The 60,043-nt window shown below is 31.4% G+C and overlaps 1 protein-coding gene across 1 annotated transcript; it reads right to left on the reverse strand.

Annotated features, from left to right (window-relative positions):
• Positions 1 to 22,528: 22,528 nt before the first annotated feature.
• On the reverse strand, positions 22,529 to 52,256 carry LOC110033560 (GEM-like protein 1). Its single transcript, XM_020737584.1, has 4 exons — positions 51,900 to 52,256; positions 51,707 to 51,808; positions 26,104 to 26,375; positions 22,529 to 22,986 (listed from the first exon to the last, which is right to left on the reverse strand). The coding sequence occupies exons 1-4, from the start codon at positions 52,129 to 52,131 to the stop codon at positions 22,798 to 22,800; spliced, it is 795 nt and encodes a 264-aa protein (XP_020593243.1). The 5' UTR covers positions 52,132 to 52,256; the 3' UTR covers positions 22,529 to 22,797.
• Positions 52,257 to 60,043: the final 7,787 nt, after the last annotated feature.

Raw genomic sequence — 60,043 nt, forward strand, 5'->3', positions numbered from 1 at the left:
TCCCCGTCGGCGCCGTTTTGGTGCCGTCGGCGGGCAGACTGCGCAGCTCCACCGTTTTGCTCCGTTTAGCTCTGTTTTGCCCCATTTCAGTTGTGTTGTGTTCCTAACAGATAGCCCTACAAAATAAGCATGAAAGCAATCTTACTTTAAAGTGTAATCTCATTCAAAAATATGCAAGAAGTGTAAAAGAGATTAAGCATCCAAAGACTTATGGAAAGGTGACAGGACAAAATATCATTTCTTGCTCGTTTTTGCTCTAAATTGCACCGTTTTTGCATATTTTTGCTCCAAGGACCATAATTCATCATACCTGCAACAAAACATCAAAAATACCCTTCTTTAAAGTGCAATATCATCAAAATCAGTATAAAATAGGTATGAGAATCTCAACATATTTTTTTTGGTCAATACTTATGTGGTGATGTGTAGAAAAGAATGCTTAATTTCCTTTATATATTGCACATTTTTATGGATAAAATTGAATTGCATTTTAAAGAAAGAATTTTTTTGTGTTTTTCTTGCAGGTAAAATAGGTATTAGAAGTGGAGCAAACTAGAGAAGAAATAGAGCAAAGTAGAGGTGACTTAGAGCTAAGAAAGACACAAGTGACTAGTGCCTTAGCGCCAGACTTCTTGGGCACTTAGGTGCCAGTCCCAACAGCAGGAACCTGCGAGGCTGGCGCTTAAGTGCTAACCATTGGGTGCTTAGGCACCACTTCACCAACACCTAAGCAATAGACGTTTTGGTGCCTAGGCGGCTAAATCAAGAGACTGGCACCTAGGCACCATCCACGTGGTGCTTAGCTGCTAAAAACTGTTTGAACAGTTTTCAGTAGTTCAAATTTACGATTTGGGGAGTTATTCAACTAGAAAAAGAGCAGTTATGTGAAGAGAAAGGAGTCTTTTGGCAAAGTGAATGCAAGGTTTGTTGTAGGAAAGAATGGGAGAAGTTTCAATAATAATTTGGTGAGGGATTTGAGTTGTATTGCGTGAAGTGAGTTCGAGAAAGAAGCTACGGATCGGGAAATCCTTGGAGGAGCATTCTCAAAGCTTTTTAAGAAGAGAAAAAGTTATGTATTGTGTATTTTTCTTATTATATTTCTGTAAACACAAATGTTAGTGGATTTTTTTATTATAAATGATACTTTTGTGGTGTGCTCCTCATATTTTTTTAGTACATCTCATTTACTTTTTCTTTTAATGGTTAAGTAGTTTGTGTAGGAGTGCAAATTATTTCTAAAATTGGTTTTTAAACTTAAATGTGATGAATAACCTTCTGAATTATTTACTTTTCAATCTAGACAAGCAATTTGTTAAAATATGTTATGATCCATAATGACTCGGGAGAGTTATAGTAGAACAATTATGTTATTCATATTGATCTATAGGGTATGGTGCAAGTACTTTGTAATGAGATGCAAATTTTAGGGATATAATCTTTGATGAGTTCAAGTTGGGGTTTAAGGAATTAAAACCAATTTAACCAAACTTTTTTATGCACTTGGGAGAGGGCAAAGAAGAGAATTGATCCTATTTGTCACTAGCCACATTCACAATTGACGCTTTACAATTTCTACAATACCACTTAAATCATTACAAGGGAAGGAAGCTTTATAACTTGTAGTCACCAATCAAATTAGGATAAGTAAGATTTCTATAAGAGCTAACCTTTAAACTAGATTGTAATTCGGTGGTGGTTTGTTGAACCTTTACTTAATTTTAATTCCAGGCTAAGAACTAAACTTAGAAGGCTAGAACTTCTCTTAAGTATAATTCCCTCACTCCCTGTGAGATCAATATTCTAGACTCAAAATTTGATATTACTGATACGACATGTACACTTGAGTGAGACCCCTGCACTTGGAAATATGGTGTATCAAGTTTTTTACACCATTGTCGGGGAGTGACAGTGTAGTAACATAGAAGAATTTTAATTGAACCATTTATACTTAGACTTGGAAATTTGTATTATTAGTATTTATGTGTAATTGCTTGTTTTTTGGAAAAAGAAACATTCTAAAAACTTTTTTTTTTTGTGTTTGTTCAGTGTGTTTGTTTGAAACTTACTAGTCCAATCTTTAGTTAGTGAATGCGTAGTTCAAACCTACATGACTTGAACCCTATGATCCAAAACTAGAGATAACTATTAGGAGGATTAAAAAATAGAAAATACTTCGCAAACTTGTAGAAGAAATGACAAACAATCAATAAGTTAATTTAGATACCCAAAAATCAATCAATGATCATCATAATGCGCATAGACCATTAAGGGATTACACTAATCCTATGACATATGAAATTCACTTAAATATTCAAACCCTTACATTAGAAGCTAAGACATTTGAACTTAAGATGCTATCATCCAAATGGTACAGAATAATTAATTTGGAGGAACCCATTTGCGGATTCAAATTTACACTTAGCAAGTTTCTTAGAACTCTGCGCTACATTTAGCTATAATGATGTGTCAAATGACACTGTTATGACTAGGAATTTTCCCTTTTCCTTGAGGGATAAAATAAAAATGTAATTGAACTTATTAGCACCTGGATCAATTAGGATATGGGGTGACTTAGCCAAACAATTTCTAGCTAAGTATTTTTTGCCTTTTGCTTAAATTTGGTGATATTACACTTTAAAAAAGGGTATTTTCATGTTTTGTTGTAAGTATATTAAATTTGGGCATTTGAAGAAAAAATAAGCAAAAAAAAAAAAAAGAAATTTGAAGTCAAAATGTTGTTTTTCAGCATACTAGCGCCAGAACTGGCGCCAAAGGTGCTAGAATCCAGAGAAGAGTACAAAACCCTAGTAAACTGGAGACAGAGACAAATTAAGACGAATTATGATGGTTATTAACTATTTTTAAGAGGTTCTAGAAGGCTCCAAGAAATTCAAAGGCCCCATAAAGTGCTTCAATGCATCTAGACACTTTGGAAAGGCTCTTGAATTAAGAGATATGTCTTTTGGATGAAGGGATTTGTCTCTTTATGTGAACAGCTATGCCTCTTAGGAAAAAAGAGGGAATTTTGAATTTCTTTGAAGAAGAGGATGGTGCCCCTATTAAGAAGTCTAGTGAGGTCCTTGGCGTGTGGTGTGTATGAGAAGTCTTGGAGGAGAGTTAGGTTCTGGAGAGGATTTTCTTCTATAGTTGTAAGAGGAGAGGGAAGGTGAGAGATTTCTTCTTCATTGCATTTCTAAGAGAGAATTGAGTGTGATTGTAAAGAGAGAAAGTGCTTAAATGGAACTTCAGGGGATTTGCTTGAGGGGGAGTGTAAGATAAGTTGTATTTCCTTTCTTTATTTTGTAAACTTGTTTATATATATATATATATAAATCATATTTTGTCGTATCCTTCTCATGAATTCTGAGTAGTCTTATTTATCCTTCTCCCTACAATGAGATATCGTTTTATGAAGAATTAATATTGTTGTGCATGGTTTTAAATATCAATAAATTGTGATAATTTGAACTCTGATCTTCATTTAATTTTCAATCTAGCCAATTAAAATGTTAAAATTTGTTAAAAAAACATAAGATCCAAAAGGGCTATGCTTTCTAAAACAAAGTAAGAGTCACATGCAATTTCATGGGTGAGAATGTAGTTCATGGGGTTGAGTGCAAATAAATAGGAAAATATATTTTGAGGGGCGCAAAATTGAAGATTTTAGGGTGACAAACTAAAACCCCTATTTTGGTCCTGTTGCTTGAAAACAAAAGTAAGATTGTTAGCCCTCAGGGGAAGGAGAAGTGGGAGCTCTAGAGTGGGAGCCAGTATCCTCTCAACATAACAATGGATTTAGGGACCAAACTCTAGATTAACCAATATTTTTTATGCACTCGATAGATGGTAAAGAATATGATTATCATTGTTTATCATACACATACTAATGGTGTTTAGCTGATGTTTCTAACAGAGAGATTAAAAAAATTTTAGAGAAATCACTAAATTCAAATATGCAAGATTGATCTGTTAGATTGATGCAGTATAGGCCTATAAGACTGCATGTAAAACTCTTATAGAAATGCCATCATATATACTCATATTTAGAAAGGCCTATTGATACACCTAAAATATATAGTATTTTTAGACACATTTTTATACCTATTTTTGAGATATTGCGCTTTAATGGAAGTTATTTGTGTTAATGGAAGTAGATATTGCGCTTTAATGGAAGTTATTTGTGTGTTTTTCTTTTAGGTATAAGTAAAAAGGTGAAAAATGCTAAAATGAGTGAAAAATGATCAAATTTGGAGCAAAAATACAAAAAAGGTGCAAAAGTATTTTGGTGCCTAAGGGTCAGAACCGGAGCTTACGCGCCGGTGAAACAGAGAAGGCTACACCTAAGTGCGAGAGGCCCCGCGCTTAAGCGCCAGTGACAGTTACTTGACGGGTTAATTTATTTTGACAAATTTCAAAGGGACATTTAAGGTACCTATTGGCTAAAATGGGTGGTTATAACCACCAAGAATGGTTATAACCACCAAGAAACCACCAAGAATGAAAATATAATTAAAGGACTTGTGAAAAGAGGCATCCTTTGGTAAATACATCAAATCAGGACACATTTTGAAGAGATACCAAGACACCTCTTCAAAGATTATAAAAGAAGGAAGTTGAGACTTTTAGAAGAGTCCTGAAAAGTTCTTGAAGAAGTTCGTAAAAAAGCTTTGGGGAGAGATTCAGGCATCACAAATTTACTTTATCCTTTTTGTTTTTAGTTTTATTGTGAGAGTTAAGAGTGTTTTAAGAGAGAAGAGATTCAAATGAACTTTAAGAGTTTGGTGGAGGATTTGAGATAAGTTTTTATCTTTGTTTTAAACTACTTTTGGTTTTAATCAAGACTTCTTGTTGGTTTGACAATAATTTCAACTTTTAAACTAATGTGTGGTTAGAAAGAACTGTTAATAAAGTCAAAAAAACCAAAAAAATTAAAAATTTTGAACAATTTAAAAAAATCACAGAAATGACAGATCAAAATAATCAAAATGCTGAAATTCATCAAGAATTTAGACCATTAAGAGATTATGTCAACCCTACGGTAGATGAACTTCATTTTATTATTTAAAAACCTACTATAGTGGCTAATTCATTTGAGTTTAAACTTGCTATTATCTAAATGGTATCAAATAATCAGTTTTGAGGATCACCAACTGAAGATCCAAATTTACATATTGCCAATTTTCTAGAATTGTGCACTACATTTAAATACAATGGCGTATCAAATGATATCATAAGACTTAGGTTATTTCCTTTCTCACTGAGGGATAAAGCTAACATGTGGTTGCATTCGTTATCACCTGGATCTATCAGAACTTGGGGTGATTTAGCACAAAAATTCCTTGCTAAATATTTTTCACCATAAAAAACTGCGGAACTTAGAAATGATATTACATCTTTTAATCAGTTTGAGGAGGAATCTATTTATGAAGCATGGGAACAATTTAAATATCTCCTTAGAAAGTGTCCACAATGTTATACTAGATTGGTTAATAATTCAAACTTTTTATAATGGATTAGTTGGGTCTCTTAGATCTCTTATCGATGTCGCTGCTGGTGGTTCATTGATGTTGAAACCATTTCACGACACTTGTGCTTTAATTGAAGAAATGACTACCAATAATTTTCAATGGTCTTCTGAGAGGAAAAAGTAGCCAATATTCGTGAATCTGATGCATTTATTATGTTAGCAAATCAAGTTGCTGCAATTTCAAGGAAGTTAGACCAATTTGAAATGAATTTTTCTCAACCAATTTCTATGATTGAAGAGAATTCATTAAGCCAAATGGTAGATTCTCAAGCATCATTAGAAACTTTGAACGTCATAAATAATAAGCCAAATAACCCATATTCAAATTATTATAACCCAGGTTGGAAGAAAAATCCTAATTTTAACCGGAATAATACTTCAAGTGGTAGTAACTAGCAATGGGGGAACAACCAAGTAAACCCATTGGAAAACTGGAAGAACTAAGGGAATAATAATAAGATCTACCTATCTTCCAGGTTTCAACAGTAATCCACAATTTAAGGAGAAGAAGTTATCTATAGAAGAAGTGGTGTTACAAATGAGAAATCAGTTACAACGTCAATGAACTAAAATTAGAAATATAGAGAATCAACTTAGACAAATAGTAAATTCATTAATTAATAGATCCCAAGGAACACTTCCTAGTAATACTGAAACAAATCCGAAAGACCAAAAGAAAGAGCAAGTAAAAGTCGTTCAACTTAGAAGCGGAAGAGAGTTGGAAGGTAGGGTTCAAAAAGAAAATAAAGTGGAGAGAGAAGAAATTGAAGAATTAAAAGATGACACTCCAAAAAATTTTGAAAGACCTATTTCTCTACTTAAAGTTAACTTAGAAAAACTACCACCTCAATTTCCTCAGAGATTTCGTCAACAAAAGTTGGATAAACAATTTTCAAAATTCATGGAAATTTTTAAGAAGCTAACAATTAATATTCTATTTGCTGAAGCCTTAGAATAATTGTCAAGCTATGTAAAGTTTATGAAGTATATTCTCAACAGGAGAAGGAAGTTTGAAGATAATGAGACTGTCGCACTTAGTGAGGAGTGCAATGCTATAATTCAGCAAAAGCTTCCTGAAAAGCTTAAAGATCCTGGTAGCTTTACTATTCCATGTGTCAGATTTTATGGGAAAGCTTTATGTGATTTAGGTGCAAGCATTAACCTTATGACATTATCAATATTTACAAGATTAGTATTAGGAGAAATAACCCCTACTACTGTAACTCTACAGTTAGCATATTATTCAATAACGTACCCTAAAGGAGTTATAAAAGATGTCCTAGTGAAAGTGGATCGATTTATCTTTCTTATTGACTTCATTGTGCTAGATATGGAGGAAGATAAAAAGATACCTATCATTTTGAGGAAACCTTTCCTAGGCTCAGGAAGAGCAATGATAGATGTGTAGAAGGGGGAATTAACAATGTGCGTCAATGATGAAACGATTACTTTCAATGTTTCAAGATCAATAAAATATCCGGCTAAAGGTAGAGATGATGAATATTATAGAATGGATATTATAAGATATCTGAGTGAATGTCATTTCAAAACTAATTATGAAGAGAAATCTAAAGTAAAAGATTTAGAATATGAGCAAGAAGAGGAATTAGATCAATGTGAAGATCTTTATATGGAAGATTCAAATTATGTTCTATGTTCGAGAAAGTTTTGAAATTTTGGACACCATATAAATTCTGAACTTGAGTTGAAGTTACTTCCTGAACATTTAAAATATGCCTTTTTAGGTGATTCCTCTACTTTACCAGTTATAATTTCCTCAAAGCTAATGATGGAAGAAGAAGAAAGATTGATGAAAATTTTTAAAAATTTTAAGAAAGCTTTTGGATGGACAATAGCTGATATTAAAGGAATCAGTCATTCAATTTGTGTGCATAGAATTCATATCGAAGAGAACTGCAAACTCATGGCTGATCCTCAAAGGAGATTGAATCCTTTTATGAAACAAGTTGTTAACAAAGAAATTCTAAAGTAGTTAGATGCTGGAATTATCTACCACCCTATTTCAGATAGTGCATGTTTAGTCCAATTTATTGCGTTCCTAAGAAAGGAGGAGTAACTGTGACTGTAAATGAACATAATGAATTAATACCTACTAGACAAGTCACAGGGTGATGAATATGCATTGATTATAGAAAACTAAATCTCACTACAAGGAAAGATCATTTTCCACTACCCTTTCTAGATCAAATATTGGATAAACTAGCTAGGATAAATACTTTTATTTTCTGGATTGATATATTGGTTATCACCAAATACAAATAGCTCCTCAGGATCAACAAAAAACAGTGTTTATCAGTCCTTACGGTACATTTTCTTTTAGAAGAATGTCATTTGGTTTATGTAATGCCCCTATTACATTTCAAAGATGTATGATGACAATTTTTTGTGATTTAATTGAAAAAGGGATTGAAGTCTTTATGGATGATTTTTCAGTATTTGGAACTTCATTTAAATCATGTTTAGAACATTTATCAAAAGTTCTTAAGCGCTGTGAAGAAGCAAATTTAGTCCTTAATTGAGAAAAATGTCAATTTATAGTAGTAGGAGGAATTGTATTAGGACTTAAAATATCAGAAAATTATATGGAAGTAGATCCTGCTAAAATTCAAGTGATCGCTAATTTACCTTATCTAACAAATGTAAGGGAAATTAGGAGTTTGTTAAGACATGTTGGAATCTACATGTGATATATTAAAGACTTTTCAAAAATTGTTAAGCATTTATGTCATTTACTGGAGAAAGATGATAGTTTCAATTTTGATGAAGAGTGCCTAAAGGCTTTTGAGTTATTAAAATAAAAATTAGTCACTGCACCAATTATAGTTTCACCAGATTGGGGAAAATCTTTTGAACTGATGTGCGATACTAGTGATTATGCTATTGGAGCTGTTTTAGGACAAAGATATGATAAAATTTTTAAAGTAATTTACTATGCTAGTAAAACTCTTAATGAAACTCAAATTAATTATACAACAACTGAAAAAGAGTTATTAGTAATAATATATGCCTTTGATAAATTTGGATTATATTTAATTGGGACTCATTGAGTAGTGCATACAGATCGTTCTGCTATTAAGTACTTAACGAAGAAGAAGAATGTTAAACATAGATTTATAAGATGGATTCTTCTTTTGCAAGAGTTTAACTTTGACATAGTAGATAGGAAGGGAACTAAAAATCAAATTGCTGATCATTTGTCCAGGCTTGAGTTAGAAAAACTACTCTCTTTTGAAAAAGAAATTAATGAACATTTTTCATCTGAAAAATTGTTCAATATTAATGAATGGTGTGTTCAGCGGTATGTTGACATTGTGAATTTTCTTGTTAGTGATATTATACCCTATGGAATGACATACCAACATAAGAGAAAAATTATTTCTGAAGCTAAGACTTATTTTTGGGATGACCCATTTTTATATAAACAATGAAAGGATCTTATTATTCGAAGATGTGTACCTGTAGAAGAGAATCATGAAATTATCCAAAAATGTCATAATTTTGATTTTGGGGGACACTTTGGTTTTGATAAAATAACATACAAAATTTTATAATCTAGATTTATATGCCTACTATCTTTAGAGATGTTAATACTTATATTATAACTTGTGATATATGTCAATGAATAGACAATATTTCTAGAAGAAATGAGATGCCCCTCAATTATATGCTAGAAGTTGAAATATTTTATGTTTGGGGATTAGATTTCATGGGACCATTTATACTATCTTTCAAAAATTTATATATACTGTTAGCAGTGGACTAAGTATCCAAATAGATTGAAGTTGTTGCTTTACCTCAATGTTATGCTCAAAATGTTGCAAATTTTTTGAAAACGAACATATTTTGTAGATTTGGGATGTCGAGAGTTATCATAACTGATGGGGGAAGTATCATATGTCGAGAGTTATCATAACTGATGGGGGAAGTCATTTCAAAAATTCCATAATGAAGAAATTATTAAGGAAATATCATATAAACCATAGAATTGCTACTGCTTATCATCCTCAAACAAGTGGTTTGGCTGAATTATCCAATCGGGAAATTAAAAAAATTATGAAAAAATCTGTGAATCCAACAAAAATGGATTGGTCAGTCAAACTTGACTATGCTTTGTGGGCTTATAGGACTGCATACAGAACTCCTATAGGAATGCCCCCATATAGGCTAATAATTCGGAAAGCTTGTCACTTACCAGTTGAACTTCAGCATAAAGCTTATTGGGTGATTAAAGACTTCAATTATAATTTGAAAGATGCTAGTGAGAAAAGATTATTGCAAGTAAATGAGCTTTGAAGTGATAAGGAATGAATCTTACGAGAGTGTTAAGATTTATAAAGAAAAGATGAAGATGTGGCATGATCGAAGGATTCTTATAAAAAAATTTCAGGCAGGGCAACAAGTTTTGTTATATAATGCAAGGTTAAGATTATTTCCAGGCAAACTTAAGTCCAGGTGGATGGGCCCATTTGTTGTGATAAAAGTTTATCCTTATGGAGCTGTGGATATTAAAGATTCTAAAACTAAGTATTTAAAGTGAATAGACATAGACTGAAACCTTCTTTAGTAGGGGATCAACATAAATTTAATGATCAAATAATGTTGGGTCAACCAGAATAAGCACTAGTTACCTCAGGCTGAAGACGTTAAACCAAGAGCTTTGTGAGAGGCAACCCATAGTTATCAGTGTATTTTGCTTTGATTGTTGTTTGTGTGAGATTAAAAAAATTTGAGGTAGTATTTTTAAGAATATTATGTGTTAATATTGATTTTAAGACTTTATTTAGTGATCCAGACATGCTAAAATGAGAATTTGGATGTTAAGTTGGCTAGTGCAAAATTGAGCACTAGCGCTTAAGCGCCGCACTAGCACTTAAGCGCCAATACTCTGCGCTTAAGCGCGGGAGTTAAAAACCATGTACAAAATTCAGATTCTAGAAGTTTTAGCCGCCAATTGGTTGACTAAAACGTGCCAAGGCAGTTTTAGGACGTGTCTAGGAGTTACTAGAGGGATTTAAGCCTATAAATAGAAGGGTTTTGTGAAGTAATTTCACCCTTGATCTTTTTAAGCCCTAAAGTCTAAGAGAGAGAGAGATTTTGAGAAGATGTTTTCATGGGAGATTGATTTGAAGAAGAAGGAAGAGATTCATTAGTCAAAGTGCACAAGAGATGTATAATGGTTGCTTAGCCGTTAATATTGAAGGAATATCGGAAAAGATCAACAAAATTGAGACTATCATGGCTTTACTAGAGACAAAGGTAATTGTGATTCATGCACATCTAGAGCATATTGGATGGCAATTGAAAATGCAATTTAACCATACTTGTTATATAGAGGAAGCAGATAAGGAGATGTATCTTAAACAAAAATGTATAGAAGAAGATAGTATCAAAGCTCATCACCACTGTCCGTTTTATCAACTTTATATTCTGATTGCCCAAGGAGAGACTAATGAAAGACCAGAAATTGTCCCAACAAATGAAGAATGGAATTAAGTTCAATGTTAAAGTTTGTTTGTTAGAAGTTGTTGTTTAATGTGTTAAGTGTTAAATACTATTTTCGGAGTTTATGTTAGTTTTTTTAGTGTTTGTATTTAGAAGATTTGCTCATCCGAGACTATTTGGAGTGAGAATTAAGTGTTCTAGTTCGTGAATGAATGTTTATGTTTGTTTGTGTGAAAATTTAATGTTATTTTTGCCTCAAATCAAATGAGTTATGTTGGAGAATTATGAGAAAAAGTAGAGTTAAGGGAGAGGAAAATAGTCATTTAAGTGTTATGAGACCATTTAGGGGTGGTATACTTAGGCTTATAGTGCATTTTATTTAAGTTCAAAAATATCAAAAATCATGCACTGGCGCCTAAGCGCCATATTCTCGCGCTTAAGTGCGATGTAACCTGAGAGGCAAGTGCCTAAGCGCCACTTATCCGTGCTTAAGCGCCGTTTCATGAATACTGGTTCGCGAACGGTTAAAAGTGGAAAATAACTCCAAAAATCGCCATTTTTTACTCTGATCGTTACCTTCAAACTCTCGAGTTTTCAATTTTGAAGTCTAGGGCAAGCCGTTTTGTGGAGATTTCTTGGAGGAATCGAGAAAAATTTGCTAGATTTGGATTTCTTGAGGTAAGAGCTTCACTTCTATGTAAAGAGCTTCAAGAGCTTTACTTCTATGTAAAAATTTTAGATTTTTACCATGTATTTTGAGTACATTTGGAAGAACCTGAAAATCACTATTCATGGTGAAAAATGAGGAAAAATCTATAGAAATTGCATAGAAAGTGTAGTTTGTGCTTATAGGAGTTAAATTTAGTAGATTATACTTGGTTTTTGAAGTTATTGTGGAATTTTATGAAATTTATAGAATGGCACCAAGAATGAAGAGGAGCAAAGGAAAAAGCCCATTTGATTGGAGTAATTTTGTGAGTTCAAAAAGCTTAAGATAGGTATAGTGATGCTCTGCAATCATGAAAACTTATTTAGGAGCGATGTTTCAAGAATCCAGGTGGATTCATAGAAGATCTGATCATTTGCCGACAATGAGAACGATTTTGTTGTGGTCGTTATTTCTGTAGTTAGGGAGTTCTATGCTAACCTTCCTGAGGCTGAAGATGATTGAGTCATGGTTAGAGAAAAATTGGTTTCTTTTCCGGTGATCAATATGTTTTACCATCTATCATCTGATACTTTGTGTTTTTATGCGAACTATAATCCTACTGAGACGGATCTAGATGAGATTATTTCTTATTTGACTGTTGGAAGAGGGCTCTAGAAAAGGACAAATGAAAGATGAGTCAATTTTTCCACCTTGAAGTTAAGTGTACCTTTGAAGGCATAACACTATTTTATTTCAGCCCATCTATTACCGACAAACCATCTCAGGGAAGTTACCAAAGAGAAAGCAACGTTGAACTATTGTATTCAAGAAGGCAAGCTCATCAACATTGGAGCTTTGATATATCAGACTATCATTCGTTCTGCCACTGTTGTTACTACTGCAGGTTTGGGATTTGCTTCCTTGATCTTTTCTTTATGTGAGCAGGCTGGAGTAAGATATGATAGCTGGGAGGAAGCACTAATACCTCTAAAGCCCATTACAGGTGTAAATGTGAAGTCGTATTCGGAGCATTCTATTTTTTGCTGGAGAGGAGGATTTTTAAGGAGTTATGGAATGGCAACGTCTGCTGCTTCTACCTATGTTGCTTCTACATCTAGACCATCTACATCACGAGCTTCTACTTCTAGAGGTGATTCTACGGAAGCTTAAAGTCAATTATTGCAGAGGATGATGGAAAATATCAACTATAATGCAGATAAGGTAAGAAATTTAGAAAGCTTTGCAGATCATATAGATGGGTATAATAGAAGAAAAAGTAATTATGAAGAGAAATTTCATTCATCTCTAGAAAACCTCATTAGGGGTAACCAAAGAGTGCAATGTCCTCCATATTCTAGATACCCTGATTATGAGCTACAAATGTTTGGAAAAGTGATGATTCTAAAGATGACGAGGAGGACTGAGTGATTTATTTTTATGTTTGTAATACGTGTTGGACTACGTAGTTTGAACTTGCTGCATTTGCATTTGTGTACCTGTTTAGAACTTGTGATGTGCGAGACTTTTATTTTTGTTTAATTGTATTGTGATGTTGTGTTTTGTTAGTTTTTTGTTTTAAATTCTAGGGTAGTGATTGTTGTTGTGTGTTGATTATTGTGTTTTAGTTAGTTAGGATTGAACTTATTTCTATGTCTTGTGAAAAGTTAAAAATCTTGCTAACTTTACTTTTAAATTTTAAACTCAGAAAACTGCTACTACATGTTTTTCTTTTATCTTGTTAGTGTGTTTGTTTTTATGTTGAGACTGGAAATCAAAGTTAGCGTGTTAGTTTGTTTTTATGTTTATACCCACTACTTAGAAGTCTATTGAATCTCTACATGTTGAATTGAAATGAAAATGATAGAAACTTGATCAAAAATTAATTTTACTCCTGTTCTTAGATTTATACTTGTATAATTAGGGTATACAAATTCCTGTAAACATGTTATTTCAATTTTCATTCCTACTTATATATAGATGCTGCTAAACTGTGTAATCTTGTTAAAAATTAAGTTTGGGGGGGATTTAAAATGTTTTCAAAACTTGAATTTTATTTGTTCTCAAATGTGCTACAAGTGAATTTGATTTGAAATTTGATTTGAATTGATTTGAAAAGAAAAATAATCATGTATATGAAATTATATTAGGGAAGTAAAATTTGATTATAGAAATGAGTAAGAAAAATTAGTTAAAATTTTGAGTAAAGAAGAAATTTGATTATAGAAATGAGTAAGAAAATTTAGTTAAAATTTTGAGTAATGAAGAAAAACTGTAAGTTAAAAATTTTTAGTGTAGAAAATACTATCTTTAGTAAGAAAAATTGTATTTTTGAAAAATTTAGAAATTTAGACTTTTATTTTTAATACTTAAATTTCTTTTATTAAAAATAATTTTAAAAATTATTATTATACTTATAAGTAAAAGATTATATCAAGACTTTACTCTAGGAAAGGAGAAGTAAAACTCAAAACTATTAAAGGCCTATCCAGATATAGTAATCCTTGCCTGAAAAAGAAAAGAAGAAAAAGAAAAAGAAAAAGAAAAGAAAAGAAAATAAAAGAAAAAGAGAAGAAAAGAAAAAGAAAAAAGAAAAAGAAAAGAAAAAAGTAAGGGATGAGAAGCTTGAGGATTAGTTCTAATCAAAAATTGGTTCCACATTTGATCTTTTTAAAGTATAAGATTTGAGAAACTCTTAAGCTTAGGGATATAATATGGAAAGTAAAATTATTTTTAATAATTTTTTTTTAAGTGTAGATAATAAAAAGACTAAATTCTAAATTTGGAAAATCTACAATATTTATGAATTAGATAGAAACTCATATTTTTCATATTTTTTAACATTAAAAATTTCTAAACTTTAAGTTGGTCTCATTTACTAAATAATTCTTCTAAATTGGACTACTATATTTCTAAATCTAAATTTTAGTAACTCCTAAAGAAACTCATATACATATCGTACTTATTTAGTTTTTAAGATTGAAGTGTCACTTGAGGACAAATAACATTTTAAGTTTGGGGGATTTTGATACACCTAAAATATACAGTATTTTTAAACACATTTTTATACCTATTTTTGAGATATTGCGCTTTAATGGAAGGTATTTGTGTATTTTTATTTTAGATACAAATAAAAAGGTGAAAAATGCTAAAAGAATTGAAAAAGGATCAAATTTGGAGCAAAAATGTGAAAATGATATAAAAGTGTTTTAGCGCCTAAGCGCCGGTGAAATAGAGAAGGCCGCACCTAAGCGCCAGAGGTTGTTATGTGATGATTTACTTCATTTTGCCGACTTCAAAATTTAAAGGGACATTTGAGGCACTTTTTGGCTAAAGAGGGTGTTTATGTCCACTAGAAATGAAAATATGGTTAGAAGACTTATGAAAGGAGGCATCCTTTGGAGAATACATCGAATTGTGACACATTTTGAAGAGTTATCAAGAAACCTCTTGGAGATTTATAAAAGAAGGAAGTTGAGACTTTTTGAAGTGTTCTTGAAAGTTTTGAAAAAAGTGCTTGAAAGTTCTGAAAACACCTGGAAATGGGGAGTTTTGAGAGATAGTTTTGGAAAGATTTTCAGGCACCACAAATTTACTTTATCCTTTTTGTATTTAGTTTTATTGTGAGAGTCAAGAGTGTTGTAAAAGAAAAGAGATTCAATGGAACTTCAAGAGTTTGGTGGAGGATTTGAGATAAGTTTTTATCTTTTGTTTTTAAACTACTTTTGGTTTTAATCGAGACTTCTTATTGGTTTGACAATGATTTCTATTTTTGAACTAAAGTGTGGTTTTATTTTCTCCATGAATTCTGAGTAGTTTTTTTTATCTTTCTCTTTAAAATGATAAGTAGTTAAAGTGTTGGATGGAATTTTTGGAGAGTATTGATCTTTAATGTTGGAAGATGTTGTGATGATTTAAATCCATGTACTTCATTTACTTCTTGATTTGGCCTATCCAGATGTTAAAATTTGTTGTGAGAACATGTAATTGTGAGAACATGTAAGAACCAGGTTGGTATTGTCTCAGTCAATAATTGGAAAGAATCACATGAGGTTGTATGAATGAGAATGTAATTCATATGATTTAGTGCAAATAAATAGGGAAATAATCTTTGAAGGGTGTAGAGTTAGAGGACTTTAAATTGATAGGTTAAAGGCCGCAACTTGGTTTATTGTTTTAGGTTATGATATGAGATGTTAGTCCCCAGGTGGAGGGAATCGAGGGAACTCTAGAGTGAGAGCTAGTATCTTCTCTGCCTAGCCGATTTTCTAGACTATTCAAACTATAACATCAATGTTCTTTATAGCATCTTTAGTAACATCTATAGCATCTCTAGTAAGAGTAAAGAATATTATTGCTCATATTTGACACAACACAATTTGCATACTTCCACAACATAATTCCTATACTTATTATTGACTCAAGATGAAGAGAAATATATTTTTATATCAAGTACTTTTCTTTACATAAACTCAAGTTATCTTTAGAAGTTTTATTGTTTTATCAAAATATCAAAAATACCAAAAAGAATTGAATTTTACCTACTATAAAAATATCTATAGTTTAAGTAATTGTATTTTTAAAATAGAAGGTTTGTTGATAAATAGTGTGTCGGCGCTATTTTGGTTTGGGGAGTTGCCTATAAGAAGCTATCGGTTACCGGAATCGAAATCCCGTCGGCCGCTTCGGAAGAACATTTTAAGATTTAAGTTTAGAAAAATATGAAATCAAACTGACCTCAATATATATTAAAAAGTTAATTTTTTATTTTCTCCAAGATCAAGTTTTTGGTTCTGTTGCAAAGTAAAGAAACATAAGTGAAAAATATCATCAAAGACATTGTTATACTGTTGCATATAAAAAGTCAGGATCAAGGAGGTGTCTGTTTGTTTCTATTTGGTGTTTTTAGATGTTATTTTGTTTAAATGAGAACTTAGGGGGAGTTTAAAAATACTTAAATTATTGATCAAAATGAGTTTGGGTTGAGTAGAAGATTCTATTTGGACCGTAGGCAAATTGATGCTAAAACAAGCATTGGTGCCTAGGTGCCGCTTTTTTGGCTGATCCACTTTAAGTTAGGAAAAGGCTCAGCCTGGCTCATTTTTGCAGAATTCCGCCTCCTTCTTCATCTTCCCCGATTGGTCGAGACCTAGGGCTTCTCCCCCTTGGCGTTTGGCTTGGATTTGGAGCTTGGAACCACTTGATTTCATCTTCTCCATCTAACAATCATCCTCTAACCATTTCATTTTTCATTTTAGCCGAAATTTTCATCTACCTTGGTGTGTGGAATTCAGATTTTTGGGAAAAGATGAGGAAAATGTGAAAAATTCATGGAGGAGAGTTTCTTTTACTTTAAAAGTGTATATTGAGTTATACACATCTTGATTTAGCCTCATTTTCTCCTCCATTTGTTTTTTGCTAGAAATGGCTCCTAAGACCGAAGGTGTAAAAGGAAAGGAGATTTTTTATAAGAAGAAATTTGCAAGTGTTAAAGCTCAAGAACAATATAATGAGTTTCTGGTTTCAAAGAAGTTAATTGCAAAAAGAAGGTTTCTCACCCCTGTTGCATCAGTTGAAATTTTGATAACCTCTTGATAATGAGAAACTTTCTTCTATACTATTGTCATTGCAGTCATCTCTATTATGAGAGAATTCTACGCCAATCTCCCTGAAGCTACTAATGATTCTGCGGTAGTAAGAGAAAAGTGAGTTTATTTTACTCCTGCCTGCATCAATGCACTATACTCCTTAAGGGATGTGCTTGAGTGATATTATTCTAGTTTCAAGCCCACTGACCATAGCTGGACGAAATTATGATGTTTTTAATTAACGAGAAACGAGCCTAGAAAATCAGAGTCGAACATAAGGTAAACTTCTCCTTATCTAAGCTGAATGGTCCATCAAAAGCATGGCACTACTTCATTTCTACTAGAATTTTTCCTTCTACTAATTTGAGCGAGGTGACAAAAGAATAAGCCAGTTTAAATTTTTGTATTCAAAAGATGAAACCAATTTATATTGGTGTATTAACTTATAAGACGATCTTCAGTGCTTCTAAGGGAGGGACTACAACTGGACTAGGATACCTCTCCTCTATTTTCTCTCTGTGCAAGCTTCCTGGAGTTAGTTTTGAGACATGCAAAGAATTATTACATCCACTGAAGCCTATCAGTAAGGCTAATCTAAAATTATTTGAGAAGCATGCTATACTGGAAATGGGAGCTTGATCTTCTGATGTCCCATCTTCCTCTAACCTCTCGACTTCTCATGCTTCTACTCATCCTCTAGCTACTTTAGATTCTATTTCTGATCATTTGGTAAAGTTGGAGGATGATAATGTTTTTATGCAAGAGAAGATGTCTGAAACTATGGATTTTTTAGAAAATTTGGATACGCAGAATAAACAACACAGTGAATATGAATCGGGATTCCATGGGTCGTTGATAGAGGTACTTAGAAGGAACAATATGTTGGGAGGTGATGATCCAGTACAGTTTCCTCCATATCCACAATATCAGACACATGAGCGGCGCAAACCAATGGAGGAATATGAGGATGTTGAGGAGTAGATGTTATTTTTATATATATTATAGTGATTATCTTTTCTTATGTTGTAGTAGTTACTTCCTTATGTACTCTGCTGATGTTATATTTTTGTACTAGATTGTTTCATTTAACTGCACTATTAGTATGTTGTGATAGTTATAGTTTATTTTTATTTTGCAACTCCATGATTACACAGTTGAGTTGGGATGTATTTTTTTTATGTATGTACGCTTTATTAGTTTTATCTGCACTGTTTCTGTTAAATGTAGGTATTTTTTCTTTTACCCTATATGTTCCTGGAATTTAGTTCTATATATGTTTTAAAAAAAATTAACTTATTGGAGGAAAGAAAAATTTTTAAAAGTTAAACTTTATTTATCCTCAAAAAATTTACTTATTAAATTAAAAGTATTTTTAAATAATTTGAGGATAGTGGTGTTACCTTTAAGGTTCTATAATTTTAATTTTAAAAATCTTATAAAAAAATTTAGAGAGATTTTAGAAAAAGAAGATTTTTATAAAGTTAAGATATTTAGTAGGAAATTTTAGGAAAATGATTTTCTATTACTAAAAATAAATTGTATTTTTGAATAGCAGAAAAAATTCCTAGAACTAAACTACATATAAATTTTACCTCTATTAAACTTTTTTTTTAAAACTAATACCAACTCTTTTCAAGTATGAGAAAGTGGTCTATTTTTAACTTTAAGAGAAAGATAGTGAAATTCAAAATCATTAAAGGCTGATCCAGATATAATAATCTTCCCTTGAAAAAAAAGAGAAAAGAAATTATGAAAATGATCCTTAAAGAAAAGAAAAGAATAATCGAAAGAAAAGAAAAATTTTAAAAAAATGAAAAGTGAGGAGAAGCTTGAAAAGTGAGGAGAAGCTTGAGGGGATGCCTAATTAAAAATTGGTTTCACTTAATTTTTTTTAAGAAAAAAAACTTAATTACAATCTTAGCTTGTTGTTTTTCTATAAATAGTATTGGTTAAAACCTTACTGAAAGAGGTGTAAAATGAAACTTTAAAGTTTTCTAAGAATTCTAAGTTTAACAAATTACAATTTCATTCTAAGTCAATCGAAAATCAGGTTTCCTAGGTTGAACACTAAATATTCTGACACTGTAGTTCTAGTCCTATTCACTAAAATTTCTTCTAGATTGCACTATGGCATTTTTGAAGCAAAATTATAGGATACCTAAAGAGACACATTACCTCAAATCAATAATTTAAATTTTAAAATTATAGTATTACTTGAGGACAAGTAATGTTTAAATTTGGATTTTTTATGTCTTTTAAACGTGTTAAAATTACTTTTACATTTTATACTTAATTTTAATGATATTGCACTTTAATGAAAGATATTTACATGTTTTTGTTGTACGTAAAGTAGGTTAATCATTTGGAGCGAACTGAAGCGAAAATAGAGCAAATAAAGCTAAGGAAGTTGACCTGAACAGGCGCCTAGGCGCCATTATATGGCGCCATGGCTCCAACTTCCTGCACCTAAGCGTCGAAGCCCTTGGTGAAGACAGAAGATGTGGTGGCTAGGCGCCACATCTTGTCGCATAGGAGAAAACTATTCCTCCAGCAAACAGAGAAGGTGGCGCCGAGGTGCCAGCTTATAATTTTAGCCGAGAAAAGAAGTGGCTCTTAGGCGCCACAATGGGGTGCCTAGGTGCCAGAACTGCCCAGAGCAGTTTCTCTGTAGTTAAAGCATGATTTCAAGTCATTTTTCAAGGGGTTCTTCATTAGAGACATTGAGAGGAACATTTGGAGAGTTCAAGGAAGCTCTAATGCGCATGAGATTGAGGGTGAGTGAGAGATTTCTTTGTATTTTCTGCATTTTCTGAGTGACATTTGAGAGATATTATAAGGAGAGTGTAAGATCTGCAGAGTAAATTCAGAAGTCCCTTTGTGGTGGATTGTCTTTGCTGATTTCAGTGAAGGAGATTCATTTTTATTTGCACATTGTTTTGTTCTAAGTAGATTTTAGCTTGTAAGGCTTTGATATATTATAAAGCAATGTTGTTCTTGTGTTTACTCCATGAAATGTGAGTAATATCCTTACTTCCTTTCTTTTGTAATGGATTAATGGCATGTATATGGTTCAAATTAAAGTAGAATCTAATCATTTTATTGAATGTAATGGAATTTCACATGTACTTCATTTACTTTACAAATTGGTCATTTGTGATATTAAAATTTGTTGTGAACCCATAAGATCCAGGAGGGCTATGGCTTCCAACAGCTAGTGGGTACTACATTAACCTTTAGGGTGAAGGAAAAGTAATCCTGTAGTGAGTGCAAATAAATAGGGAGATAATTTTAGCGAGGATAACTAGAGGGTTTCTAGGGTGACAGGCGGAAAGTAGTTCTAAGTTAACATAGGTTCTTTATGCATTTGGAAAAGGGAAAAGAATGGATATGCACCTATTTGTCACAGATTTTACTTAGGGATTTTGTTTTAATTGAACCTACAATAGCTACTAGTCTCATTACAAAAGGAGGTAAACTCTAGATAACTTGAATTTTCAACTTACTTTAGCTTAGTGTGATTTGGCTGAACCTTTTTAGCATAATTTAGCTTAGTTAAATTAGCTGATTAGATCACTTATAAATTTAGTAGTAGATTAGTCAAATTATTAGCTCACCATTACTAAAACCAATTTCCTAGCTAGCGCTTTCTAGATTCAGTTAAGGCCTAGATCAAGTCCGTCAAATTTGTAAAATTCCCTATGGGTTCGATACTCGAGACATAAAGAAAGTGTTATATTACTTGAGTGATATATCTACTTGCTTTTTTAACTGGTGTAAAGTGTGTAGGAGTGAAAAACTTAGAGATTTAATTTATAAAATATATTTTTAAAATTTTAATATTTAATCCTAAATCACCAGGTATACTATAGCGTAAATAGCGGTCATCATCCTAACCAAGGGTTAGGGACTTAGAACCACCCAAATGAGTCTTCAATTCGCCTAGGGAGTAGCGATGGACTCCAAGGTTAAGATAGGCCAATTTAGGTAAATGGAACGTTTTGAGTGTGTTAGGGAATTTGGGGATTTCAAAGATGTCCCAAGACCAAACCACCCAGGCTACCCTAAGGCCAACTGATTTTATAGGAACTCACTCTTGGGTCTCCACATGGTCTTAACCATCTTAAGTGACAAATAAGGGCTCGTGGCCACCCTTCACAAGAAGAGTCAAGAAGTGTTTCAAATTTCTATGGGGGTAGGGTCCATCACTATTCCTTTAGGATAGTAAACATAAAAATCTTATGGCTAGATCCTAGGCTTCTAAAGAAGAGAATTAGACCACATCACAAATGAGGTCAACATTGCTAAACTTATCCAAGAACCTAAAATATTTTATCAAATGGCTTATATTGATACCCTTAATTATAAAATATTTTTTAGTATTTAAGTCGTCTAATGACTTTAAACTTGAGTTTATCTTATGCTTTGTTCAATTTCTCACATTAAGATACTTCTTTTGATTACTGTCACAAAGTTTTCAAGTGTGCTTAAAGTGTTTGATTTTTGCTTATTTGGACTTGGATTGGGTGGGTTGAAGTGATTTTCATGTTGTTGGGCTTGTCTCATCAAATTATTTGTGTTAACTGTAATTTTGTTAAAACTTAAAATTTGGATGATCTTGAAATTATTCTTAAAATATTTCATTCAAATAAGGCTTTGAGATTTATGCTTGATCAAGTAAATTTCTTGATGATTTTTTCATTTACCTCTCATATTTTGGACAATAGAATTATTGACATCCAAAAATATTCCAAGTTTTATTTTAATTGTGATAATCAATTATAATATATATATATATATATTATAATTGATTATCACAATTAAAATAAACATACTTTGAACTCTATTGGACCACTATTTGGGATCATAAACTAAAAATTCTCTTAATTATAATCTCATCAATTCTTATGATTCGCGCAACAATTAAAATGAAGAATATTAATAAAGATTTTGAATTTATTTGACAGACAATATAAATACTTTGTTAAGATCCAAAAGTACCAAAATATAACAAATAAAATGTTTTAATTCATTTGTGAAGGCTCGATGATGTTGGGCAGGACTACCCTAACTTAAAGAAACACTGGAGATCCCCATCAGTGGCAGGAACCAATCCTCGCAAACGACTTCTTGGTCAGATGAGCTGCTTCATATTACTAAGTTGGCCAACATTCGACGAAATCACGTACCAAAGATGATGAAGCATCTAAGATCTGTGAGATTATTACGTGCGGAATTCGCATGCATGAAGACTTCATATCTAATATTGTCTTAAGGTACAATAATCCAACGCATAAATCACAGAAATCACACAAGCGATTTATATGCATAAAATATAACAAGAGTTACAACCAAACCAGTTAATAAAAGAAATTTTAACGTCCATAAATACATGATCTTCTCGTCATGGAGGAAAACATCTAAAACTCCACTATCAACACGTGACGAGACCCCAATCATACATTTATAATCAAACAAATGCAATGCATACAGAACATGATTAACCTTTCAAACACCTTACAATGAAAAAATTTATCATAATTTGTCCCCATTAAACATACAAGTGATTTCTCCAACTAAGGCTGAAAACTGTCAGGAATGTTCAGAGCTTCCTGCAAGTGCTTCACAGCATTATCGTAGTACAAAAATCCCATGAACCAGAACTCATGGTTATCGACTGATACAATCTGGATATACTTTTCTGATGGATTTATACTGCTAGTTGAAGGATTGACTGATCTCAGTTGGCGCAGAGGAATAACCACCTGTTTTAAATCCAAAATAATTGTCAACAATAGTTCTAGAAAAGATGTTTAGTGTTACTGTATGATATCATTAAGAAGGATTGAAGGCATTTTGCTCTTGTCAATTCTCACGCCAAACATCATCATATTTGATCTCTCCATATTATAATGACACCGTCAAAACATCATACAATATTATTTTTACTTGATTGCTTAATAGTCTACCAAGAAATGGCAATTGCTTACTTCTGGCCTCTCCATTATTAATCATTTTCAGAAGTTTTCGACTATGTAATCATCCTCCCAAGAGACCAAAATTTTATTTTTATTTCCTCATCTCTATCCAAATTTGACAGCCACGCAGCTAGTTTGGCAAAACACTATCATTTATATTTTCTCAGCTCTACCAATGATTGCCATCCTTTTCTTTTAGAGAAAATTCACTCTAACCTTTGAGATTTTAGAATTGTCGTTACTCACCTAGGATTCAGCTATTCCATCGTATTCACTGATAATTATTCAAAAATTACTCAAATTTATTTGCTCAAATGTTGCTCAATGGCCATTCATGTATCTCAAAAATTTTGCCAAAAGATGCAATTTTGGTTCTCATTAAAAAAAAATATTTATGCAATAACAATACTTTTGAATTTATGCAGTTTAGTTTCTCGCCAGCTTTGCCAATAATATTATTCATCAATTTTTTTTATTTGAATGCATCTCAACAAAATAATGTTATCGAACATAAAAATTGGCATCTTGATATAACAAAAATATTGATTTTTCACATGAATGTCCTATGTTATTTCTGGAGAGCTGTCTTGATAGCTTTTTGTCCTATCACCTATATTTCCTCTTATTCTCAATATTAACACATAACTATTTATCCATGTCAATATATTTTTCTTTTACATCAAGGATATTTAGTTGTAACAGATTTTTTCATGATTTTCACGCACATGTCAAACTTGTTCTTCATGCTACTTTGAATATCTTTTTGGGAAATTTCGTATAAAAAATGACTAGCAGTTTTATGATCCCCTTCCTCGATAAAAATACACTTCAACAAATATAATCTTCAATGATAATACATGATTCATTTCTCCTTTCTCTTCCTCTGAGACAACCTTACCACATGTTTCTCTATCTCCAAAAGCACTAATACCTATCTTTATCCCTCTAAATATCTTCTCTCCATGAACTCTACCCTTTCCATAGCAACATTTCTAACCACATCATTAGATCTAACTAAGCATCCACCAACAAATGAGCTTTCTTTGCAACATTTACTGATTTCACTACAAAAGTATAAGATAACTTAGGGCCCGTTTGGGGCAGCATATAAGTGCGGCGGCATTTTTGAAAACGTCGCCTAACCGTTTAGTTTGCGCGTTTTTGAAAACGTTGTCTGCCGCGTTTGGGTATTTTACACTAAACGCAGGCCGCGGGTCAACCCCTGCGATCTACCTGCGGGTCGCGTTTCAGGATAAACTGTTTATCCTGAAAGGCACAAGCTGCTCCAAACAGACTCTTATTGCTCTTCCCATTTATTCTATATGCCATTCAATCATTTATCAGTTTCATTTTGTATATTATCAAGCATTTTAGTGACACTATAGCTCACTATATGATCATTAGGCATACATCATCAAACTCTATTATATTAGCATATTTGTATTTATGCATCATTATAATCTCATTAGGCATACATCATCAAGCCCGATCATTCTAACTATTTATATTGATGTAGCTTGCTATAAACGATCATAACATCTCTAAAGTAAAACATTACTTGCAAAAGTGCTTCGGCCAAAGTAAATCCAACTGAAATAAGAGAAAATATTTGGCAAAATATTTGGCCAATCCTCCTGTTCGAACACAAGTAACAGCTCTAGTATACATATCTTTAATGACTTGAATATAATTCATATCAACATCTCTGTTCTCTAGAACTCTACAAAGGACTTCTCTTGGAACCTTATCGTAAGCTTTTTCTAAATCAATAAAAATCATATGTAGATTCTCCTTATTCTCTTTTTACTCCTCCATCAAACTTCTTAATAAATGTATAGCTTCCATAGTAGACCTGCCCGGCATAAATCCAAACAGAGTTTGAGAAATCTTTGTATCACGTCTTAATCTATGTTCAAATAACGTCTCCCATAATTTTAAAGTATGGCACATCAACATCATTCCTCTACAATTTGAACACTCTTGTGCATTCCCTTTATCCTTAAAAATGGGGACCAAAATACTCTTCCTCCACACCTCAGAGTTCTTAGTTTTTAAAATAATATTAAAGAGTTTAGTAAAACAAAAACTCTCAAATCTTCTAAATATTTTCACACTTCAATTAGGATATCATCAGGTCCTACAGATTTGCTACCATTAATTTTCTTTAAAGCCTCCTCAACTTCTTTTTTATTAATGCAACGGTAAAACTAAAATATTTTATTATTATTAACGATGGTAAGATCACTAAGGTCAATTGTAATTTCAAAAACTGCATTGAGAAGTAAGATCACTAAGGTCAATTGTAATTTCAAAAACTGCATTGAGAAGTTTATTAAAATAGCTTACTCACCCAGTTGAACATTTTCATCTAAGAAAAACACCTTTTGATTTTCATCATTAATAAACTTTACTTGAATTACATCTTAACTTTTCTTCTTTAATTGAAGAAAAAAATAAATAAATAATGATCCCAAACAGCCCCTAAAAATTGCGTTAGAAGAATAAAATTAAAAAAAAGAAGAATAAACAAAAAGGTCAACAAAGTAAAAACCATGAAAGCAACGATTAAAATTAAAAGAAAAGGTTGCAGCTCACATGGATGCAACATCAAATCTAAAAACAGAAGGGGAGCAGGGGAATATCAATTAGGTTTCCCATACTATGATTCGAAGATCACAGTTCGATTGAATTATGGTAATAGACATTTCACTAAAACAAAAGGTTACACTTCAAATATAACCGTCCAGGCATCCGGCACTTTTGTTGCATTGACAAAAAGAGAAAAAAAAAATAAACATTTAAGCATCTCAATAACAATTACCATTTAGTTTCAAAAAGTATTTGATTACATCAATCCAGTTTGAGCAGTTGTAACAAATTAAAAGGAAAAAAATAAAGCCTTACCTTGTAGTAGCTCCATTCAGTTTTGTCACCAACAGTGTAAGAAAGGGGGTTATCGCTGCAAAATGCTATCTTAGCAGTAGAAAGATACAATGTTCCCATAATAGGGCCAGCTGAAGTTGACAAGAAACAAGCATATGCCCTTTTCAACTGTTCTTCAGGAAATACATCAAAAGTTTGTCGAAATATCTTCTCGTAACCACCTTCAGCAATTATTTTGGTCCCCTGAGCTATCCTTCCCATAGCAGCATCAGCAAAACTAGGTCCCGTTTTCACTGTTTGACAATTTTCTTTAGCATCAAGCACAAGACGAATATAAATTAAACATGACTTGGTAAATACCATTAAAATTGATAAATAATTAAGAACTCCATCAAGAACTGACATATCAAGATTTATCTACAAGTGCTATATACCAAAGTCTCTTAATTCTATTGAAAGATCAGCGGCTAAAGATGGAATTTTGTGAGAACAAACATGCTTAACATACATGAATAATAGATGTGATTTTATTTTAATTTTTGTTATATGTGATTTTTATTTGCACGTCACTCTAAGCATACTATTTTACCAGCATAACAAGCACATCTATACATTACTGGTATGTCACCTTAATCCATACCTTCTTATTGACATGCCACAGTCAATTCTTATTATCATATAGATGAGTTAACTATAGTCGTGCATCTAGACATGGGCATAAGCTCCCAATTAACTTAATGATCAAATCTAATCAATGATTGTTGGATCTGGAAAGATCTAAGGCTCATAAGATTAAGTTCCCAAACCAACCAGTCCAATTGTAATTGCGTGTTGGGTTTGATTTTTGAGTTAACTTATGGAAAGGATTACTTTAGATATCAATTTAAGGATTAGTCGTCTAAATTAAATGAAAATTCATTTCATGTTAACTTATGATGATGGTATCTTTGCAAGAATAAATAAATTATGGTGACAAATTTGTAATATTAAGTTTTCGGAAGTAGTATAACAGTAAAATCACAAGTTCTCACAGCAAATATCTAATAGTCCCAGATACAAGAGTGATGGAAATTACGGACAAACCAACCTTTACCTTCTATTTCTTCCATTTCTTCTCCGATGAAATTTTCTATAAAAAGATTAGCTGTCCAAATAGTGAAATCACATTTTCTAGACAAATTTCCACCACGCAAGCCATCCCAAAGCAAATTTTGGTTGCACAGAGCATTCTAAGTCAATTGCCCTCAGTTAGAAAAAGCTGCAGTCCATCCTTACAGCAGACGGGAAAACAAATGAGAGAGGGCGATGTTAAGGGGAGAGAGAGGGAAGGTGATGAGAGGGAGAAGACGGTGAGATGCGAAAAAGAGAAAGACAGTAATCTCAAATTTTAATATCGGAATTTGAAATTTTCTGATTTCATTGCATCAAATGGTACTTATTAAAATTATAAAAAGAGAATTGAATCCTAACTAATTATAAGAATCACAGAGAAGGAATCTTCTTAACATTTTCAAAGCACGGTACAGCCACCCACCCAACCACCGCCCACTACACACATTACAAGTCACGTAAGATGATAACACACATTACAATTAATGTAATAAAAAAAGTAAACATCTCTCATTACTTAGTAAAATTTTTTAATAGCTAAAAGTTAAATCATTGGTACATAGAAAGTATTTAAAATTTATCTATCAGCTTTTCTAAATCTTAGTCATTTATATTTATTGATGCACGACAAAAGACCTGGAGGGAAAAGTAACTTGGTTGCTCTAAAATTATCATAATCTCTCTCCTCTCTCTCTCTCTCTCACACACACACACACACACATACACACACAGTCAGTCAATATATATATATAAACTCTTAATTTCCAATGTTGCTCTTGACACTCAATTTCAACTATGATGGCAAAGAAAAGAGGCAATACTACACCACATTTTGTAAATGGAGCTAACATTTGAAGATCCTTGCAATTGTTGTTCACTACTAAATAAACATAAAGACTTTGGTTGAGCTCCTAACAAAATGCTCCGGAAAGACCATCTTTGTTGTGTTGAAAGTTGAAACGTAAAAAAAAAAAGAGTTTAAAATAGAAGTGTAGTGCACCTAGGAGTGAATAAAAACTATACTAGAGAGATGATAAGTGAAGTATGCTATCTATAGAAAATAAATTTAAATGGCCTGATTCTGTATAATAAAGGGTTGAAGTTTCACCAAAATGAGTATGCCAAAACTAACGTTATTACAAGTGCATAAAAACTTAACATAAATGGAACAAACCTCAAAACACTAAGAAGAATAAATAAAGAGAATTTATAAAACCAACTAAAAATAATTGGGATAATGTTTAATAGTGGCAAATATCATCTAAAGAAATCATATCATTTGAATGTTTCTATGACAAAAGTAAAACAAGGAAAAAAACTGAAAAGATGCCTCCACAATTGAAAAAAGCAGAACATAAGATAGCTATCACCTATTTGACATATGGTGGAACCCACCAGGCAAAATTCCAGACTCATTTCATCAGTTTAGAAAAATTATGAACAATTAGTGTACTTGCTGGTTGCTTATTGGTGTAACTTTAAAATTCAAAATTTAGATTGAAAAAGGTTAAAGACATTTTCTCCTTTCATACAGAGTGTTTAATGCTTTTGATTCTAGCCCTCAATTAAAATATGAACAAAACGGTAACCATTTGTTTTTGGCATTTTACGAACATCTGACTTGGAATCAAGAATGAGAGACAAAGTTTCCTCTCAAAATCATGTTTTACAATGACTAACCATAGTGTGTACTCATACAACTATAGTACATCAAAACTAATCATCAAACAGCAATGATTTCTACTATACCTTCGACATAATAAGAGCGCAACCTAATACTTGAAGTTTACGTTTGTGTGGAGTTTAAAAAAAAGTTGATGTCCAGCACTCTAAGCCTAAATTCATAAATTTAAAATGTACCAGCTGCAAAACATGCCATATGTTAGAAGGGTGGAACATCATAGGCATTTTTCCCAATACAATAATAGATGGAAACCTATCAACCTAAGAGATTCGACCATTTTTTTAAGATGTGTGACTGATCTCCACACTTACATGGATCTTAACGATCCCCCATTTAGATAAGAGTCTCTTACATTGACCATTACTTTCTGTCAGATGAAAAATTGTGAACAAAATTAGGTATTAAACAATAAGATTCCATTCAATTATGTGTAATATGTGTGTGAATCACCCATTACTGAACCTTCCTCAATTGAAATTAAAGAAACTTAGAACCCTGTGTGACACAGGCTGCATTAAAAACTTGTCATTGTCTCAAATAACAGTTATTAAAAGGCACAAATTGAGCCACCATACATCAATAGATGAAAACCCATCAATATGAAGTTTAAACTAATGGGTAAGGGTTTTTAGTAATATATTAAGACCAAAACTTATGTTTTACTTCCATTTATTATTGCTTATCACAACTTCAATATGGATCTTAACACTAGCACTCTTGTCGCAATTAGGCTAAATTGCTTGTTTAAAACAGGAGAATTCTAGGATGTTGAAATCAGCTAAATGACTATTTCATGACAATGAAGTCCCGCAGAAGCATTCCATTGGAAAAGCATAGAGAAAATATAAATTAACAAGTCAATAGCACCAATAACAACCCCTAATTGATTTTAGGGCATGATCTGAACAATTCTTTGTTAGTCCTTGTCAATCTCTTTTCCATGCTCCCAAAATCTTGCACTTTCAGGTGTCTAATAAAAGCTTTTACCTACAGCTAGTGCCATCAATTAGTGTTTGATTCATAACCTAAGGAAAAGCTCTTCTTAACAAAAATGTATCATTGACATCCCCACCAAATCCAAGGAAAGATTTGGTTTTGGGTAGTGTTTGCAGGCTAAACTAATATATATGCACTTGAAAAACAATAATACATATTTTAATAACTGATATTTCAATCATTCTATATAGGAAGAAGCGTGACACAACGCTCTTAGAGAATAACTTTAATCATACCTCTTGAATGAGTGTACCAACCATAATCATCATCGATATTAGTCTTACCTCGACTATTTAGGATTTATGAATACTTGTTTTCCATTTACCAATCTTATTATTACATCAGAGAGTGAACTTATTGTACAAAAATCTTTTTAGCGCAAAAACCTACTACCCTCAATGAATCTCCTCTTGCTAAATTTGAAACATTTTAGCTTTATATTTTATTGGTGCAATTTTATCTTTCATTGCATATGCACAAATCTTCTAAGGGCTTGTTTGTCTGCAAGAGGTTACAAACATTCTTTAATACAGTGAATTTATTATATTCCACCATTTGGTTGGACATAGCTATCAATAAATATTAGCTTTAAACTGGAAAAAACTTCATTATCATACATAAAATAAAGAAAGAAAATGAAATCATCAATTCCTAAAACATGCTTTCCATCTATAAGCAACCGAACAAATACCAAGATAATTATTTTTATTAGTTTTCAACAGACAGACAATACTCAAAATATTCCTCCAACAAAATCATTCTTTAATCAGCCTTAATAATTTTTCCACTTATCCATCATAACGTGCTCACTTTTGCCACACACATCTTATCTAACAATATTTTTTTGGGGTGGAATTTACATACATACCACCCAATTCTTATGTATTAGCAAATCTAACACCTAAACTTTGCTTTTTTATGTTTATACCACCATTTTAACTTTTAAAAAGTGAAATACACCTTTTCATGCACAAATAAGATGGTATGTAAAAATTAAAGTTTAGGTGTCAGATATGTAAAACCATAAGACTTGAGTGCATGCATGTAAATCTTCCTATTTATTTTACCACCCAACACTTCAATATACACAATATAGTTAACAAATTATAATGTTATAAATTTAATTTTAAGTCTATGATATTCCTTCATCATAAACCACTCTTAAGGTACTTTTCTCTTTTCACCAACCATCCTTAACTCTACAAGTTAAATCCATATTATTTTGTATAATATATTATATATTGCTAAACTCATCACACAAAAGTATTATTTTATCATCAAATAATATCATAAGCTTAGTACTAACAGACCTACGAAAATTCATATCAAAACTCAAAAGAAAATTTTTTTTAAAAAAACTCTTACCTCATATGAAGGAATCTCACTACACTTAATAAGCACATATCATAATATTAATAATAGCTATATCTCATATTACCTTCCAAAATTTGACATTTTGCAATCTAAAAATTAATTATGTATTTGAATTCAAATTTTAATCTATCAACACCTTCAAATTCTTTCTTTAAAAGGATTAAATTTATTTGATTCCTTAGTTTATCTAACAACTCAAATTATAATTTTTTCTGGTGCTAGAATGGTCCTTAAAAATATCGCACAACTATATAGCCCAATTGAAATGAATAGATCATAGATTGCTAAGATGCCACCCATAAGTAGCATGCCACGATTAACCAAACGTTGTGAAAAGTTGGAAAAAGTAGATAGGATGTCATGTGAAAGTAATGTGCAACAACTTAACCTAGTAGTGCTGAAGAATAAGCAAACATCAAGTATGTCTAGAGCTTAGATTAGATTTCCTACATGAAATTTTGAAGGCTTTCAAGGAGAAGACATTTTAAATTGTTAGGCACAAATTATTAGATGGACAATAAAAATTATTTATTTGTATGAAATTAAATGGAAATGACAAATTTTCAAGAAAATTGAAGAAAATTATATGTTATTATAAATTGGAAAATTGATTAAAATTAGGAGGGGTAATAGCAGTTAATGAGTTAATCCAGAACTTGGGTATGTTAATCCAGAAGCTCTTTCTATGAAACAAATGGGCAAGCATATTGATGTTTCTGAAATTCTTTCTTCTTCTAGACCTTCTAGAGGAAGAAAGGAAAACGAAGAGGTCTAATTTCTTGCAGGTTTTCCTTTTTTTGGTTGTTGTGATGTTTAAAATTTTAATTTGGAATATTAGAGGGACTGTCAAATCCAATGCCTCTAATCGGTTAAGAAATCTTATTAGAAATTACAAGTAGAGGCTCTTTTGCATTTTAGAACCTCTGGTGGATGTGCAGAACAATGAAAGATAAAGAAGGAAAATGGGTAATTTTAAGCTTGTGACTAATATTAACAACATGATTTGATTCTTGTCAAAGCATGATATCAAGTTTGATGTTATTATTAATCATGCTCAATTTTTTTCATCTTAAGATTTTTCTTGATAATACCTATTATTTTTTAACTGTTGTTTATGTTGGATGTTCTAAAGTTGATAGGGTGGAGCTTTGGAATAATCTTAAAGTTTTAAAGAATGATAATGAAGCATGGCTTGTAGAGGGTGATTTCAATATGATCACTTCTGCCGCTGAAAAGAAAGGGGGTAACCCTCCAAATTTAAACTTAATTGTTGAGTTTAATGATACTCTTTTTTATGTAGGACTTCTTGACTTTAGGATTTAAGGGGAATCCTTTTATCTGGTCGAGAGGATTGGTTTTTGAAAGGCTTGACAGATTTATTCCCAATACTAAATGGATGAGTATTTTTAATTATTATAATGTTCATCATTTATCTAAATGTGCTTCTAATCATGCTCCTTTACTTCTTGATGTGAGAATCCATAATATTAATTATAAGTAACACTTCCGATTTTTAAACATTTGTATTATACATGTTTCTTTTAAAACATTTGTTGTTGATAACTGGAAGATTAATATTAATGATAATGCTGGTCTTAAGCTTTGGTTCTTGCTAAAAAGCTTAAAGACTGGAATTGGCAAGTTTTTGGGCGCCTTAATACAATGGTGACTCAAGCTAAGGAAAATGTTAAATCTTTAGAGTTGGATTATTGCAATAACAACATCAATTGGGATGTTTTAATGAAAGGGCATATTTTGTTAAATCTTGCTATTAGTATGGAGGAATCCTGTTTGGCCCAAAACGCTTCTAAAGTTCACATGATTGATGGAGATCGTAACACTGCTTATTTTCATGCTTGCATTAAACCTAAAAGAAGGAATACTTTGATCACTGAGATCAAGACTGAAGTTATGTTACCTAATATGAAAGCTATTGAAGGTGACGGGGTTAATTTCTTTTCTAATATGTTTGCTAGTAATGGGTCTTCTCTTGCTACCATTACCGGTGAACTTTATAATGTTTCTTCTATTTGCCATGATAGGAATCTTATCAAGATTCCTACTGTTGATGAAATTAAGGATATTCTTGATATGGAAGATGGTAAAGCTGCTGGACCTGATGGTTCTACGGTGGAATTTTATAGAAGTTGTTGGGATATTGTGCAACATGAACTTGTTAGCAATGTGGACTTCTTCAGAGTTATTGATCTACCTAAATATTTTAAATCTTCTCCTACTATTCTTATTCCTAAAGTTAAGAATGCTAAAAGATGGGATTCTTTTCGATCCATTAGTCTTAACTCTATTGTTTCTAAAATCCTTGTGAAAAGATTGCAACCTATTTTGCCTAAAGATTATTAGTGATAACCAATCAGCTTTTGTGAAAAGCAGAAATATTTGTGACAATGTGTTAACTATGCAAGGAACTTCTTATGGATTTTCATAAAAAAGGTAATGCTAGTAATGTTATTTTTAAAATGGACATTAAGAAAGCTTTTGATACCCATAAGATGGGAGTTTATTTTAAAAGTTTTACATAATATTGGTTTTAGTGAGGAATTTTGTATGCTTATTAAGAAAATTCATCAAAACAATTTTTATTCCTTGTTAATTAATGGTAACACTTGTGGCTTCTTTAATTCTTCTAAAGGTATAAAGCAAGGTGATCCTTTATCACCTATTCTTTTTATTATTGGATTTGATTATCTTTCTAGATGCCTTAATGCCTTATATGAAAAATGCCCTAGTTTAAATTATCTTCATAAAGGGAAGATTAGTATTTCACATCTTTGTTTTGCTGATGATTTGGTTATTCTTTCAAATGCTCATAAAAGATCTATAAAGCTCCTTTGGAAGGTTTTGGGGCATTTTCAAGATGCTTCAAGTTTGCAGATACTGATAAGTGTTTTTTCTATTGCTCTAAACTTATTCCTTCTTGTAAAAAGAATTGGATTATGGATGTTAACAAATGCCAAAAAGGCACCCTTCCTTTAACTTATTTGGGATTAATCTTGATATCAAGCATAAAAGAGTGCATCTTTTTGGCTCTCTTATTGATAAAGTGAAGGGGAGGATTCTTTCTTGAGAGAATAAATTTCTCTCCTTTGGTGGTAGAATTACCATTCTCAAAAGTATTCTCACTTCTCTCCCTCGTTACTCTTTACGAATTATGCAAGCCCCTATTGGTGTTCTTAAAAGGCTTGAGAAACTTTTTAATTAGTTTCTTTGGGAAGGTAATGGTAAGTCGAATATTCATTGGAAAAGCTGGTCTAGAATTTGCAAACCAGATGAAAAAGGTGGTTTGGGTTTTAGAAATTTTGAGGATACTATAAAGATTAATTACATGAAATCGTCGTATCGTTTTCGTGCTAATAAGTCTTTATGGGCTAAACTATTGCATGCTAAGTATTGTCACAATGATAGTCCTTTGAAGGTTTCTCCTACTAAGCATGACTCTTTCATTTGGAAAGACATGCTTAAAGTGGCTGCTTCTACTATACTGGGATAATGGTCATGGTAATGTGTCATTTTCGTATGAGAACTAGTTAGGGCATGTCCCTTTAGCTGATTTTTATGGTGGCCTTTATAATATTACTTTAAAGGTTAATGAGCTTTGGAATAATAAGAATTGGGATATGTTGAAGCTTCGTTATCATGCTTCATAAATGAGATGTTGATTTTATTAATAGGACTCCTATTAATAAAGATGTTGATAATATTTCTAAAATTAAGATGAAAAATGGTGTTTCTATGGCTAAAACCTTTGCTAATTCTTTTTAAGTTTTTTCAGGGCACTAATCTCAAATGACTATGGAACAAGTAGGTTACTCCTTCTCAATCCTTTTTTATGTGGAGAGTTTTTCATAAGATCATACCTACGAAATTTTAAAACTCAAAGGTTTACTCCTTCCTTCTCGTTGCTTACTTTGCCATAAAAATGACGGGACTCTTATGCATATTTTTTGGAATTGTTGTTTTGCTCAAATGGTGGGAAAAAATTGGTAATGTTTTTACAATCCATATGAATCATCCTAATAAGGCCAACAATTCTAAGCATGAGGGTACTGAGCCTAGCATTAGTACTACTTGTAGTTGGATAATTAATTTTAGTTTCAAACGTATTAATTGTCATGATTTCTCTCCTACTACTAGTACATGGTTGGGCAGTTGGTTTTATAATATGCATACTCAGAAGTCTTTTACTGTACGAAATAATGTTGTTGTCTCTAAATGGTTAAAGCTTGTTGCTCCTTATTTTAAGTTGAACATTGATGGCAGTTGGAAAGATAAGCAGGCGGGCATTGGAGGAGTGTGTCGTGACTGTTATGGAATAGTTTTATGTTGTTTTGTTGCTCCTGTGCCTATATCTCCTCTTGTTGCTAAAGCTGATGTTGTTTTGTTTAGTCTTCTGTTAGTTGTGCAGTTAAATTGGAAGCATATTGTTATTGAAATGGATGTTTTAGTATTGTGGAATTATTACAGGGATTTCACTGATGTGCATTGGAGTATTTTAATTCCAATGAAGCAGATACATGCTCTTAGCAAGAAACTCACTGTTCGTCTCATACCAAGCGAGATTGTAATGCTGCGGCTGATTGGTGTGGTCATGTTGGTGCATCTTGGGTTGTTGGTCTGGATCGTGTGAGTTGTATTTTCTTTTGGTGAGAGGGACTTAGTTTTTTATTTTGTTGTGTGAGTTGTATAGATGGGTTATAGTCCCTCTTACCTGGGCTGTATTTATTTTTGTGGTTTTAAACGAGAAGCTGTATAATGCTCTTTAACTAAAAAAAACAACAATTAATGAGATGAAAGATAAAATTATTAAAGAGAGAAGATTAGAATAAGATGATATCAATAAAGATAATCATAATGAGGTTATTATTGATGTTCCTTGAGTTGGATTAATAGATACTTAATAAAAAAATTTTAAAAAAAGAAAGATGAATTACTAAAATGTATAATTAAGAAAATATGATATTTATTGGGATGACTTAAATGAACATCTCAATTCTAATAGAAGGATGCATATGACGATACATGTTTGGTGTGGATTAAGAGAGAGAAATGAACTAGTAGGAGCTGTACTTGATTTTGCAATAGACTATAATCATGTGATAACAAAATACATTTTAAAAAATAAGAATAGTGTTTATTTACTTTTAAAAATGGAGCAATTATATCACAAATAGACTTCTTTTTACTTTGGTAGGAAAGAAAAAAATTGTTTGTGAAGCTTGCAAAGAAATTATGATGACACGAAGTAAGCCTCAAAAGACCAAAGGAGGAGGCAGCTCAAATGGATAGTAAAACTTGATGCCAAGCTTAAACTCCTTCACTTTCCATTCACTTCATATGGTTGATTCTTTGGGCTATAAAAGCACTTGTGTTATAAAGGCTTAGGGACAACTATTACTAGTTTTTAGTCAAATTCTTAATTAAGAAGAGTGCTTCCTCATAAAAAAAAGTTAGTCCCCAATATTTTTATATAATATTGCTCAATTCCTTGCAACAAAACCCTTTCATTCTCTCTTTTTGTTTTATAATTCAAATATATGGGCTATCTCAAATTTGGTATCAATGATTGTTTTATCATGACATAAGAATGATAAACCTAATTAATTTGCACATCAACAATCTATGAAAGTAAAGTTCAAGATGAATTGTATGAGCACGAACGATTTAATGTCAATCAATAATATGTAATAAATGATATGCTTCATAAATTACTGTCAAAAGTTTTCACAATCCATTGACAAATCAGATCAACAAGTCCAATGAAACCACTTTTTAAAATTACGCAATTAGAGGCCCGCCTCTGTGCAATCAAGAAATTTTCACGTTGAAGCATACACATCACTTGAATCAGCCATTGTGTATGCCTTGGGTATTCTGAGACGCACAATAGGGCACGCTTAGCTTTCAATTCACCGAGGCGTCCACTTTGTATTTGTTTTAGGTATTTAAAAGTGTGTATTTGTATCAACCCACAACCCTCTCGTCTCGATCTCACACAGCAAGTGACGCTGATTGCTACACTGAACGATGTCACAAATGTCTGATCTTCTTGTTGTCGACACCGCAACAGCCACTTGAAGTTGTTTTATTTGAACCCACAAGCCCCCGTCTCCCTCTCATCCGCCAGATGATGCCGCCTACAAGACCGAATGATTCAGCCAGCACTGACATTGACGCAGTCGGATCCTAGCTTTCATAGCCACATGCCACTGTTTGGTTTGGATTCCAAGCTTTCTTCTCTACTTTTGTCTCTGTTTGTTGAATTTGCAGGTATTTATGTTGAATTTTTAGGTGTTATAAATGTCAAAAATATAAACAGGTGGTAGATAGGTAAATATATAAGAATTGGTTGCTACGCATGTAAATATCCCAAAGAAAAATTAAGATATACGTATATACCGCAAAATTCCTATGTATTTACATATCTAACACCTAAACTTCAATTTACAAGCTTGAGTCATATTGGGTGGTATTTTTGATGTGATATGAAAGATTTGAGTGGTATAAAAGTAAAAAAAATTAAAGTTTAGATATTTTAAACATAAATACATAGGAATTGAGTGGTATGCATTTAAATGCCACCAAAAAATGTGTTTTGAATTTTGAGTGGTTAAGCATATGAGCTTAAGCATCAATATTTGATATTATAAGAATGGTATTACTATTTATAAATTTACTTGTTTTTATTATTATAATAATTTACTTTTCAATCTAATTGTCATTCATAAATGATCAATTATATTTAGTTGCATCTTTAATTGTATTTTTTAAACCTTTATAGTGCATTTAAAGTATTTTATTATATCATATGCTATACTTTACGTCTACACGAGATTTTGCATTTTGACATAATATTCACCATTAATAGGTATGTCTCACTCTTAGTTATACAACTCCATGATCAACCTTTATAGTGCATTTAAAATATTTTATTATATCATACGCTATACTACTTTACGTCTCCACGAGATTTTGCATTTTGACATAATATTCACCATTAATAGGTATGTCTCACTCTTAGTTATACAACTCCATGATCATTATAGATGCGATACATGTCTATGTTCACTCTTAATCGGTGGCAATGTATCTCTATTCTTATGTTCACTTTATGCGGTGTAATAATCCATTCATCCCTACATTTACGATTGAAATTTAACACTTTCAATTTGCTTTGATTTTAAAACAAAATTTTCACTATAGGGTTTTCAATTTTTGGGAGAAACGTTTACAGGCAATGAGAAATTTACATTGAGAAATTGAAAAGATCCAAAGTGAAGGCATAATGTGCAAGTTGATGTTGGTGAAAACGGTAATACACATGTTTATTTGAAATACAATTTCAGTGATAAGATGGTTAAAGGATGTGTTACACGGATGAAGGAGCACATCTTGCTCACAAAAAAAATATTGACTTGGGCTTATTGTATTAAAATGATCTTAATTTACTAGAACTAAATAAAAATATGACACTAAATAGGACGCAATGGAGAAAAAGGATTCATGTAGCCGACCCCACGTAGTGGGATTAAGGCTTTGTTGATGTAGTTGTTGTTGTTAAAGTGCAAAAGTATTCAAAAAAGAAATTCAATCTTATATGAAAAATTTGACAATGTCCAAGCATCTTGCACAGCATTTTAATGATAGAATTGATGTCGGATCTTGCTATGAGTGTGAATGCAATGCCAAAGATTCCTCATCATCTCTACAAAATGTCCAGTAGAGATACAAGAGGTCCCTTATATCAGTATATGATCAATGTAGAGGATGATAGGGGTCATAAAGAGGGGCAGCTATAGCTAATAAATATCTCTAGGGCATGTCAGAGAGGCACGCAAACGTGCCTGCATGGATATTAGGAGATTTTTTTATAAGAATTCTATTTCATTCAAAGTGGCAACATTTTCTTCTTATTTTAATATGATTCATTCTATTAATGCTTATGATCAAGGCTTGAAACCCCCATCCATGCATGACTTGAGAATATAGGTACTGAAAAAGAAGTTGAATAATACAAAAAAAAAAATCATAAAAAAATTAAGAAGACATGGAGTCAGACTGGAGTTATAATCATGTGAGATGGATGGTAACATAAAGAAAAGAAATTTGATTAATATTCTAATCAATAATTCAGATAACATTACTTTTTAAATTTGTAGAAAGGTGAAGAGCGTATAGTATACTTTTTGACCATTTGATGGAGTGATACATGAAATTGGAGAGCATTTGGTAGTACGGATTGTGACAAATAATGCAAATGTTTTTATGACAGTTGGAAATAATTTAATGGAGAAGAAAAAATATTTATAGTGGATATCTTGTGTTGTACTTTGCATAGACATGATATTAGAGAAGATTGGTGATATGTCAAGCATAAAAATGCCTTGACCAAAGCGGAGAAAAAAAGTAAATTCTTGTGCAATCATTCTAGGGCATTTTCTTTAATGAGTAAGTTTTCTAAAAAAACTACGTCCTGCTGCAGCAAGATTAGCTACAGCCCTTTTAACTCTGCAGAGTATGTTGGAAGCTAAATAACTATTGGAGACACTGTTCAGTTCACTAATTGACTTAGTTGTGTATGGGCTAAGAAATCTGAGGAAAGAAAGTCAAAATAATTATTATAAATAAAATATTTTAGCTAGTTTCACATATGCAATAATAACGACTAAGTCATTAGTACAAACCTTGAAGATGGTGGATGCCGAAAAGAAGCCAGTTATCGGTTTTATTTACAACACAATGGATGAGGTCAATGAGTTAATAGTGCATAACCTAGAAGGAGGAGAGAACAATTATAGAGAGATTTAGGAAATCATTGATGATAAATTAACATTTAAGCTTTACTATGCATGCGGCAAGATATTTCCTCAAGTTTCAATTTCAATACGTTGAGAACAAATCCACCAATCTTGAGATCAAATTGGGTCTGTATCATTATATAGATAGATTAATTGTTGACCCAAATAAAAGAGCAACTGCTGAGATGCAATTTTTTGGGGCTGCAATAGAGCTCTCCAAGTAAAATTTTTAATATTACATATATTTATTGGAGCAAGTATTGGGTATCTAAGTACTATTCTTTTAATTTCTAATTATATAGTTTTCTTTCAAATATAATTGAATGCAGAATCCAATTTGGTGATGAAACTCTAGAGCTCCAATATTTATTATTAAAATACTAGGACTTGCATATTCGTCATTTGAATGTGAGCATAATTGGAGCACAAATAATCAAGTTCACAAAATACTAGGACTTGCATATTCGTCATTTGAATGTGAGCATAATTGGAGTACAAATAATCAAGTTCACAAAAAAAGGAGAAATTGCCTAATAGCCTTAAGGATAAATTTTTGGTGTATATCTCGTAAATTAAAGAATTAAAAAATAGCAGTATAAAAAAAGAAAGTATGTTGAAGGATGATGAGGATCCTCTTTATGTGAAGATATGTCATCACAAGATGAGTGGTTTATAGATGATCATATTAGCTGAGTTATAACAAGAAAATTTGAACGTTGATTTCTTTAATGGTGACAGGAACAAAGATAGCACATCCAGCACTAAATAATAAGAGATTAAAAAGTATATATTTTTACAAATTAAAGAATTTGACATCTTCTTGAATGTTAATTTTTATTTTTTTATTGATTAATCTTTCATAACTAAATAGGAAAAAGAATGATAATTGAAGTTGAATAAGATGAACAATGGGAGAACTTAGACTCAAGTGATGAAGAGACGGAGGAGAAAGCTATACATTATGATGATTCCAATGAAGAACCCGTAAGTGATGAGAGTGTTGAGTGAGAACTTTTGATTATTTTTTATCTTATTTACAACTATGAATGATATTACGTTATTCAATAGGAGTGAAAAATCTTTTTATGCTAAACTTAACTTACGTCTTACTTATATATTTGTGCAATTTAATATTTTTTTATCATATTATGATGTTAATATAATGTTAATATATTTTCCTCCTTTCATATATTTATAAATTATGATGCTATTATATATTTTTACCCATTTATTTTAACTACTCAATTTTCAACTTGTCAAACTTATGTGTTAACCCGCCTCATAGCTTACGTCTCGTGTCAAGAACGGAAAATGCCTCAATACCCAATTACACAATTTTTAAACATTGAACGAAGCCATTATGCATATCAAAAGAACAGCTTAAAACAAGGTGCCAATACATCAACCTTAAATTTGAAATTCTTAACCTCTCTCACCAAACCTGTTTGAACCTTAGATCGACTAGGACAATAGTTCCAAAATTTGATCTTAAAAGGGAGTATCATTAAATTAAAGTTAACACCAAAGATGAATAAAAAACCATATTTTTAATCCTATAGTGTATTTTTATGAATGGCATATCATGCTTTTTGGTTATATCTAATGAGCATAGCGTATTCAAGTGTTTAACTCACTTGTCAATGGAAGATTGTGCATCATAGCACAATGTTCTTGTAGAGCCCTAGCAAATAGTGTATGGCGTAGCAAATGCTTTTTTGAATATAGCATAAAACAAGGGAAAGCGAGCTGAATTGATCAGCCTAATAGACTCAATAATGAACCGATTCCCTAGCCACTTCAGTCCATTAGCAAAACCATTTTGCAACAAACCGAGAAGAACAAGAGTGGAACAATCAAACCACTGAATAAATAACGACCAAGTTCATTTCACAATTAAATTATCATCATTCATTCCTACACATACAGCTAAAAATTACAGAAAAAAGATTCATGAAGCCATCATGCACCGCCCGTGTACTCTACTGACTAAATGTGCATGTGGCCTCTACTAGTTAACGCCCAACTAATTATGCATTCTAAACAGCACAGCCACAAATCATCACATTGAATCATCACCTCCAATGCCAACTCTCTTGTTTTTCCTCAATTTGAGCAAAACACATGAAAGGCATCTTATCTGTTTTTAGTCGGATATTATCTTATAATTATTTCATATTCAATGGCTCTTCAGCAAATTGCGTTGCTTCTGTTTCTCTTTCATTTTTATATCTTCTATACCATATTTGGCTATATACAGTCAAAGTACATATGGTTAAGATGCATGTAATAGTTCACTTTTCAATTTCATGATTATTGTACAATTATTTTTTGTCACATATTTGCATCATTATTACATTATTATAAAGAAAGATGTCACTCAACATGCATGAAAAGTTGTGAAAAATAAACTATCATGGTAATGATAAAAAATTATAAATACATCAATTACCAAGGAAAATGTATCTTTAAGGTGAAGATTTTATTAACAAGAAATGAAAATTAGTTTGCATGCATAAAAACAATTTTGTATATAATAATACTCTAAAAAGTTTTCCATGTTAACATATATGTGGTTTTAACAGAGCGTAGATGGGATACAAGGTTGCTATATGCTAAATTATGTGGTTATTCCTTCATATGACGAGAAATCAAAGATAGCTTGTCCATTATGATTTGCACACAAGACAATATGTCATGAGGATATATATATATATATATATATATATTTGCACAAGTACAATACCTAAACAGTATTTATCAACAAAAGTAAAATACATCTAAATGCGTCATTATATTTATTTATTTATTTATTTTGCTAAAATAATATAGGAGGAATTTTAGGAAAACCTGCGGGCAAAAAGGATCAGATTATGAACTAAGCTTCAAAGAGCAAATGAAGGGTCAAGGATCTCATGTGAAGAGGAGGTGTTGTTGAAAGTGATGACTGGAATCTAAATTATTACTTGGAATCAAAGTCATTATCTAATTCTCGAATCAAAGTTTCTCACCATCATCAAAAGTCTATGTAGACCTTGATGTCATTAACCTAAATTGCGCGAATAGTGTATGCATGATTTACCATAGGAAAGCCCTAACAAAAAAGAAAAAATTAAATAAATAATAATAAATGAAGTTACATAATATAATTATCATTCTTGAGAAATATCCTTGTTTAAAAAGACGTTTGAGGCTTAGACCTTGAGACTGCAACAAACAAAACTGCACAAAAATGTCTCGAGGCATAAGCTTCACTGATTGAAAAAGCCTCGATGCATAAGCCAATCACCGGTGAGATTTGCGCATTTTCTTTATAATATGTATGCCTTGAGGTATTTGAGGCTGCAACTCAATCAAATTATGTGAACAATTACGAAAATTTATACTCAACATATATGATACAATACCTACAAAAATTTCAAAAAATAATTTAAATATGATTACATTATTATTTAATTCTTTTATTTTAAATTACATTGGGTTTAATATTAATTGATAAAAAGAGTAAGAAAAAAATTATAGTAATTGAAAAGCATTTTGAATTCAGCAATGAAAAAGAGTTAATGATAACAAATATGATTATTCTTTTAAAGATGATGAAAACAAATGTGATCCAACTATAGATCTTGATTCATAGGGAATATTTAAATTTAAAATGAATGCTTACCTAAAATCACATTTTAAACTTATAATTTATATCAATATTTTAAATTAAGATTTGTATTTATCTTTATGAAAATAAACTAACTCAATATATCACTAATTTCTATAATATTAATGAAATATTTTTAATTTTATAATTTTTTCTATTTTAAGACTTATGACTTGATCGGTCTCAAGGGTTATGCCTTGCCTTGCTAAGGTTTAATTTCTGATTGTCTTTTTTATACCTTGAGAAATATATTATGAAAATAAAATACTATTGAGCCCCAAGGGCAATGCATTATATCCCACCAATAGTGCATACTATTATGGCACTTTGTGTCTTGCTACACAAATAACATGAGGGTGTATCTCCATACCAAGGCCAGTATAGTGAGTCACCTCGCCACACATGAGTAGTTGCATGAATTGTTGAAAAATGAACAAAATTGTAAAGCCTCTTATTGAAAAAACTTGAAGTTAATTACATTTATAACATATTTTGTAAATCTAATGATGAAACTTCAAAAAAAGAAAGAAATTATTAATTAACCCTAAAAAGTGTTCTTCCATGATATAAAATATAGACTTGTAATTTCTTCTTAATGTATGAAGATTGAAAAATCAAAAGTGGTAACAAGTTTTGGTGTCTGTGCTAGTTTTGAAATTTATTAAAATTTATAGTATTTTAATCACTGTCATTATCAATTATTTAAAAGCTTAAAAATTAAAATGAACTCAAGAAGTGGATGACAGTGTTAAGTTCAATAAAAGAAAATTAATCGAAGATCCCACACTTCACCATATTTGCAATTGAATGTGATGCATCAACAAGGGTGAACCTAGAAAATTATTTTAATGAGGGTACAAACTACTAAGTTTAAAAATATCCTTGCTATTTTTTATCAAATTTAAATAAAATAAACTACATACTTTTAAGAATTTCAATCAAGAATGTTGCATAAATACAATAAAGAATTTGATTGATAAATTTATTTTATAGTCTCTACAAATTTATTAAATTTAATGATTATATGTTTATAATTTATTTTATAAAATTAAAAACTAATCAAATATAAAAAAATAAAATTAAAATATCCTGACTATTGATATATCAAATAGAAATAACATGAAATATTTCAGAATAAAGTAAAGTTTATTATTTTATAATAAATTTTATGTTAAATATACTCATAAATTTATAAATTTAACATTTAAATTTATTTAAGTATATGGAGGGAATATTTTTTAATCTTCTATAACAATATTTATGTTGATTATATCTAAAAAATAAACGACTTAATAGTATGATATTTTTACTATAAATTTTACAACAGTTCTCTTCAATAAAAAGTAAAAAATCTTGATTTATTGATTTTACAAATTTTAATTTAAAATCAGATATTTTAGTGTCTTTTTTTAAACATTTAACTTTATGTTTTTGGCTGCAAATATGATTTAACTTAAGTAGAATTTATTAAATCCTATAAATCATTTTTGGATGATTTAGATACAAAACACTTAATTCTTATCTATTTATACATCTATTATTATATTTTTACTATAAATTTTACAATAGCTCTCTTTAATAAACAGTAAATATCTTAATTTATTAATTTTACAAATATTAATTTAAAATCAGACATTTTACTAAATTTTTTTAACATTAACTTTACGTTTTTGGCTGCAAGTAGGATTTAACTTAAGTGAAATTTATTAATTCCTATAAATCATTTTAGGAAGATTTAGATACAAAACAATTAATTCTTTTGTATTTACATATTTAACACCTAATTTTTTTTTTTTTTTTGCATACATTTCAACTTATCTATGCATAAAAAGTTGTATTTCATCTTTTTTTTTTTTTTATTATAGTGGCGGTATTTTTTAAATGACATGAAAATTTTTGTGGTATAAATTTAAAAAATAAAGTTTAGGTGTTAGAAATGTAAATACATATGAATTGTGTGGTATGTATGGAAATGACACATCATTTTAACCCTCGCAAAACAGCCACAAGAGCTACAGAATAGTGACATACAAACTCTGAAACCCTAGCCAGGAAGGCAACAACGGGATCGCGGCATGCAAACTTTGAAGCTGCCATCTTTCTCCTCCCTCTAATTTGCTCGTACCTGAAACCATTGAGGAAGGTAACCCTCATATTTCTCTCCATCCTCTCACCTATCACTTTATCTAAATCGCGTAAATCGGTCGACAAAATGGATTTACTATATCCTAGATTTAAGGTGAAACAGACAATATATGTGATTTAAGAACCTATAGATTAAAAGATGTCATTTTTGTTGTTTGGCAGCATTAAGTTTAAATCAAGAAATCCAGCTCAAATCTTTCTAGCAAACAGCCCCTTAGCTTATGTCCAAGAAGTTGCCAAGCCAGAGCATAGGTATATTCAGTCAGGTTAGTTGGGGGGGTACAGGTCCCCAGTACCCCCACTCTAGCTTTACCCGTTTGCATCAAAGTTGGTAATAGAGTTGTTCTTAATCAAAATATGTTCCAATCGCCTTCATTAGTAATATGTAAAAAAATGCAAAAAAAATTGATATTTTACTTGCAATTTGGAGATTTATACCACTATTCAATTTTCATAAATTTGATTACACTAATTTATTTACAAAATAATTATTTTACATTTTGATAATGAAGCTCTACAATTTTTTATGCTCAAAATAAATTGAATTCCATACAATGTAAAATGCATCTACTATCATCAAGTATATACTTTTGTTATTCATCATACGTTCATAGTTAGAACAAAATAGCTTACAGGCTTAGTAATTAAAGTTTTTCTTAGTACTTTATCTTTTAAAATTATTGGCTTTGACATTTAACACAAAGAAAATATAAATTATTTATATTCTGCATCAATGTATAAAAATGGTGAAAAGTAAAATGACACAAGTGGACTTTTTTTTTAAATAAACTCGACTTAGCATTCAGACTTCTTTTTTGCAGCTTTGAATTATTTTTGAATTGTATGGTGGTGGATTAGGATATTTTGGATGAAATAAAATTCTTGCTTTGATTTTTAAATATTTTGCTACTGAAAAAGAGACATAAGCAGTTTGTAAAACAAAGTATGACTAGCCAAAAAACAAGTATAAGAAACAAAATGTTTAATTTTATCAACACAATGGATTGGAAGTTAGTTTTCCACGCATGCAAGAAATCATGAATCATTCACTTAGTGGGATAAAGGTTTCGTTGTTGTTCTTCTTGTATAATTTAAAGATATAAATTTATAAGAAAAATTTTAAGCATGGATTGAGAATTAAAAATGACTAAAAATGTAATTTGGACTTGTCGATTCTATATATGTCGGCTCATGGTCAACTCAGTTGAATCTATCGGTCCAATCTGGTTTGTCAAGAATATAGGGAAGTAATTATGGATAAGTATGAAGAAGCACTAAATAGTGCTAAAAATAGTGACAAAGCGACCAAAAAATTTTGAATTGTAGTAACATTACATCAAGGATCAACATTTAAGTTCACATCTTTGTGTTCTCCCTAATGTAGTTTAAATCAAGTCATTGTAGAGTTTACTCAAGTTATAAAACTACAATAAAAACCTAGATATATGATAGATAATTTCAATGAGTGTGACATTAACAATAATCAAATAAAATTAATTAAAGATAAAATATGCCTTTATATTCTAAATATTAAATTTTTGAATTGATAAAACCAAATGACGGGTATAAAAACAAATATAATTTCTAGGGTTTAGGTTGAGGGGGTAAAATAAAAAAGTGCCTTGTGAGAAATTATGATATATCCGTTTTGGTAGTTGTCAAAATTATTCACCACATACTTCTCTTAAACAAAGATTTTCAAAATCACAAAACAAATTGTTGACAATTACAATTTCATCGTAAATTCATCAGAACCACAAAAAAAATCATTGGTTGATTCTAAAAAAATTATTGTAGTGATTTTGAACATTCTTATTCGAGTAAGAGTAATTAACTTGATTCAAATTCAATTGATTTCAATGTCACAACCAAAAGTAATTTTGACCAGAAAATAAAATGACAAGAAATAAACACAAACAAGAGTGCAAAAAAAGATAACATAACAAAAAGAGAGCGTGCTCAAGTAATTCTTACATGGTTCGGCACAAAACTAATCCCAAGGCCTACATTAATGCCTACACAACCGCTAAACTAGGAAACCACCAGTAATAAAAAGGTTACAATCTACATACACTTTTTACAGGGTAAGAACCAACCCAATCATGTTACAAGTGTGAAAACAAGAAAGGAAAAACAAGCCAAATGACTTGAAGAAAAATAAAATATATAATTTTTGACAATTACAAGATTTTCAAATTCTAGCTTAAATCAAAATTAATTAATGAAGGTGATCTTACAAAAATTTCAAACCAACCACATTCACATACACATATATTGATTTCATAAATTGATAAGCTCACATTAAAGTTTAGATTATGTTAAATTAAATGTAATTTTTAAGATAAATATATTTCAGATTTTAAACACATAAATTTTAAAAAAATTCAAACAACAATACTAATTTTGATTTTAAAACAGCATGAAATGCTGAATTTAAGAAAAAAACTTATTCACCAAAATATTTTATAAATTCCTAAACCACCAGCTCTATTTTTCCTTTCTAATAAACCTATTGCAAGTGAAAATCTTATAAATTCCCTTTCCTTAGAAGTTGAAGTCATAATTATTGAGGCATTGTTTAGTATAATAATTAGAATTTAATTGTAGACTCTAAAGTTAAGTGTTTTCTTTATCAAAGCACTCCTGAGATGGGTGATTTTTTAGGATGTTACATTACACCAATGGGATAAAACCATTAGGTTAGTCCAAAGTTGATAATATCTCAATGTTTGATGGTTAATAAGAGATTTACGAAGCATATCTATTCCCCAACTAAGTAGATCCACTGATGTTAGAAGTACACCTTTTATTGATTTCTTTTATACTCCTAAAGTGGCAGTTTCCTCACTCCTAAAGTGGCAGTTTCCTCACTCGAAAAGCATAAAGATGCAAATCAAATTAAACTGAACTTAATCTAAATTTTCAATTTAACACAATGCAAAACAACAAGAGAAGTTAGATTAAAATGAAAAAAGATTTATAATCAATATTGTGTAAGATTTTGATTTAATTTAACATAAAAACTTAAACCAAAATGAAATAAAATTTTTAGCTAACACAATGTACTATATTGATTCAATCTAACATGAAAATTTAAATAAATTAACATAAAAATTTCTAATCATAATAGATAATTTTGTAATTTAAAATAACAAGAAAATAAATTCAAAATGAAGTAGATTTATAGCAAATAAAAATATAAATCAAGTTTAATAACATATTTACAAACTTTTGAAGTAATCAAACAAAGTACTCCAAAATTTTGGCAAAAGGGTTTCACCTAAATTAAACTTGAAGATTTTTTGATAGGCTAAGTAAATTTCTAATTGTTCATGGAATTAGAAAATGTAAAATTGACACCACCCTATTTATCAAGAGCTTAACAGATAATATGATTCTTGTACAACATTATTTCAAAGTAAAAATGGAGAATCATGTCATTAAAAGGAGTGAACATTTTAGATATATCAGGTCTATTGTTTAAAGTGATGGTTTTATAGATAAGGATGTTATTAGTAGAATTCAAGTTGGTTGGCTGAAGTGAAGGAATGCATTGGGCCTATTGTGCAGTAGAAAAGCACCATTTAGACTTAAAAGAAAATTTTATAGGACACTGATTAGACCAGCAATGCTTTATGTCACAGAATGTTGGCTTGTAAAAGAGAAACATAAAATTTAGCCAAATGTTATTGAGATGTGACTGCTCAGGTGGATGAATGGATTTAAACTTAGAGACAAAATGCAAAACAAATATATCTAAGAAAGGGTTGGAGTAGCTCCAGTGACAGACAAGAACAGAGAGAGTCGTCATAGATGATTTAATCACATTAAATGTCGATCATCTGATGACCATGTTAGGAGAGTAGATGTTTTAGATTTAACTTATGTTAAGAAATATAGAGGTTGACCTAAAAGACTTGGCTATGTTGTATAAAATTGATCTTAATTTATTAGAATTAAATGAAAATATGACACTCAATAAGACATAACGGATAAAAAAGATTAATGTAGCCGACCCACACACACACACACACACACATGTATATATGTATGTATACATGTATAGATATATGCATGTATGTATGTATACATGTATGGATGTATGCATGTATGTATATGTGTGTGTGAGCGCGTGCACGAACGCCCCCTTGAATTGTTATCTTAAAATTAATCAGAAAATTTATATAAAATATTTATGAATTATTAAACCATTTTATTGAATTAATTCATGTCAAAATTTGAGATAAAATATTCTATTTGTTGAAAAAATTATGTATTTATTTTAACAATATGGATAGAAAATGCACCCACTAGATGGTTAGATAAAATTAGTGTCATAGAATTCAAAAAAAAAAAAAAAAAAAAAAAAAAAAAAAGAGGCCTAAGATAACATGTACAAAGGATGTTAAAATTTTAACACCTCGGGCAAAAATCAAATGAACGGATAACTAAACCAACTCCAAATAGTTAGGATAAGGCTGATGATGATTATTACGATGATAGAGTCCAACCAATATTTCAAAATCATCTAGCCCTCACCAACATTAACATTCACAACCAACCAACACTAAAATAGGCCACCATTACTAATTCACAACATCTCATCCCCACCTGCATGTCAAATGCCAAAACTATTATTGTCATTATTGCTTTTGGGCAACTCAAGTCCAATATCGTAGCCTTTTCTTATCACCATCACCTTCATTACACTTGTTTCCACTTTATCGTCATTTCCACTTCCAAAAACATCACACCTTTAGCAAGCCTTCAATCTTATCGAGCATTTACATCACATCTCATAACATTGCCTCACATAACTTCAGTTTTACACTTAAAAAATAAACAGCATATTTTCTTTTTAGCTTTTTCATAATCTCTTGCAATATGAGGTATGTGATTAATGTGTATTTGAATTTGTGAACATGATTTTAAAAGATGCCCCCATTGATTATACTTTATACTGTCTAAACAATATTCATAAAATGATGTGCATTTTGAAAACCTTTAGAAAGATGGCACATTTCCAATATAATTATATATTAATAATAAAGAAAACTTTCATTACATCATCCATTATTAACTATTCAATACAATAATTTAAGTTTTTGTAATTTGCATCCCTTTCATTGCAAGACCATGAATCTCTTCATTATAATTGATGGAGAGAACGGGGCCCTCTAAAAAGGATTAATTAATGAATCAAACTCCACTCCTAGCTGTGCATTCAAATTTGGCAGACTGGGACTGAATAAGCAAAAATCAAAGTGATTTTAAAGATATAAGTGAATTTGAGCCTAGGCACCTAGAAAGTAATGGATGATTGGGATTCAAATAATTGCATGGTCAAAATTATAATCCTACTTGTAAAAGTTCCTTATCAAGACAAAAAAAAATTAAAATCAATTTCTACATTTATTCCAGTGCCATTACAAAGATGACAGAATTTGGGCATTTTTGTTACAAACAGAAAACTGATCAAGCAGCCACAAGTATGAAAAAATGAAGATCTATACTGAAGTTTGCACAGCTTAAGCAATAATTAAAACAACCTCCTCGGGAAAAAATGATTATCTAAAGCAATAGAATTGCCCATTTAGTTGCCAGATCCCACAACATTTATTATTGGAAGCACCTAAAAGTAATTTAATGTTAAAATCTACAAATGCCTAGAAAGCCCTCCAATGGGATAATTGTGAAGTGATCACATCATTTTTTTACCATGATTTCCGTTCACAAGCAACAAAATTAGCCCCAAAACTAAATCTTGACAACCAATTCAGAATAAAAAAATAAACTAAAAGTGCAATAGAGAGCAATAATCTAAAGAACAAGACATAATTATCTCAAACTCACAGTGCTGCCAGACGTTTCCAGCAAGATCCTCTGTCTTCTTCGCTGTATCGCCCAACTTCTTCCCCCACTTCCCCAGCACATCCTTTACCGACTCTATGGTGTCTATCAAATGCAATCCCCAAATCAGAAAACCTATCGTTCACCGAAAGCAAATCCTAAATAAGGGGACAACTGATAAAAAGGATCAGCTCACTCTTGGAGGACGAGGGAACCGATGAGGGCGTGACGTAGGGATTTCTTTCCACCGGCATGGATGTGGCCATGTGGCCAGTGTCGTTCTGCGTCCCCAGCGGCGGCGGGGGAGGGGGATCAATGTCGGCGGGATCAATCTTAGGGTATGGCGCATAGTCCATTGATTGACCTCTAGAACCGGCAGCAGCTGAGACTTCGCTCTTCGGCGCAGAGTGATCCGCCGGGACCTCCATGGTCGACGATCTCCCAGGTACCAAAGACTTCAAGGTCGTCGCTTCGGCTTCTTAGATGAAGGGGTGGTATCTCGATAGTTCCTCGACTAGTATTACTTTGGCGCAACCTGGGCAAGTTTATGCGAAATGGCTCGGTTTTTCTTTTGATAAAAACTAAACCTTATAATTTAAGTGTTAATATATGGGATTTTTCCCTACCTATCACTTAAGGATTCCAAAAAAATAAAATAAATTTCAAATATTTAAAAAAAAAAATCCCAAAAACTTTAAGTCCCGCACGTTAGGCTCCTCAGTCATCTTTGTCTCTCTCATGTTACCCTCCATCTACGGCTTCAATTTTTTCTGCGCCTCTTTTTCTAGCACAAGGTCTCCCTTTTCATCTCAGTCTCCTTCTTGCCTCCTGTGCGCAATGGGTTGTCTACGGCCCCCTAACCGCCTTTCTGCGGCGCTTATAGCAAGGCTTTTCTAGGGGAAGGACTAATCTCTCATTTTTTTAGCATTTTTTTATATTTCATTGATGTTTTATTATTGCACTAATTTGTATTTCTCTTCTCAAAGTCATTCACATGAAAATCTTTTTCCCTAACTATAGACACGAACTAAGTCCAGCCACTACAAGAGAAACAACAAGATAGGTAGCATATAGCTTTTGTCTTATTACTTTTGAGTTACAAATATCCTTGTTTTCCTGAGCGGCTTGAAAAGAAATGTTTTATTTTAATAAGGCTACAATTGATGGTTTGACAATTAACATTCATGAAACATCTTAAAGCAATTGAGAAACACCCATCATCTATTAATGAATAAAGAAGAAGCTTAGTTTTGTCAAGAAACTGTTTATGAAATGGTTTAGTGTTGTCTGAAATTTCATGTAATTGTTTATAAAATTATTCATTTCCCCACTTGCCAATATCGGTGAACTTGATTATGGGGTTGTAGAATACTTGTAGTAGATGTTTTGGATCAATTGCACAAGATAGGAATTAAGAACTATGGCAACCTCCAATTTTAAGATGAATGATTTGAAGAACATTTTTTAGGTCTCCTCCAATCAGGTAATTACATTGAGAATGCTCATTAGCCTCGGTATCTTACTTAAATTCTTTGAAAAATACTTGTTTTTTTCTCCTTCCCTTGCTCATTTGTGGCTTTCTTGGCTGTCAATATGAATTTATCGTATTATTACCAGCAAAATCATTCATAACTTAAGCTTCTAGATTTTTAGATGTAGGGGTTTTTTTTTAGTTGCGGAAACAAATTCTTTCTCATTTGATTCGCCAAGAGTGTTTCTTCCTAAAAAAGTTTGCTTCAAACTCATGACACTTGAAGCACTTGAAGAGTTCTTAGCAACCTCATCCGAGTTCAAAGATATAGTTTATGGTAATTTAGAACCATCATCCAAAAGTTTGTAACTTTCAAGATCTTCATGTATGTTGTAATAATTGAGTATATCATATGTGAAGTTTTATAATTCTGCTATAAGGTTGTGCTTGAGGATATATGATTTGAGTTTTTCATGAATTCGATGCGCTATTTCAAGCTATGAGCTAGTTAGAGTTTAAATAAAAAAGAAGTGAAGGTAAGAAAAAAGCCAGTTTAGATGTGTGTGCATTATTGTTTTCATCAGCATTCATCCATACAACAATAACAACAAAGCTTAATCCCACTACGTGTGGTCTGCTACATGAATCCTATTTCTCCATTGTGTTGTCCTATTTAGTGTCATATTTTTTCCTATTTAGTGTCATATTTTTATTTAGTTCTATTAAATTAAGATCATTTTTAATACAATAAGCTCGTCTTCCTAGGTCTACCTCTACCTTTCTTAACGCAAGTCGAATCTAAAACATCTACTCTCCTAATCGGATCATCAGATGGTCGACGTTTAATGTGACCAAACCATCTAAGACAACTTTCTCAAATTTTTTCCGTCACAGAAGCTACACCAACCCTATCACGGATATATTCATTTCGCTTTTTGTCTCTAAGTGTAAAGCCAGCCATCCACCTAATCATTCTCATCTCGGCAACACTTAACTTATTATTATGCCTCTCTTTTAAAGGCCAACATTCAACGCCATAGAGCATTGCAGGTCTCACCACCATCTTATAAAATTTTCCTTTTAGTCTAAGAAGTACTTTTCTATCACACAAAAGGCCCGAAGCATTCCTCCACTTCAACTAACCAACTTGAATTCTACTATTGACATCCCCATTATATCACCATCGCTTTGACCAACGGGCCAAAGATATCTAAATCGTTGACACCTTTTAATAATTTGATCACCCAAAGTCACCCAAAGGTCACACTTCTGCCACTAGAGCTATTACTACTAAAATTACATTCCATGTATTTAGTTTTAGTTCTACTTAAATGAAGGCCTTTAGACTACAATGTAGACCTCCATAATTCAAGTTTTTTCTTGGCCTTTTAATAATTTGATCACCTAACATTCATCCATGAAGGCTTAAAATGAATTCTAATATATTTGGTCGTCTAACTAAACTGGATGATTTTGTTTCAGTAATTATTTTTTGTTTCTCTAGTTTGCTAGTGTTGGTCAAAACAATTACTAGTGTTGGTCACAATTTCATCCATTGTAATTAGTTTAGTACATCTTTTTTCCTTACAATTATATAAAACTTCTAAAACATTTTAATAATTTTATTTATTGGTGTTGATACTTTAAAATTCATCATATCGCATGGCGGTGAAGTTATTAAGTGCTATCAATCAAGCTATGACAGTACTAGTAGATACACATATGAACTTGATGAGTATATTGATTGGTAATTAATGAGAAAAATGAGTAATGATAGATCTTTAAAAATTGGTTGTTAGTTTAAGAATTCGACAAATTTGAAATAATTTATTTGAAATTTGATCATTGTTGGGAAATTTGAAATAAAGTTTTAGACGACTGATAGAAGGAGATTTATTATCATTTATTCTTATAATGACTGCCCACAGAGAGTGAGAGCTTTAGTCTTGGTCGACGGGCAAACATCTGAAGTAAGGAAAATTAAAGCTTCACATATTTGCTTAGGTGTCAATATTACTAGTAGCAAACAGACAATGACTAGTTTTGTGGTTAATAAAATAGAAAAATATGATAAAAACTTATCCAAAAATGTCTCCAAAATAAATTAACTTTGACCTAAAAAGTATGGGTTGTCATTACACTACATGAAGTTGTGAAGATCTGATAATTAGTGTGTGATCAAATATTTGAATTAATTGATGGTAGTTACAAATGGGTTCTTACATTATGTGCGGAGCTGGTTAAAAGAAGTTTGGGTTCTCATATTACTTTTGAATTTAGCGACATTGATCAAATACTTGAGAGAGTTTTTGTTAGTTTTAAGGTGTGCATCATTGGGTTCTTAGCTAGTTGCAAGCATCTCATGGGCTTTGATGCATGACACTAAAATCAAAATACTTAGGGAGTATTGTTTTCAAAAAATGTCATGGATGAGAATAATGAAATTTTTACAATTGCATATGCAGTAGTCGAGCCATAATCAAAAAAAAACTTGGAAATGGTTTCTGAGAAATTTAGCCATATCTTTTGAGTTTGAAGCTGCGTCGTTAGTGTTTTTCTCAGACAAGGAGAAGGGTTTGATTGAGGCATTAAGGTAGGCATTTTTTAGATGCAGAACATAGGTTATGTGTGCTTCTTCTATAGAAGAACATTAAGAAATACGACAATTTCCATGATAGTCAAGCAATTTGACACAATATTTGGTTGGCATCAAATGTCTACACTCGAGCAAAATTCAAAGTGAAACTCAATGAAAATTTTGAAAATATCCCACATCGTCATGCATATCTACTCAATCTTCCATACAAATGGGAAAAATGTAAATTATTGCTTGAAATTAAAAATTTAACCTATAATGACATGTCAGAATCCCTTAATTCAGGGATTGTAGAAGCTAGGGAGAAACTTATTGAAGATTTGGTTGATATTATTAGAGACATTATAATGGAGAAAAAGCCAAAATAAAGCTTAAATCAAGCAAGTAAAGATGTGAATTAGTACCTGCAGTTGAGGAATATATACGAAGGTTAACTACAAGAATATAAGGTTCATCATTAGACCTTCAACAACATAAGCAACCGAAGTTGAGGGATATCAGAAAGATATAAAATTGGCAACCAATAGAAAACGTGCAATTGTGGATATTGGAAACAGAGTAGTCTTTCATGTATTCATGTTGTCTACTTCAATGACAACAAAGATGCGACATCATAGCATGCTTATGTTGATGAGCATTTTCATATGATAAGGTATTTCTCTTTTTCTTCTCAAATTCAAGGCATTTATGAATCTAGTCTTTTTCATGGTTGTTTTCAGAAACCATAATCGACTATTTATTCTTAATTATTGTCATTTTTCTTATTTTCTATTCTGTGAAGAATTGTTGACCAAATATCTTGTTAGAATATGAAAATAAAATAATCAAATAAAGTAATCCTTATATAGATTCTTGAATTGATGTATATTTATTATGCAAATGCATGAGTTATTTTATTCGCACCATACAAATTTTATTTATTTTTATTGAGATATCAAGTGCTACATTAAAAATAATATATTATCTAAACATATAGGAATGTCATTATATACTAAATTTAATCAATAAATAAAAATTTCAACATTTATGTGTTTGCATGAAGCACATATTTTTTTCCTTGTCTTACAAGGAGTTAGATAGAGTTGACATTACCATGCCTTACAAGTTTCCCATAAAGTCAAACCTCTACAATTAATTACATCTAAGGAGATGTCATTTCTTAAGAATAATTTCATGAAAGTAGTGCAAGGCTCTATGAATTTTATAATTTAGACTTTTAAGATTGTCTAATTAAAATTTCAATTGTGAAGGATCAAATTGGAGCAGTACCTTTTGGATGCCAATGGATGAGAAGTAAAAACTATTCAAATGCTGTGAAACTCGTTATCATTATAAATATTCATATAGTTGGGATTTATAATTTGAATTTAAGATTTTATTTGTTTGGGTTGATCAATTTATTAAAAAATTAAGACTCACATTCTAGTGATATAAGATCATGAAAAAACTTAAAAAGTGAGAACTTATGATGTATAAGACGATCAATCTCAAAATCTAAAACTAAGATGAGATCTAATGTCAAATTAGAATCTAGAACTTAGTCTAATGGAATACAAAAACCTTACGATTCAATCCAAAATAAAGTTAAAATAAGTTTGAATATACTAGACTTACAAATTTACCTTAAAAGGTTGTCAACTAACCCACCTAACTATTTCAAAATCATGTTGTTCGATCTTATTAAATGCAAGATAGACTAGGTTGTTGATTATCAAGAGAAGAAAAATAGTTTTTAAGACTCAACTACTATAATCAAGCTACCTATGCATGTATGGCGTGCAATGCATCTCATTAATGCAACATTTTATATTTTTGCAATGTGATTATGCATGGTTGCATGCAGTGAATTAAACTCAAAGGCCAATTAAAGTTTAGACACTTCCCAAGAAAGATGGTTATCCTCATTGGTCGTATGCCCCTTTAAATAATATGAAAGAAGTGTCTGAATGAATGAAAGTAACAAAATGTAAGTGCATATGATTTATTTTTTTTATAGGTTTCTATTTAATTTTACAGATTATTTTTAAGGCTTTAAATGAACCACATAAAGTTTCGGTTGAGGATGTACCCATACAAGAAAGCGTCATACTAACTCCATACAACCTATGCAAACTAGATTGAAAACATGGAACCAGAACCCTAAACAAAATTTGAATCTACATCATAAATTCAATGATTTGCAGGAACTAACAAGTTTTAGTCAAGCGATAAAGTGCCCTCATTAGAGAGAAGCTATGTCTCAAGAATTCCTTCCTATTCAACAACAAAGGACTTGGAACTTAGTTTCTCCACCTTTAAATTGCAAAGTGATAGGATGTAACTGGATATATCAAATCGAAAGGCATTCAAATGGAACTATTGCAAGGTATAAAGCTAAGTTGGTAGCTCAAGGGTTCAAACAAGAATAGAGTATTAATTATCTTGAGACGCTTAGTTTGGTTGCAAAAATAACTACCATTAGAATTCTTGCGATAACTGATATATAAAATCATTGGGGCATACTTCAACTAGATGTGTCAAATGCATTTCTACACGAGAATCTTGAACAAGTAGTATATGTCTCAGCCATAAGGATTTCAAGATTAACAAAATCTGCAACATGCTTGTCACTTACGAAAAGCTATGTATGGCCTAAAATAGTCTCCCCATTAGTGGTATTCAACAATGTCTACATATTTTACTCAACAAGGATTGAATTTCAGCAAATTAGATTTGTCTCTTCTCATATACCAAAATGATGGAATTCTCATTTCTTTCTTATCTATGTGAATGATGTATTAATAACAGGTGTCAATCTGGATTTTATTCAGAATCTGTTTGAAATACTTCACCATAGGTTTCAAATCAAAGAGATGGGCATCTAACAAAATTTCTTGGCATCCAATTTCATAAGTTAAAATCAGGTTATCATCTAAATCAAACTTTATATACTTTAGAATTGTTAAACAAAGCTGAAATGTAGAATTGCAAAGAGATACTCAATCCTTGCTCCTCTAAGATCACTAGTAATAAAGACACTTTAAAAAAAAAAATCAAATATTATTCTTTACAAACAACTCACAGAAATGCTACAGTACCTTACGGTTACTAGATCGGATATAGCCTATGTCGTTAATAGAGTATGTCAACATATGCATTCACCTACAAATGAAGATTTCTAACAAATCAAGCATATGCTTAGATACCTTAAATGAACTATAACTCATAAACTTAGATTTAACAACAAATCTTCTACAATTCGATCATATTCTGACTTGGACTGGGCAAGGGATCCTATCACTAGAAGGGCAGTCTCATTGCACATTTTATGGTGAGAATCTCATTTCAAGAAAAGTTTAAAAACAATTGAAAGTAGCTAAACCTTCTACTGAAACAGAGTATCAGGCATTATCTTTAGTAACAGCAGATGTCATATGGATTCAAAAACTCCTAGGTAAATGCCAATTACCTATGGACATACTTGCAACTTTTTTTTTTGAAAACACATCAACAATTGCTTTAGCTAATAACCCAATTTTTCACGCCTGTACAAAGCACATAGAAATTGACCATCATTTTATTAGAGAACAAATTGCAACAAAAATAATACAGTTCAGCATGAATCCACTCAAGATCAAATTGCAAATGTCCTCACAGAAGCTCTGTCTGCATCCAGTTTTCAGAAGCTGAGGAACAAACTCAACATTTATGCTTTAGATGCTAAGTTTGAGGAGGACTATCAGTAAAGATATGTCTATTACTTCCCTACATGTATTTGACAACTGTAACCTTTACTTTACATGTACTGAACTATTGTAAAACTATGTCTATAAATACTTTTCCCCTACAATTTGTAAAGTTAATTTTCTAGGTTATAATATACAAAGTTGCTTCTCTTCACTTTCCCTTTCACAGATCGCAACAAGTCTGCATTGCATTTGAGCATTCATAGTTTTGTTTTGTAATTTTATTCTTTAGTAATTTAAAGGGTGGCTTAAAAAAAATGAAATTTGAGCATTCATAGTTGATGATGACGAAGGAGATCAAGTCATCCACATTAACTCTATAAGAAGCACGAGATCAGCTTTGATTGTAATTTAATACTCTAAATTTCTATGTTAATGGAGTAGGAATGAAAGGTACATTATTAGGGGCGATGACATCAAACATTCAATGGATTTGATGACGTGGCTTGTTCTAGCATCCTGGCTGCTGCGAGCTAGTGTTGCGATGTAGATTGGCCTCCATCTCACCAAATAACTTGGGGATACATAATATATATATATATATATAT

The sequence above is a fragment of the Phalaenopsis equestris genome, unplaced genomic scaffold (assembly GCF_001263595.1).
Source record: "Phalaenopsis equestris unplaced genomic scaffold, ASM126359v1 Scaffold001221, whole genome shotgun sequence".
NCBI classification, from domain to species: Eukaryota; Viridiplantae; Streptophyta; class Magnoliopsida; order Asparagales; family Orchidaceae; genus Phalaenopsis; species Phalaenopsis equestris.

Bases quoted from the DNA above. Each gene is read 5' to 3' on its own strand.
- LOC110033560 (XM_020737584.1), bottom strand. From the start codon at position 52,131: ATGGAGGTCCCGGCGGATCACTCTGCGCCGAAGAGCGAAGTCTCAGCT. The intron at 26,376-51,706 runs GTGAGTTTGAGA...ATTGTCAAACAG, and splicing joins TGGAAACGTCTGGCAGCACT to TGAAAACGGGACCTAGTTTT. The intron at 22,987-26,103 runs GTAAGGCTTTAT...GATTTAAAACAG, and splicing joins CTGAATGGAGCTACTACAAG to GTGGTTATTCCTCTGCGCCA.